Raw genomic sequence first — 72089 nt, 5'->3', positions numbered from 1 at the left:
GCATTGTGAGAAAGTGCTGATCAGTAGTTATTCTTCCTTATATGGAACTGAAATCTCAATGTGAGCCCTGTGACTTCCTCCAGCATAGAGCAGGAGATAAGTGATGGACAGCCTTCATTGCTCCTTTGGCATCTACTGAATGTCAAAAGAAATGGAGAAGGGCCGCCATCATTTTAGGTGGACTCCCTGTGGTGGATTTCCAGAAGCACATACAGATAGGAATCCCTTTGGAAGGGCAGGCAGGGATGGCACTGTGAGAGGCGTGTTCATTCAGATGTGAGGGGCCTGCCCTGATTTTCATTCTCTCCTATGGTGCAAAGTAGACAATCCCCCTCATAAAACATTGTTGGGTATTTTTTCCCCATTTCATGCCTCTCAATACATTCGAAATCCCCTGAAGTTAGCTACTTTTAAAAAAAAATTGTCATAAATAGATTTGAGGGATGAGGAAGAGAAGCATTTATAAAGCACATACTATATTCTAGATATTGTGCCAAGCACTTTACAAATATTATCTCGTTTAATCCTTACAACAACCCTGGGAAGTAGGTGCTATGATTTCCCTCATTTTACAGTTAGGGGAAACCGAGGCAGACAGAAGTTAAATGCAGGATCACATAGTAAATATGTAAGGCCAGATTTTAAATCAGGTCTTCCTGACTTCAAGCTAGTGCTCTAGCACTATATTATGCTTTTTTTTATATTCCCCTTGCCTCACACTGTGTGGCACATAAGGGGGATTTACTAAATGCACATTGAATTGGATTTCATAAAGTAGCCTTTTAGATAGCTGAAATCAGCTGTTATGTCCTCTTCCCTCTAAAGTCTTCCTTTCCTAACTAAGCATCCTCAGTTCCTTCTACTAATTCAATTAAATTCTACTGAATTTAATTCAGCATTTGTTAAGTACTTACTACCTGCAAGGTGCTACTATAAGCATTGGGGGGAAATTAAAGATTACAAGAAACATTCCCTCCTGGCCCTCACCATCCTGACTATTCTCTTCAGCCTGCCCAGGCCCCCTCCTAAAATGTGGCACCTATATATGAACACAACATTCCAGATGGGGGTCTGTCTGAATGAGTTGGAGGCCAGGGAGATGATGGATCACCTCTCTTCTGGAAGCCAAATTCCCATTCACTCAACTTCCTTAGGCCAAAAGGCACGACAGCTTGAAGGGCTGTTAGTAGGTGGTTTCAGCACCCCATCATCACCTAAATCGTTATGTCATTTGAAAGGTTTGTGAAAACTGCATTGTATTGATTTTTCCCTACATCAGTTTCATTTTTAGTATTTCTGCTGTTTTTTCTTTTCTAGAATTATTACCTGGCTATGAAGCAGACTGGTGGAGTGAAAAGAGCTCTGGCTTTAGAGCCAGAAGGTAGGATTCCTTCTGTGATGTAGGGTTTCACTGGGCCTCAGTTTCCTATCTATAAAATAAGGGATCTGATCAGCTGGGGAATGGCTGAATAAATTTTGGTATGTGAATGTTATAGAATATTATTGGCAAGCAGGCTGATTTCAGAAGAGCCTGGAAAGACTTAGGTGAACTGATGCTGAGTGAAGTGAACAGAACCAAGAGAACATTGTACACGACAACAACAAGATTATATGATGATCAGTTCTGATGGACTTGGCTCTTTTCAACAATGAGGTGATTCAGGGCAGTTCCAATAGGCTTGTGATGGAGAGGGCCATCTGCATCCTGAGAAAGGACTATGGGAACTGAATATGGATCACAACATAGTATTTTCACCTTTTTCTTGGTGGTGGTGGTGTTTGCTTGTTAGGTTTTTTTCTTTTTCTTGTGTTTTTTCCCCTTTTGATCTGATTTTCTTGTGCAATATGACAAATGTGGAAATATGTTTAGAAGAATTGCACATATTTAATCTATAGCGGATTGTTTGCTGTCTAGGGGAGAGTGGAAGGTGGGAGGGAGGGAGGAAAATTTGGAATACAAGATCATGCAAAGGTGAATGCTGAAAACTGTCCTTGTATGAATTTGGAAAAATAAGAAGCTATTAGTTAAGAAAAAATAAAGAAAATAAAGGGGCTGGACTAGGTGAGGCTTTAGGCCTTGCTCAGCTCCAAAGCCTTTGTCCATATGGAAAGCTGAGCTGTGATTTGCAAGCATATCTAGAAACAAAATGCAAATAAATGCTTCTTTAAAGGTATTTGTGGGATTTAAAAATATATGTGTTTGTGTGCATATATGATATATATGTACACATATGATATATATGTACATATACATAGATACATATACATACATCTATATATGTATATACATATACGTTATTATTTATAACTAGCAATAATTGGCTAGCCATCTACTGAAAAGGCTAAAAGAATTTGGCTTCCATTATCCAGACTTAATTTGGCTTTAGGCCTTTATCAATCATTGCTAGTCATAAATAATGATAATAACTATGAAATTCTCAAAAGTTTACAAAGAGCTTTACATATGTAGCTTGTTTGGCCCTTATACAATTTACACAACAGTGTTCAAGTATAGGATGTCCCAAGAGTCTTAGAACAGTTTTTGAGATTGCACCAAAATTTTTGGAACAGTATATTTTCTCTACTTTACGATGAGAGAATTGAGAGTCCCAGAGTTCACCAATATTTAAATATGTCTTGTCTTCCTAAGTCCAGTGCTCAAAGACCCTGTGTGCTACGAGTCAGCTTCTCAAAGCTATCTGTTCCATTATTAAATAGTCCTAGCTGGTAAAAAAATTTGCTCTTATTTTGAGTCAAATTAGTCCTAGTTATGACATGAAAGGTCCAGGCTTTTATGTTAGGGAGAAAGAGGGAAAGAGAAGAGTTTGGAAAGAAGTTGCCTTGGTAAAAAGGTTTTTTTACTCCAAAGAGGAATTTTTCCCTTTTCTCCCAAGTCTCCCATTTGCTGTCCTTTTCCTCTAATTGATTCTCCTATCCATATTCATGTGCTGAGTGCCCATCTTCCTCAAATTTTATTCATAGTATCAGTAGTAAGTCTCTATCGCAGAGATTAAAAAAACAATATTTAGAACAGCTCTTTTTTTTGGATGGCAAAGAATTGGAAACCAAAGGAGTGCCCATCAATTGGGAAATGGTATATGATTGAGCTGTAAGAAATGATAAAAGAACAGATTCAGAGAAACCCGGGAAGACTTATGTGAACTGATACAGATTGAAGTGAGTAGAACCAGAAGAACAACTTTCAAAATAACAACAACATTGTCGAACAACATTGTCAAGTTTGAAAAACTTAAGAATTCCGATCAAATCAATGATCAACTGCAATTCCAAAGAACCTATAAAAAACATGCTATCTCCCTCTTGACAGACCTGATGGATCTGATGGATAGACTGAGATTTTTTTTTTTGACCAAAGCAAGAATTTGTTTAGCCTGACTACCCACATTTGCTATAAAGGCTTTGTTTTTCTTTTCTTTTTTTTTTTTTTTTCAGTTGTGGGAGAGAGGAATGGGAGAAAAACATTTTTTTCCTTAGTTGAAAAAATAAAATTTAATAAAGCATATAATATAAAATATAGTATAATATAAATAATATAATATATAGTATAATATAAAAATAAAAATATAATAAAATAAAATAATATGAAATAAAAATATAATATAATAAAACATAAATTTTACAATCAAGTAAAATCATTTACTTGCTTACTCAGGAAGTTGGACAAACTTTTCCTGATGCCTCCTCATGGTGGTGAGGTAAGTGAGTTTCCCAAGGCAATGCTTGTAGCACTCAAGTGTTGGCAACTTCTGCCACTTTGGAAAGAGGTTCTGAGGACCTAGCTAAGCAATGGAGAGGTCCATTACCAAGTAGACTGATTGCTTGTAGTCGAATTCTTTGGCTATGGCAACCTACTGTGTTTGCCAAAGGCATTTGCCATTGTCAGGGAAGAGCTCCAGGGAAGAGTCCAAGGGAAAGAGGGATTCCCTGCGGATAGTAAGGTCCTCCAGATGCTTCTGTTTTTGGATGACATTATGCAAAGGGCATCAAGCCCCTGACACTGCAAAGACTCCTAAATGAGATCAGAAATCACTCAAAAGAGTTTGGCGCAATTGTAGGAACAGGAACAACTAAGCAGATGAAAAATAGCTGAAGTCCAGATGCAGTTGAATGGGCAATCTATAGAGCTTGTCCATCCATATATTTATCTTGGACAGATACTGGCAAAGGGATAAGTGAACTGTGCCCAGAATTGAAAAGGCAGAAGAGAGCAGATGAATTGACATTTGGAAAATTACAGTTTATTTTAATGACTCCAAATTTCTTACTGAAACAAAGGCCCATCTTATTTTTTTTAAAAAATACCACTCTTCTTCCTCTTTTATTGTACTGCTGCATTTATACTAAAATATGAAAGAGGCTGAAAAGATTTTTGTGTTGTATCTTACAGGAATATTTGCATAATAATACATCTGACTTAAGTCAAAGAAATAAAGCTCCAACAGCAGAATTGGAACAGGGGAAGTGAACAAACTTCCTAGGACCCTTGAAATCACAATTGTGAGAACAGCTACTTTTAAAGGGAGCCTTAACCCCCTAGTTCTTGAATCGTCTAGGACTGAATTTTCTCCTTAATGCTGAATGGGAAATGTTGGTAACACAGTACTGGAATGTCTGATCTCCCAGGGGAAAATTATGATTCTGCCTACAGAGAATTCTCAGTGATAAATTAACTGACTGATTGGTGAAAGTGCAGGATTTCTGGAGAAGGGAATCCTTCTTATTATACAGAATGATCTTGGGCATACTATTTAACCTTATCTTTTCAAGTGTTTTTGTATAGAACCATCAACATGTCCCAGCTGGGAAGGCCCTTAGAACACAGAATATCCAGACTAGGAAAGCCCTTAGAATACAGAATATCCAGGCTAGGAAGGCCCTTAGAGCACAGAATATCCAGATTGGGAAGGCCCTTAGAGCATAGAATATCCAGGCTGGGAAGGCCCTTAGAACACAGAATATCCAGGCTAGGAAAGCCCTTAGAACACAGAATATCCAGGCTAGGAAAGCCCTTAGAGCACAGAATATCCAGGCTGGGAAGGCCCTTAGAGTACAGAATATCCAGGCTGGGAAGGCCCTTAGAGCACAGAATATCCAGATTGGGAAGGCCCTTAGAGCATAGAATATCCAGGCTGGGAAGGCCCTTAGAGTACAGAATATCCAGGCTGGGAAGACCCTTAGAGCACAGAATATCCAGGCTGGGAAGGCCCTTAGAGCACAGAATATCCAGGCTGGGAAGACCCTTAGAACTGGAGAGGGGACTTAGAACAGAATGTCAGGATGGGGAGGAGTCTTGGAATATAATGTCAGAGGTGGGAGGGTCCTTAGAACACAGAAGGTCAGAACTGGGTGGGGCCTTGGGACACAGAAGGTCAGAGCTGGGAGGTAACTTACTTCAGGGAAATTAGTCAATAAACATTTTTATGTGCCTAGTGTACTGTCACTATGCTAAAGCTATATGTATTCAAATATGAAAAAGAATGGCAGTCCCTGCCCTGGAATTGCTTAATGGGAGAAAATAGCCAAGAAAAGGAAGCTGAAAAGGGAGAGGGAGGGGGATGAGGGGGAGGAGAGGCTCATACAGTCCTGAAGGAGAATGAAATCCCTGGGTGCTGACAGAAAAGTACAAAGGAGTGTGACAGGGTTGGGGAAAGGGGATGAGTTCTGGTTTGGCACTGCTGAGCTTGACTTTCTCAGGGGAACTCTGGCTGAAAATTTTTTTTCAGAGAAACATGAGAAGATTCATATGAAGTGATGCAGTGAAGAAAACAAAGGAACAAAATTGTGACTATAGTAATGTCAATAAAGACAATATTTCAAGACAATAGCACTTGGATAAAATACAACAGGCAATGGGGGTACCATATTTCAAAGCTGAAACAAATGCCTTTCCTTTCTGCTAACAATAGGTGGACAACAAACTGGAAAGTAACATTTTATCAGGTCAATGGTGTTTTCAGGCAATTTTGCTTAATTTTCAGGGAATGTACTTAGTGATGGGGTAGGAGGGTTTAAGAGGCAATTTGAAATGTGGCCCTGTACTTTGAAGTGAGAGACTAAGACTAGATATATAGAGCTTGGAATTATCTGGATAGAGATTATAAATGATGGGGACTGATGAGGGGGGAAAGAGATAGAGACACAGAGAACAAGAGAGAGAAACAGAGATAAAGATACAGAGATGGACAGAAAGAGAAAAGAGGAAAGTGAAGAAGAGGAGAGAGAGAAGAAAAGGAGAAAGAACGAGAGAGGACAGAGGGAAAGAAAGACAGAATGAAAGAAAGAAGCAAGGGTAAAAGAGGCAGGGAAAGAGAATGAGAAAGAGAGGAAAGAGAATGAGAGATGAAAGAGGGAGAAAGAGAGAAAATGAGAGAAAGGGAGGATAGAGAAAAAGAGGACAAATAGAATGGGAAAGAGAAAAAGAAATTAGAGAACAGAGGGGGGGGAAAGAGAGGGAGAGGGAGAGAGAGAAAAACAGAAAAAGAGGGGGAAAGAGAAAGAGACAGAGGGAGAAACACACAGAGAAAGATACACTGAAGGGGAAGGAAAGGGGGAGAGACAGAGACAGAAAAAGACAGAGAAAAGAGAGAAAGCGTATGGGAGTAGAGGGAAAGGAGAGAGACTAGAAGGAAAAGGGCCCCACGAAAGAGCCTTGGGGCCATGTCTTATTTAGGGAACAAGACATCGATGATAATCCATGAAAAGTAAACTAAGAAGAAGCAGCCAGACAGATAGAAGTAGATCCAAGAGAGTGCTTGTTGAATAAATGATTATCAAATGAAGAAACTGCTTGTTTTGTATAAAGTGTCGCTCTGCCTTCTAGTTCTAAATCCTGTGACCTTTCAATTCCTGTTTCTGACATTTACTAGCTGGGGATCATGGGCCAATGAGTCACTGGGACCAGGCTGCCAAGAGCTTTGCCCCACCAGGGACCATGCCCTAGAGAGCTTAACCAGCTCCTTCCCGGGGCTCTGCTCTCCTGATCGGGAGGGCCTCCTGAGGCCCTTGATGTAGGCTAGCCCCTGAGGGGCTTCCTTTGCTTGCTTGTGTTTCCTTCCCAGACATTGCCCACCCCTGCCAGGCTCTTTCACCTTTGGGAACTATGAACATATCAACAGAGGCAGCTGGGTGGCACAGTGAGTAGAATCTTGGGCCTGGAGTCAAGAAAATATGAGCTCAAATTTGACCTCAGACACTTACTAACTGTAGGAACCTGGGCAATTTCCTTAATTTCCTCAACTGTAAAATGGGAATATTCCAAAGAGATGTTATGGAATGAAATATCTGTCAAGTGCTTAGCACAGTACATAGCACATAGTAGGTGTTCTATAAATGCTTATTCCCTCTTCCCTCCTACCGCCTTTAAGTACTGCCACAGATACAGCAAGGGTGTGTTAATTTATTCCTCTACAGATCCACTAACCCTTCCTGGAACTTTCCAAATCAAGTAGACTTCCCTGTCTACTATTTCCTTCCATATATAGCTTCCCCTCATTAGAACATTAAGTTCCTTAAGGGGGGATTTTTCATTTTTTACTTGGCTTTTAGCCAAGTATGTGGCACATAATGAGCCTTAAATGCCTTTCAATCATTTGTTCGATAACTATAAATCGCCATATAAATGCCAGTTATTATTGATGACAATTAACAATGATTGTTCATAATGATCATTAATTATAATCATAACAATAACTACTTGAAGCTTTTACTCTAAAATGGAGAACATAATAATTGTATTACTTATCTCACAGAGAAGTAGTTTTATAAACCATCAAGTGCTACGGAAATGGAGAATTATTATTATTAGCAATAATAATAGTTAATACGGTTTTGTATTAGCTTACAATCAAGTTATTTCCCCTGCTAGTTTTTAAAAAAAAGTAGGAACCATGTCTAGCCTGGTATATTTCTCAGGATTTTGAATATAGCAAACATTTAATAAATGGTTGTTCAATTGGACAGGCACTCATTAAGCACCAAAATTAAGTAGACCAATGGGGAATGGGGATACAAAAATGTTTATTGAAAGATAAGGAATTGTTTAATTCCTATACTCAGGGAACTTCAAGTCCAATAGTGGGGAGATGAATGATACACAGTAAGTAAATATAAAGTAAAAGGTAATGAGGCCTAAAGAAAGTTTGAAACAAAATGCTTTAGCAAAATTTGAGAGAATGAATGAATCAAGTATTTATTAAGCACCTGCTGTGTGCTGGGCATCTTGTTTGCCAAAAAGGACACAATTTCTGCTCTCAAAGGTCTGACATTCTACTGAAATAGATGATATGTAAATATAAGAACATAGAGAATGAAAACATTTGGAAAAATACATCAGGACAAAGCAGGCAGATGCAAGGTAATTAGGGAGGGAGAACACTTAGCAGGTGAAAGGCTTCACCTAGAAGCTGCTGCTTGAATTGTTTCTTGAAGAAAGCGACAGAGATGAGGAGGGAGTGCATTCCCCACTTGGGGGACAGAGGGAGGTACTGGAGAAGATGGGAAGGGAAGAGAGGGAAAGATGAGGAGAGGTTTGTCTTTGGCAAAGAAGTCACCTTATTATCTGAGAATGGAGGCAGGGGATGATGGCAAGAGGTTCTGAGATGAGGAAAAGCGTGGAAAGAGCAAAGGGAAGTCAGAGGAAAGATCCTGGGCTGAAAAGGGGCTGGATTGGGAGTTAGGAGGTTGGGGGTTCAACTCTTGGCTCAGCAAGTTATTACTTAGGTGATCTTGGGCTACCTCTCTACTTTTGTAGGTCTCAGCTTCTTGATCAATAAAATGGTGTTGGACTAGACCCCATCTAAGGTCTCTTCACACTCTCCTATAATTAAAGGACTCTTCCCCTTTTTCCTACTGAGGTTGGAGGGGACCTAGAAAACTATACTGAGGCATAAACTCCCCAAACTCGGAATAATGGTCAGGATTTGTGGGCAACTGTGTGGTGCGGTGGATAGAGCGTAGGGTCCAGAGTCAGGAAGACTCCTTTTCCAAGTTCAAATCTGGCCTCAGATGCTCCCTAGCTGTATGACCCTAAGCAAGTCACTTCACCCCTGTGTGCCTTAGTTTCCTCATCTGCAATGAGCTGTAAAAAGAAATGGTAAACTGCTTCAGGATCTACAAAGCAGGGTTGTAAAGAGTCAAACATGACTGAAAAATGACTGAACCCCACCAACAATAACTGTCTTTCTAACAGGAACTTTGGAGAAGATAGGATGTTCCTGTGGGAGACACAAAGACTCTGGAAGTCAGGTGTTGTAGGGATAAAATGGGTACTGGCGTTGTAAAGCTGTGGATTTGAATTCAGCCGAAAACACTTATTAGTTGTGTGACCGAGCAAGTGACTAAAAAAAAAAAAAAAATCTCTCTCAATCTCAGTTTCCCTATTTGTAAAATGGGAATAACAATAGCACCTACTTCACATGACTGTTGTAAGGAACAAACGAGATAATACATGTAAAGTATCATAGAAATGTGAACTATCATTATTCCCTATGAAGAACATGGTCTTTAGGAACTCCACTCTGCCACAGAGAACAAGGGAGAGGAAAGGGAAAGGCACTTGCATTTATTAAGCACCTACTCTGTGCCTGGCACTGTACTAAATGGTTTACAAATATTATTTTATTTGAAGACACTATTTCATTTGAGAACCCTGCCAGCTCAGAGGATGCAGAGAACAGTATAGGAGCAAGATAAATTCACACTCCTATTCTCCTGCTGTGTAGAAAAAGCTGGAGAAAACTGCACTGAGTCCACTATCAATTTATGTTATACAATCTTAGCTAAGTCCTCACTGGGGTATGGCAATCCTTTTACAACTTCCTAACCGATTCAATATCCAATGGATTTTCCAAACTCTTTTCATTCCTCCTCAAATCTCCTTATGACCTCTCAGCTAAAGATCTGACCTCATACTTAAAAAAAAAAATGGAGGCCATTTGCTGAGGGTTCCCTCTTCTCTCTTTTTCATTTCACAGCACTCTAATGCCTTCTGTCATTGTCTCATCCTTCACCAGTGAAAGAAGTGGCCCTTCTTTATTCTCCTGCTCTTCCTCCTCCTCCTCCTCCTCCTCCTCCTCCTCCCCTTCTTCTTCCTTCTTCTTTCTCTTTTTCCTTCTCTCCCTCCTCCTCCTTCTTTCTTCTTTCTTCTTCTTTTTTCTCCTGACCCCGGGGCTGATGCTTCATCCACTGCGCCAGCAGCTGTTCTTTCACTTATCTAAAATCTTTCCCTGAATTCTGACTGTTTTTCAACTTCCTACAAATATTGCCTCCCTCATTCTCAAAAAACTTTGATCATCTGATTTTTCTTGTGCAGCATGATAATTATGGAAATATGTATAAAAGAATCACACAAGTTTAACATGTAATGGATTACTTGCCATCTAGGGGAGTGAGTGAGGGAAAGGAAGGGAAAAATTTTGGAACACAAAGGTCTTGCAAGGGTGAATGTTGAAAACTATCTTTGCATGTATTTTGAAAATAAAAAGCTATTGTTTTAAAAAAAAATCCTTTTTCAGCTTTTCCATGGGCAAAAAAAAAAAAATCCCAAACACTTGATCATCCATTCCAGCTAGGTATCATCCTATGTTTTTTCTCCCTTGTGGCCAAATCCCTTGAGAAGGCCATCTGCAACAGGGGCCTGTCCAAGGGAAGGGGTGGGGAAGGGAAAAAATTTTGGAACAAAAGGTTTTGCAAGGACGAATATTGAAAACCATTTATGTATATGGTTTGAAAATCAAAAGCTTTAATTAAAAAAACAAATTAAAAGAAAAATACAATAGAGGTCTATACTTCCTTTTCTCTCCGCTGTTTTCTAAACTTTCTGCAATCAGGCATCCATCCTCATCATTCAACTAATCTCTCTCCAATCTCTTAGCTACCAAATCCAATGCTCTTTTTTCAATCCCTATCCCTTTGGACCTTTCTGCAGGTTTTAACCCCACTAATCTCTCTCTTCTCTTTCTGGCTCTCCTCCTACCTCCCGACAGTTCCTTCTTAGTCTCTTCTGCTGGATCTTCAGATGGGACAGGCCACTTAACCATGGGTGTTCTACAGCCCTCTGTCCTGGGCTCTTTCTCTCCTTGCTATTTCACCTTTCAGTCTCCTCAGCTCCCATGGATTCAATGATCATCCCTTTGCTGATGAATCTCAAAACTATGAATCCATCCCTCACCTTTCTATTGACCTCCAAACCTGCATCTCTGACTGCCTACTGTTGTCTCAAAATAGATATCCTGCAGCTATCTTAAACTTAGCATGTCAGAACTGAAGTCATTTTCTTTCCTCCCCAAATGCTTCCTTCTTTCAAACTTTTTTTATTCCCATTGAAGGTGCCATTACCCTTCTAGTCCCCCAGACTCAAAGGCTCAGTGTCATCGTCAGCTCCTCACTCTCTCACCCCCTATGTCCAAACTGTGGCCAAGTCCTCTCCATTTTACTTTGATATTGCCCCTCTTTTAAGCCCTCTTCTGCCCTCTGCCACTTCTGCCACTTTGGTACCCTTGTACTATTGCAATAGTCTCCCTGCCATTAGTGTCTCCCCATTTCAATCCACTGTCCACTCAGCTGCCAAAATGATCACTTTTAAGCTCAAAAGTAACCATATCACCCTCCAGTGGCTCCCTAGTACCTCTAGGATCAAATACAAATTCCTCTGGGTTAGTATGCCTCTTCAGTATCTCACATAACAACCTCCTATCCAGTCACACAAACTGGTTTAAACTCCTTTCTCTTCCTCCCTGCCTCTCTACCACATTGATATTCTCACTGCACAGATAGGACTATATCACTCTCCTGTTGAAAAAGCTTCAGTGGCTCCCTATGGCCTCTAGCATAAAATGAGAACTCTTTCTTTGGAATGTAAAGCCCTTCAGAGTCTGGCTCCAGCCTGTCTTCCCAAGCCAAGTCTGATTTACTCCTCCTCACTCATAATGGCCTACTTGCCGGTCACTGTGACATTCCATCATTCTTTCCCAGCATTTGTCTGGATTATTTATCCCCTCCATCCCTGAGCCTGAAATGTTCTCCCTCTTCACCTTTGCCTTTTGAGACTCCATTTCCCTTCAAAGTTCAACTCAAATGCCATCTCCTTAAAGAGGCCTTTCTACTGGTTATTAGTGTCCCAGTCAGCTCCAAATCATGCTGTATTAATTTTGTGGATATTCCATATCTATTTATCTAGGACCAGGAGGTATCCTCTCAGTAAAATATACTCAGTCCCTGAGGGCAGGAACTGACTAATTTATTATAATAATAACACTACCAAATATGTTGCCTACTATGTGCCTGGGCTATGCTAATAACTTTACAATTATTACCTCATTTGATCCTCACAACAGCTTTTGGAGATGGATGTTACTATTATCCCCATTTTACAGATAAGAAAATTGAGGCAAAATGAGGTTATGATTTGCCCAAGATCTTACAGCTAAGTAAGTATCTGAGACATCTGAATTTGGGTCCTTCTGGCTCCAGGATGGTACTCTATTCCCTGAGCCACCTATCTTTGTATAGTATAGTCATATAGTAAGTGCTTCATAAATATTATTGATTAATTATTGATGGATAGGATTCAGGGGACAGTTCCTAGACCATTAGGCTAGCCAATCATATTTTCTCTGTGCCACCTCCCAAATTTTAGCCCCCGAGGGGATCAAATCCCCTTCTTCTTTAACACTAAAGACAGGAAAGCAATCTGAGGCACAGAAGAACATAGATATTAGAGCTGGAAAGGACCTTTGATATCATAGGCTCATACCAGGGACATCTTGGTAAATATTTAACTAGAGGCTCTCTGAAGGAAAAAAATATATACCCATGACATTTTTTTTTTTAACATTCATTTCCCAGTGTTCTTTCTTTGGGTGTAGCTGCTTCTGTCCATCATTGATCAATTGAAACTGAGTTAGATCTTCTCTTTGTCGAAGAAATCCACTCCCATCCAAATACATTCTCATACAGTATCGTTGTTGAAGTATATAATGATCTCCTGGTTCATGACATATTTTAAAATCTAATCTGCAATTATGAACATTTTCTGCATCACTTTCTTAAATCTAAGGAATCAGTGGAACAATCAGTCAAGCCATGATTTGTAGGATCTGCTGATTTCTGGGGTGTAAATATTCACACTGAAAACTTAAGTGTCTGCTAAGAGCCAGTATGAGCTGACTCCAGCACGCTCCTGGATAATAGGCTCATAAATTTAGACTTGGTATAGCCCTTAAGATGAGAAGATGGGATGGGTTGACTCTGGCTTAGGAGTGCAGTTTCTAGCTTTTTGTGTGATCTTAGGCAAGGCTTTTCTAGATCTCCATTTCCTCAACTGTTAAATGAAATCCTTTCCTTGATTCAAAGATCTTTCCAGTTCTCAAAACCTCTGGACCTTTCTCCTATGAAGGGAAATCAAATGACCTTTTCCTGTGCATCATCCAACTCAAGGCTGCTGTTGCTTGAGACAGGAGAGAAGCTCTGGACTTGATTCAGTGAGGGAGAAATTCCTGCAGAAATCTTAATCCTGCTGGCTCCTGGATCCATTTTGTCCCCCATAATTATTATTAGGCTATAACTTTCCAGATCCACCGTTGAAGGGAAATCTCCCTCTCTCTTCTCCTTTCCCCCAAAACCCCAACAACCATGACATTTATGAACATCTACAGTTCCTCTCCCTCTTTCCCCAGCTGGGTTTTCCCCGAATAGCAGGAACTTACTTGGAGGTTGTCACTGCTTTGTGGGGCAGTGATTGCCCTGAGTGACTGAGACTACTGGGAGCTTCTGCAGCTATCTGCAAACCTTCTGGATAGTTTCAAAAACTGATGGCAAGTGGGGATGCTGCTGCTTTCTGGGGAATCTGGGCACCCACTCATTTTTTTTTTTTTTAAAGAGGTTTGTAAAATTCCAGACTGTAGATTAGAGGCAAGGGATGGGTGGGGCGGTGAATCAGTGCATTCCTTCCTCCCCCATCTCCCTCCTTCGTGGGTTATCACTCTGCTAGGGTGTGGGCCTTGTAATGGAAGGACCCACTGGCAGATCTTTTCAAATCTAAGCAGAATTCCAGTCTAGCTGAGGAGTGCAAAAACTCTCCTTTCTTCTCCTTCCTTCTGGTCTCCCATTAATCGACCACTGACTATGAGAGAAAATTCTCAAGCCGTGGGTGGTCTCATTTGGTTTTTGATTTGGAAAATTTCTACCCTTGTTCCCCCCAGGAGTCCCTAACTATAAGACTTTGAGACTCTTAGAATGGTGTTGACCAGGGTGTTGAACATTGGAAGCCACAGGTCCTAGTTAGGAATCTCATCTGGACTATTTCAATAACCTCTTAAAAGAGTTCCTGCTCCAAGTATTTTCTCCATTCCAGCCCATCTCCACCCCATTCCCACACAGCCATGTTACTCTCTATTCAGTTAGTCAATCAATCAACTAACAATCATCTATTAATCACCTACTGTGTACCACGTTGTGCGCTAAGGGTTACAAAGGAAGGCAAAAGACAGTTTGCCTTCAAGGACCTCACAGTCTTATGGACAAACCAGATCTAGGCAGGATAGACTAGACAAGAGAAATTCTAGAGGTTGCTCTGGGATAAAATGCAAACTTTGTTGGGCATTCAAAGCCTTTCACAAGGCAGCTCCAACCCAGCTTTCCAGACCAATTTCACTTGACTTCCCTTTACAAATTTGACATTCCAGAAATTTGCCTATTGGCCATTCCCCATATATTGCATTTTGTCTCCTGCCTTTGCTTATCTGAAGCAAATTCCTCCTTCATTTCTACTTCTGGGAATCCCTAACTTTTTTCAACATTCAGCTCAAGGACCATCCCCAACAAAAGGCCTTCCCTAATACCATGGGTTGTTCAAGCTCTGCTCTATCCCCAGTCACTTTGGCTACATAGTACTGTGGATTGCCTATCCTTAGAGATGCTGTTCCCTCAGGAAACAGTAAACTTCTTAAGGATATAGACTTTCATTTCTTCCTCTATATTCTCAGGACTTACTTAGCGCATAGTAGGTGGTTAATCAATGCTTATCGAATTGAACTTGCTCATCTGTAGTAGTAGCATTCATTCAACAAATGTACTGCTCTGATCAGGTAACCTCTTAAGGATCATAGATAGCTAGGTAGAGAGAGAGAGATGGATGGATACAGATAGGTAGATAAATGAAAAATAGGTGGATGGAGGTAGAGTCAAGATGATGGAGAAAAGGCAGCCACTCACTTGAGTTCTCATCTATACTCCTCTGAACACCATAAAAAAATTCCTAGAGGGGCAGCTACTTGGATAGGGCACCAGCCTTGAAGTCAGGAGGAGCTGAGTTCAAATCTGTTCTCAGACACTTAACATGTTCTAGTTGTGTGATTTAACCCTTATTGCCTTGAGAAAAAAAAAAGAAAAAAATTCCTAGAGCAGCAGAACCCACAGAAAGATGGGGTGAGATAATTTTCTAGCCAAAGACAACTTAAAAGGCTTGCAGGAAAGTTCTGTCATACTAGGGAGCACAAATCCAGTACAGGCTGCTCAGTGCAGACCCAGTCCCAGTAAACCAGGTATGACCTTGGTTTGGTTTCCAGCATCATGGAGCTGCAGCTAGGATAATACAAGATTTAACAGCATCTACATCAAAGGTTCAGAGGACTTAGAACACGATATTCTGAAGGGCAAAGGAGTTTAGGGTTACAACCATTGAATCAGCAGAGACAGTAGCTCCTTGCAAGCTCTCAACCCAAGGACAGCAGGGGGGTTGAAGGGCTAATCAGAAGGAGATTGCAGGGGTCTTGTTGTTGGCAGTAAGGGCAGGACATTGTAGTTTTGTCCATATTCATTTCTGGGTCACAATCCAGGGGGACAGTCCCAGTGTGAGGAGGAGCACTAGCATACTAAAAACTTGCAGCCTACTACAGTGGAACAGGGACCATCCAGGGCAGAAAATAATGTTTGTGGTCATGCCAAGACCAGAGTACAGGCCAAGGGAATAGTAAACATACCTCTCCTTAGAGCATACTTTGGAATAACTGAAAACTTATAAGTCCCTAGAAGTATCTCTGAAAATAGCTGTGTTAAAGTCCCATTTTAATAGAGAGCTAAAAGTTGAGAAATACACTAGAAAAATGAGCAAACAACATAAAAAGTTATGTTTTATAGGAAGATCAAAACACACACTCTGAAAAAGGTAACAAAATCACAGGTTCTATATCCAAAGTCTTCAAGAAAAATATGAATTGGTCTCAGGCCTTGGAAGAGCTCAAAAGCAATTTTGAAAACCAAGTAAGAGAAGTAGAGGAAAAATTGGGAAGAGAAATGATAGTGATGCAAGAAAATCCTTTTTTTTTTTTTTTTTTTTTTTTTAAGTGTCAACAGTTTGGTAAAGGAGTCACACACAAAAGAAAGTAAAATAGATTAAATAAAAATAGATTAAGCTGTGAGAAGAAGAATGCCTTAAAAAGCAAAATTGGCCAATTGGAAAAAGAAGCACAAAAATTCACTGAACAAAAAAACTCCTCAAAAAAGTAAGATTGGGCAAATGAAAAGTTTATTATATAAAAGTATAAATGCTCACTAAAGAAAGTATTTCCTTCAGGACGATTAGTTGGTGCAGTGAAAAGAGCACCAGCCCTGAAGTCAGAAGTACTTGAATTCAAATCTAGCCTCAGACACTTAACACTTTCTAGCTATGTGACCTGGGCAAGTCACTTAATCCCAATTGTCTCAGCCAAAAAAAGAAAAAGAAAATAATTCCTTAAGAATTAGAATAAAGCAAATGGAAGCTAATGAATGTATGAGAAGTCAAGAAATAATAAAACAAAACCAAAAGAATGAAAAAATAGAAGACAACATGAAATATTTCATTGGAATAACAAGTGATCTAGAAAATATATCCAGGAGAGATAATTTAAAAATTATTGGATTACCTGAGAGCCATGAGAAAAAACAAACAAAAAAAGTCTACAAGTCATCTTTAAAGAAATTACTTTTTAAAAAATTGCCCTGATATTCTGAAACAAGAGGATAAAATTGAAATCGAAAGACTCCACTGATCACACTCTAAAAGAGATCCCAAAATGAAACTCCCAAGACTATTATAGCAAAATTTTATTGCTTCCAGGTCAAAGGGAAAATATTGCAAGCAGCCATATAGAAACAATTCAAGCATCATAGAGCTGTAGTTAGGATAACACAAGATTTAACAACATTTACATTAAAAGGTCCAGAGGACTTAGAACATGATATTCTGGAGGGCAAAGGAGTTAGGATTACAACCAAAAAATCACTTACCCTGAAAAACTGAGTATAACCCTTCAAGGGAAAAAATAGATATTTAGTGAAAGAGAGGACTTTCAAACATTCTTGATAAAAAGATTAGACTTGAGTAAAAAATGTGACTTCCAAATACGACTCAAGAGAAGCATAAAAAGGTAAACAGGAAAGGGAAATCATAAAGGACTCAATAAGGTTATACTGTTTGCATTCCTACATGGGAAGATGATATTTGCAACTCATAAGAACTTTCTTGTTATTAGGGCAGCTAAAAGGAATATAGATAAAGGGCACAGGTGTGAGTGAATATGAAAGGATAATATCTTTTAAAAAATAAAATTAAGGGATGAGAAAGAGGAATGCATTGGGAGAAAGGAAAAGGGAGAGGCAGAATGGGGTAAATTATTTCGCATAAAAGAGGCAAGAAAAAGCTTTTATAATGGAGGGGAAGATAGGGAATGTAGGTGGGGACAGAGTAATGAATCTTACTGTCTATGGAACTGGATCAAAGTAGGAATAACATACATAACATCTGGGCAGAGAAATCTCTCTTATACATTGTACATGGTAACAACAAGATTATATAATGACCAGTTTTGATGGATGTGGCTCTTTTCAACAATGAGGTGATTCAGGCCGATTCCAATGGCCTTGTGATGGAGAAAGCCATCTGTATCCAAAGAAAGGACTATGGAGACTGAATGTGGATTCTAAAATAGTATTTTCACCTTTTTTGTTGTTGTTAGTTTACTTTTTGTTTGCTTTCTCTCTTTTTTTTTAATCTGACTTTTCTCCTGCAGCATAATAATTGTGGAAATATATAGAAGAATTGTATTTGTTTAACATATATTGGATTACTTGCTGTCTAAGGGAGGGACTGGGGGGAAAAGAAGGAGAAAAAAATTAGAACAAAAAATTTTGCAAGGATGAATGTATTTTGAAAATAAAAAGCTAAAAAAACAAAGTAGAAAAATGAAAAAAAAAAAAAAAAAAGAAAAAGAAATCTCTTACCCTGTAGGAAAGTAGGAGGGGACATAGGAATAGAAGGGAGAGAAGATTGGGAGAGGTGGGAGTTGGAAGTAAAAACACTTTCGAGCAGGTAGATAAATAGGGAGGGGGAGATAACTAAGTAGGTAGGTAAATGGATAGTTGGTAGATAGATAAATGACTGTAGATAAGTAGGTTGGTAGAGTGTGCTGGAGCCAGTCCAATTTAAGAGATCCCCATTGTTGAATCTTCAGTAGGAACATTTACATGTGACTACAAATCAGGGCTTGTTTTATTGTTTGTCTAGGCTCAGGAAAGTGAGAAATGTGTTAATAACACAACTTAAACTTAAACTTGTGTTAGACCTTTTCTGGGAGGATTAGTTGTTGATAGATAGATATTATTCATTAAGTGCTTAATACCCCGGAGCTAAGCACAAGCAAGAAAACTAGTTCTTGCCTTCAGGGAGCTTCATGGAGAAGGCAATAATTGAGAGGTGCTGAAGGGGGATGGGGCACACCTGTGGTTTTGTTGGGTGGACATGGCCAGGAAAGGTAGACGAGATTCTGGACAGGACAAAGTGAAAACTCAGCCTTAGAATCCAGGGGCCCAGAGACAGTCCAAGTTTCCAACTAGAGCTGGGAAGGATCCTCAGAAGCCAGGAAGTCCATTTCCTTCATCATAGAGACAATGAAATGAAGGCCTAGGAATCATAGTTTCTAGGATCATGGGAGCATAGTATTTAGGGGCAGAAGGGACCTTAGAGGCCATTCTATTCAAATCCTTAATTTTAGAGATGAGGGAACAGAAGACTGATCGCTCACCTGATGTTCCATAGGTGGTATCCAAGCTAGGGTTCAAATCTGGGTGATTCTAGTAGGTTCTTTCCCCACTGACACTACCTCCACGTTAGCCTCAGCTTCTTTACCCACAAAATGGGAAAAATAATATTTCTAATACCCACTTCCCAAAGTTGTGAGGAAAGTGCTCTGTAAAACCTAGGAGCATTATAAGAAAGTGAATTATAACACTTCTCTAGTGTCCCTTATTGTTAATGAATAAAGTAGGAATAATTGCCAGTATTAAAGGTCATCTTCCCCTACCTTCTCCCTTGCTCTAGCAGACTTGCTCAGCTTTAGATTATTCCATTCTCCTTCATGCTTTCCAAGTTTCAGTTCAGATTAGATAACTTTTCATCTCATTCTCAACTCATCCTCTCCCCCTTCCATGTTCTTGTTCGAGCTCTCCCTCACTTATTGGATTGGCATTTCCTGCAAACATTTCCACTGAAAATCATCTCTTCCTTCAAAGCCTTCCTAACCTTCCCCTGCCCCAGCTCCAGAGCTCCAGGGACAACATAGTGCCTCTCTCCCTAACTCAGGCTTCTCAAAACACTCCCCAGGTTTTCTTTATTCTGATCTCTCTATCCCTTGTAACACAGCTACTTGTGTGTTTGTCTTTCCCTTTATTAATCACAGCCCTTTATTAGGCTGTGTGACCTTTGAGAGTTGGACCTGAGTCATTTGTAGCATGATGTTTTATCCTTAGCCTCATAATAAGTAAATGCCTGTTGACTCCAACAAATAATTATCAAATGCCAAAAGCATGCAAGGCAATATGCAGCATTTCAAGGTCCTAGTTGGAGTTCTGTACCTACCTATGTATGGGCAAGTCTTCTTCCTTCTGAGGAACTTTGGTGTAGCTTCATTATTATGTGTATCATAGGGATCTGGGGACCGTGCACTGTGCATTTGACAGATTCTCCTCACTTGTAGAGACTAGGACCCTGCTCCAGGGATGGCCATGATGATATGGGATGGGGAATGCCTGGAGAGACTCTGGAGCAAGTGTGGACATCCTGTAGCTGATTCTGATTTGCTAACTACATGGGTAAGAGAAGACTCTTTGATTGGCTGCAGAGTCAGCAGCAAGAGGACTTTTTCTTTTTAATTAAAGCTTTTTATTTTCAAAACATATGCATAGATGATTTTTTAACATTGACCCTTGCATAGCCTTATGTTCCAAATTTTCCCCTCCTTCCCCCCACTCCCCTCCCTAGATGGCAAGCAATCCAATACATGCTATACATGTTAAAATATATGTAAACATATTTATACAATGCTCTTGCTACACAAGAAGAATCAGATCAAAAAGGAAAGAAAATGAGTAAGAAAACAAAATGCAAGTGAACAACAACAAAAAAGAATGATCTACACTCAGTTCCCTCAATCCTCTCTCTGGGTATAGATAACTCTCTTCATCACAAGAGTTTTGAAACTGGCATCAATTATCTTATTGTTGGAAAGAGCCACGTACATAAGAAGTGATCATCACATAATCTTGCTGTTGCCATGTACAATGATCTAGTTCTGCTCATGTCACTCAGCATCAGTTCATGTAAAAGCCTCTCCAGGCCTTTCTGAAATCATCCTGCTGATCATTTCTTACAGAACAATAATATTCCAAAATATTCATATGCCACAATTTATACAGCCATTCTCCATTTGATAGTCATCCACTCAGTTTCCAGTTTCCTGCCACTACAAAAAGGGCTTCCACAAACATTTTTGCACATGCGTGTCCCTTTTCCTCAGGAGTTTTTCAAAAGCCTTCCTTGGCTTCCACCATTTCTCTTTGATGCATTCTATCTGGATGCTCCATCTTAGTAGATTTCATTGATTTCTTCCCTTGGGGCCTTATTCTCTTTAAGGTTATGTGGCTTGTGAACAAAAGCCTTGATTATTTGCTTGCCATGGCATTTTTTTCTTCTTCAATTTTGGGTGAAAGGAGAGTGACTTCCTAAGAAACCAGTGCTTGAGTTTTACAGCTAACACAGCACAGATGTCATGGGTGCAAAGACCCATTCCAGACAATGACTTTTAGTAGCTGAGACCAGAACTCATCAACTAGCATATATGAATTGGTGGAGTCAGTGTTATACAGGAACTCTGCCAAGAGTAAGCCTCTTCTCCCCCCAAAATGAGGTGTGATAAGGAAAAGTATATATTCCAGATATTGGGTGGGTAGAAATTGTAATTTTGCCATTGCTGTATCTTCAAAGTAAATATCTCTTTATAAAAGCTAATTGTTGTTAAGTAGTTGCATAGATTTGGGGTTCCAATCACTGATTCCTAACATTGAGGGGGATGCAGCCAGTGGGAACTCAAGTCTATAGCATTAGAGAAGTAAACTCATATTCCTTTAAAAGATTCCTAGAGCCTTTACAAGGAGCCTATCTAGCTCTGAAATAGTGAATGCAAAGGGACAAAGTACACTTGTTATATGTGCATGTCTGCCTTTTCTAGATTTATTTCATAAACATTTTGTTATGCCCCCCATGCCTACTGTTTCCAGAATTCAACAAGCCATATCTAGCAGCCATGCCTTTTCAGAGGCTGTTTCCTTGGCCTAGAATGCCCTTCCTATTCACCTCTTTTCTTTAACATCCCCAGCTTTCTCCAAAGTTCCATTCCAGCTGTTTTCTATGAGAAGCTTTTTTTTTTTTTGACATCACACTTGTGAATATTTTCTCCCTCTTATGGTATGTATTTATTTATCTATGTGCTTTTATCTCCTCAGTAGAATGTAAGCCTCTTGGGGTGTTCTTGTATCCTTAGCACCGAGTGCTAGGTGTAGTGGGAAGCTGGCAAAGGTTTTTTTTTTTTTTTTTAATAACTTTTTATTGATAGAACCCATGCCAGGGTAATTTTTTTACAGCATTATCCCTTGCACTCACTTCTGTTTCGATTTTTCCCCTCCCTCCCTCCACCCTCTCCCCCAGATAGCAAGCAGTCCTTTACATGTTGAATAGGTTACAGTATATCCTAGATACAATATATGTGTGCAGAACCGAACAGTTCTCTTGTTGCACAGGGAGAATTGGATTCAGAAGGTATAAATAACCCGGGAAGAAAAACAAAAATGCAAGCAGTTTATATTCATTTCCCAGTGTTCTTTCTTTGGGTGTAGCTGCTTCTATCCATCCTTGATCAATTGAAACTGAATTAGCTCTCTTTATCAAAGAGATCCACTTCCATCAGAATACATCCTCATGCAGTATCATTGTTGAGGTATATAATGATCTCCTGGTTCTGCTCATTTCACTTAGCATCAGTTCATGTAAGGCTCTCCAAGCCTCTCTGTATTCATCCTGCTGGTCATTTCTTACAGAACAATAATATTCCATAATGTTCATATACCACAATTTACTCAACATTCTCCAATTGATGGGCATCCATTCATTTTCCAGCTTCTAGACACTACAAACAGGGCTGCCACAAACATTTTGGCACATACAGGTTCCTTTCCCTTCTTTAGTATCTCTTTGGGGTATAAGCCCAGTAAAAACACTGCTGGATCAAAGGGTATGCACAGTTTGATAACTTTTTGAGCATAGTTGCCAGCAAAGATTTTTAAATCAAATTTAATCTAGTCATCATGCTCATAAATTTCCAAAAAAAGTCCAATAATAGGACAGGTTCATCACAAGTGATTGCCACTTGCAAGAAAATGCCACACCACCATTATCAGTATATATAATCCCACATGAAGAACCCTGATGGAGTCAAAAAAAAAAAAAATTGAAGATCTGGAGATGCACATTATCAATGTGCTGAAAGAGGACAAGTTTATAATTATGAGTGAATTTAATGTTAGAGTAGGCACAGACTATCAGACATGACAGGAAGTCTTTGGGAGGAATGGAGCCTGAAACAGCAACAGCTATGGCTACTTACTAAAGACCTGGGCATTTTATGACTTGCTCATTATTTATACTGTCTCCATTTAGCTAAATGCAATAAAACTTCCAGTCTGCACTCTTGCAGCAAACATTGATTTTTTTTTAAAATGATATTTAATAGACTGTGATCAAGAGAGAGAGAGGGTCTGAGAATGATGAAGGCAATGTGTGATGCAGAGTGCTGGACTGATCATAGACTTATCTTCTCCAGGGTAAACAACTGCATCCAACAAAAGTGCAAGGCAACTACAGAAAACTTAAAAAGGTTAGAGTTTGTCTCGCCACACAGTTTGTTACTGATCTGGAAGGAAAGCTGAGTCAGCACATGGCAATCTTGGAGCAGAAAAAGAGTGGGCAGATTTTACAACATGGTATTTGCTCATCTCGACCAGAACACTCACAAACATCAAGGATTGATTTGATGAAAACAATGAGGAAATTCAGAAGTTGTTAAATGAAAAATGAGAACTCCACAGGATTTTCCAGCAGAATAGTTCATCTGTCTCTAAGAAGGCAATGTTTAACTCCATCAGAAGTAAAGTGCAAATAAAGCTTAGAGAAAAGCAGAATTTTTGGTTCAGTAAGAAGACAGACGAAATTCAATTTTACCCTGATAGTACACATAGATGAAGAGATTGATTGATGCATGCAATGCCAGAGCTAGTTCAATGTTTGGAAGGCTCCAAAGGAAAGTGTGGGAGAGAAGTATTAGTCTGCCTACCAAATTAAGGTCTATGAAGCTGCTGTGCTGGTCTCATTGTTATAGGCCTGGACAGTACACCAGCACCATGCCAGGAAATTGAATTGCTTCCATTTGAATTGTCTTAGGAAGATTCTAAAGATGGTCTGATGAGATAAGGTACTGGGCACTGAGGTCCTTTCTTGAGCTGTACTATCAAGCATTCAAACTCTGCTGCAGAGAGTGCAGCTTCAAGGGGCTGGCCACATTGTTCCAATGCCAAAAGCAAGTGTTCCTAAAAGACTATTTTACCTAGAATTCACACAAGACAAGTGCTTACACAGACGTCAGAAGAAGAGTTACAAGGACACTCTCAGGGTTTCTTTGAAAAACTTTGGAATTGATTGTGAGTCATAGGAGGCTTTGTTAAAAAACTGCCCAGTATGGTGTGCCTGCATCAGAGAACGTTTTATGCTCTGTGAGTATAGCAGAATTGCTGTAGTTCAAAAGAAATGTGATATGCAAACATTTAGAGACATCTCCACTCAGAATGTTCATACGGACTATTTGTGTCTGACCTGAGGTAGAGCCTTCTGATTCTGTATTGGTCTGATCAGCCACAGTCAAACACACCACACACTGACTCCAACATAGTGATATTTTGTTCCTCTTTGAGGATGAAAGACAGCAAGCAACAATAAAGCACTCAATGTCTCAGACTCCATAAATGTTTATTGAATTAAATTGTACATAGAACAATAGCACTAAGGTAGGTGTTATCAGTCAATCAGTAAATTACCAATTACTGATTTATTAAAATGCTCATTCACATGCCAGGAACTATACTAAATGTTGGGGATTGTTGTTGTGTTCAAGATTGGGGGAGGTGGTAGTTGGAAGCAAAACACTTTCAAAGAGGTAGATAATTAGGTAGGGAGAAATAACTAAGTAGATTGGTAAATGGATAGGTGATAGAGAAAGATAGAAAGATAGATAAGAAGGTAGATCCCCATTGTTAAATCTTCAGTGTCAACTTTTACATTGGCTACAAATCAGGGCTTGTTTCATTGTTTTATTGATTGTCTAGACTCAGGAAAGTGAGAAATGCATTAATAACTGCAACTTAAATTTAAACTTGTGTTAACCTCTTCTTGGAGGTTGGTCCATGACATCAGGAAAATGATCATTTATCCTAATGTCTTGACTAACAAGTGAACAGGATTTAAGTGAAGCAGAGTTGTGTAAAGTCATCAGCCTCACTCTTTCCTCTAAAGTCATCTGGATTCAATGGCAAGACATAGGTCAAGATGATTGCCAATGACCCCTACTGAGAATATGAGTACAAAGAAAGAAAACAATCTCTTAATGTAAAAAACACTGTCTTCAGGGAGACAACAGGCACCTATAAAATATATACAGATTAAATACAAACATATACAAAGTAGTTAAATATAAAGTGTTGCCCACCTGATTATATTCCTTTGCATTACTCCATCATGTCCCATCCCCTTTGCCTCTTTTTATCTTCCTATTGTGTGTGGTTTTCCTGACAGGTAATTTGGGAGGGAGGACGACAGCAGGAAAACCTTCGAGCAGAAGATGGTTCTGGATTGTATCTTAAAGAGAGAAGAGAATAAGCATTTATATAGCACCTACCATGTACCAGGTACTGTGCCTTGTACTTAAAATTTTAATAGTATTTTATTTTTCCAATTACATGTAAAGATAGTTTTCAACATTCATTTTTTATATAAAGCTTTTTATTTTCAAAACACATGCATAGTTTTCAACATTGACCCTTGCAAAACTGTGTTCCAAAATTTTTTCTCTCTCCTTTCTTCTCCACCTCTTCCCCTAAATGGCAAGTAATCCAATATAACATTCATTTTTGTAAGATTTTGAGTTATAAGGTTTTTCTTCCCTCCCTTCCTTCCTTACCTTCACTCTCTCCAAGACAGTGAACAATCTGATATAGGTTATACATGTATAATCATTTTTCACATATTTCCTTATTAGTTATGTTGTGAAAGAAAAATAAGAACAAAAGGGAAAAACTATGAGAAAAACAAACAAACAAAAAAAAGGTGAAAATAGTATGTTTTGATCCTCATTCAGAATCCATAGTTTTCTCTCTGGATGCAGGTGACATTTTCCATCCTAAGTCTCTTGAAATTATCTTGAATCATTGTATTGCAGAAAAGAGCTAAGCCTATCATAGTTGATCATCACACAATCTTGCTGTTACTATGTACAATGTTCTCCTGATTCTGCTCACTTCATTCAGCATCAGTACATGTCTTTCCAAGCTTTTCTGAAATCATCTTGTTTGTCATTTCTTATAGAATAATAATATTCCATTATATTCATATACCATAACTGATTCAGCCATTTCCTTTCTGATGGACTTTCCAATTGCTTGCCACCACAAAAAGAGCTGCTACAAACATTTTTTTATATATGTAGGTCCCTCTTTTATGATCTCTTTGGGATATAGACCCAGTAGGGACACTGCTGGACCAAAAGGTATTGTGTTAAGTACTTTTAAAAATATTTTATCAAATTGCACATGTTTAACATATATTGGATTACTTATCTAGGGGAGGGAAGGAAGAAAAAATTGTAAAATTTACAAGGGTAAATGTTGAAAACTGTCTTTGCATATATTTTGAAAATAAAAAGCTATTATTGTTTTTTAAAAATATTTTCTCATTTGCTAGTTCTATGGGATAGAGGTAAGGAGTGAGTGCATTTCAGGCAAGTGGGGTAGGGAGCATAGTCACAGAGATAAGAGATAGAGTGAGGAAAGAAAAAGCTAGTTTGGCTGGATTTCAGCATGCAACTGGTAAGTAATGTCCAGTGAGACTTGAAAGGTATGCTGAGAATATACTATCTAGTTTATTGCCTAAGAGGCGCTAATACTCTATAAGCTGGAGCAAAGGATAGTGACAGCCTGCTTCTCAGAGCTGTCTCCAGGATTAATAAACTAATGACACTTGGAGCCTTTCAGAAAAAGGCACCACTAAACTGAAGGCATTTATTATGTATTAAACTCAGTGCCAAGAATGATTCACGCTGTATAATATAGGTGCCCCGAGCCCAGTTTTTAAGCTGTTTAAGGTGTGGAGACAAACTGTTATATCCTTACTCAGGCAGCTATTTTTGATAAGGTCATAAGTCCCATTATATTGGGAGATTTTCTTCTTTCTTCCTGGGGACCCTGCTGTAGGCATGGATTATTTCCCACTGCCATTCCTCGGAAGTTTCCAGGGTCTGCATTAGAGAAAGGAGATGTTTTCCCCAAATCCCAGGTGAGTTTGATGCTTTATCAAACATGTATTCTGTGCTTCATGGATATGAGAGAGAGCAGGGGAAGGGCAGACTTCCCAGAGCCAGCTTCCCCTATGACACTGGACCTGTCTCCTGACCTGTAGCATGATTTGCAGCAAGACTGGCTTGCCTGTCTTGTCCTGAAATAATCCCTCCTGGGGCCTTTGACAGAGTTAGTGAAGTCCAGTCATGAGACAGACCTTTCTTTGCATTACTGGGTTTTTTAGGCTTCTCTGAAGATTAGGTCAGCTTCAGAGCCCTACACAGGAGGGGAAGGCCCTCATGTCTATGAGGCTGCTTTGAGGATTGGGAAGAACAGGAAGTGGCCAGGATTCCTCCATTAGGGAATACCTGAAATATCCCAGGCACTGTGGTATTGAGAATATTCTACAAAATGAAATAGTTCCTTTACTTGGGGAGTTTCTGGTACCTAGTTTTTGGGCTGGTTGGATAGAACATTCAATAGTCACTTTCATCTAAGAGACATGTTTTCTAAGACCTGATCCTGAGCCCCTCCACAAAAGTCCTCCCCATCTGCCTCTGGAGTGGAGGGGACTAGGTGCACATGCAGAACAATCCCCGGCAGGTCTTCCCAGTGGGGAGGGGGGGAGCTCTGACAGTGAGTGCAATAATTGAGGGGGTATCAATCTTCCAAAGAACAGCCTGTGAGAAGTTAGCCCTAGAGGGATCCTTACCAGGGAATGGTTTTTTGTTTGTTTGTCACTTGCAGTTTAAGAAAAGCAAGGTTTAAAGATTCCGAGTCTTCACTGATGAGAGGAAGACCCATAGGATGAGATCAGGGATCTTTTGAAGTAATGAAGATCCTGAAGTTACTTCTATTCCCCTCTGAGCAGACTTCCAGTGATTGTTCTTCATGACAACTGGCAATCAGCCTGGTCAAGCTTCCTGCTGTTTGTGTCCTTCCCCTCCTTCCCCCCCTCCCCAAAGAGAGTTAACCTAAAGAGGAAATCTCTCCCCACCGCGGGTCAGTCTTCAGGCCGGAGAGCCGCTGCCCAGGAACTGCTGGGCCGGGGGCCAAGGAGACCCTAGTCTCCAGGAGGCTCAGCCAAGAGCAGGCAGCTCTGGCTTGCGCGCCTCCTCGGCCTCTGCCAGTCCTCAAGGCCGGGAATCCCTTTGCAATGGCCTTTAGCTCCCTTGCCACGTCCCACCAGGGTCTGGCACCCAGCCCTTGCGTCATGGCACCTGGCAGTATGGCCAATACTTCCAGGAGCAAAGGCTGCTGGGAGCCCTTCCTAAGCAGGCCAAAGGCCGGGATGCCTGAGGGTGCAGCTTCCTGCACAGTGTGCGTGTGTGCGCGTGTGTGCGCGCGTGTGCGTGCGCGTGTGTGGTGTGGCTTCCCCCATTCCCGCGGCCACATGGATCAGGCCTCGATGGATTTGAGCTCCGAGTGGAAGAAACCATGGGGAAAAGCGGGGGAGTTCAGGGCAGAGGTCAAGACAAAGGCGAGAGCCTGGGTGGGCGGGTGGTATGGAATGGCAGCCGGGCGGGTGGGACGGGAGTGCGAAGGGAGTGGAGGGCTGAGGAGCGGACCAACGGCCCGGGAGGGCGGGGGCGCTCGCTGGAGAGGGGACACGAGGGAGGGGGAGGGGAAGAAGGCGAGGTGGTTCCGGTTGCGCGCGCAGCAGGAGCGGCGGCGGCGGCGGCAGCGGCGGCGGCGGCGGCGCGATCAGGTTGAGCTGTAACCGTTCCGGCAGCAGCAGCGGCAGCGGCGGCAGGAGCCGGAACAGCGGGAGCAACAGCAGCAGCGGGAGCAACAGCAGCCGGAGCGCGGAGCAGGCCCTTCGGCGGCGCGGCGCGGCGCGAGGCGAGGCCCCAGCGCTGCCTCCATACGGGGAGCAGCCGCAACCCCCACCGCTGTTGCCTCAGCCCGAGCCGGGGCCGAAGCCGGAGCCGCCGCCGCCGCCGCAGCAAGACGGACTCGCTGGCACGCGCCGCCGCCGCCCGAGCCGGAGCCGGGGCCCGAGCCGGAGCCGCCGTCGGGGCCGGGGCCGGAGCCGCCGCCAGGCCGGGCCGGGTGTCGCGCGCTCAGGGGGAGGCTGGGGGGGAGTCGTCGCCGCCGCCACCGCCACCGCCGCCGCCGCCGCCGCCGCCGCCGAGGTGACTGAAGAGGAGCCCCCCGGCCGCCCGCCAGCCCTCGCCGCCGGACTTCAATGCCCAGCCCCCAGCTTGCCGGCGTGAGTGAGACCCTGGGGGGAGGGGGGTTATCCTAGAAGGGGGCGCCGGGGTCGGTTCTTATACTCCCCCGGGCCGGGGAAGGGCAGCCGCAGCCATTAGCCAGGCCCTAGACACGTCCCCGGAAGGAGGGAGAGCGGCCCGGGGCGGGGGGTGAGGGGGAGCTCCTCCGTGAGCCTCGAGTTTGTTTTGGGGAGACCTTCGTGGGGCTTCAGGTGACAACTTTATTGTAGATGGGTGGCATCGTGGGGCTTCCGGTAGTCACTTTATTGCGGGGGGTGGTCTTGGTGAGTCTTCAGGTGGTCACTTTATTTTAGATGGTACGTAGAGGTCTTCAGGTGGTCACTCACTTTATTGTAAGAGGAGGAAGCCTTCCTGGGTCTTCAGGTGGTTTATCGGATGGGGTTGGGGGAGGGGACTTGTTCATGGGTGAGAGTGTGTTTTTTAGATGGCTACTTGTAAATGTGGAGGCATTCCATGAGTCCTGAAGTGGTCATGAGATGAGGTAACTTTTGACGCTGTCTAACTTAGGGATTCTGGTTTCTCTGACTTTGAGCCTTGGGCAGCAGACTTTTTGGCTTCCTTCTTCTTGCTTTAATTCCCCCACCCTGTGCTGTTTGTATCTATTTGCATTTAAAATTTTGCTAATAATTGGTCCTGCCCTTTCTGGTTTTCTCCGGCCCCTGCTTCCTAAATCTTTCAAGACTGACCTTTTCTGTACTAGACTGGGAGGCTTTTAAAGGACTTTGAGTTGGTTTTTTTTTTTTTTTTTTAAGTGAAAGGCATTTTAGAAATGTATAATGCAGGATTGTATAGAATTACATTTTATCCCTTGTCTAGGACTTGTTTTCCATTCCCTACTCCTGGCAAGAAAACCTGAACACGCAACTTTCTTAATATCTAAATAAATTCCAGAGGACATTTACTTTGTAGATTTCCTTGAGTTTAAAAGTTAGCACCCTTTTATCAAAAAAGGAGCTACTACTGGATTGGAACATGGGAGCTATTTGCTGCTGTGTTCCATATGATGTGCAGTAGTTTCAGACAGGAAGTCAGTGAAGTTATGTCCTGTTGAAAGTACAAACGGAAATTAAGGAAGCAGAATGACATTATTGAAGCCTCACAATCACTTGTCTATATACACTAGTGGCAATGCACTGTGCAACATGGTGACAAGTGAACAGTTCAACATTCAGATTCTTTTTGATGGTTGGAATATTGAGAATTGATTAGTCTGATGCCATAAATTAATACACCTAGTGCCTCGAACGTAGTAGATACTTCATAAATGTATTTTAATTGATTGATGTTCTGCTAATATAGGAATACTCTCATTTGTGTTGTACTTTTTCCGCCGATCCTGATGGGAATCATTGGTTCTATGTTCTTGAATCCCAAGTGTTTTCTGAAGGGTTGATGATTAATGGTTCCTAATGCTTAGGACTTTGGGTTAACCCTTAAACTTGGTGACTGCCCCTTGGAGGCCTTGCTGTCACAAAAACCATCTTTGTTAACACAACTTCACCCCAATGTGATAGACTCTTCATATAAAATTCATATAAACCTTGGAGGGGTACTGGCCATTTTCCAAATCGCCCCACTTCAGAAATAAAAAGTGAATTTTTCTTGTAGAGTTTCCTTGGAGATTTCTTCCTATAAAGTCTGTGTAGGCAATGAATAGAGATGCTTCAAGGCAAGGCCATTTTTTAAAGGAAAGGCAGGTTGGTGACTCTTTAGGGCCTAAGTATAGGCTTTTGTGTGGGAGTAGATTCTGCCTACAAACTCTTTTGGGGCCTCAGGGTATGTGCCTTGTGCTGGTATACTCGGTTTTTATGAAGCACCTGAGATGTTGCTGGGAGAGGATAGTATGGCTGAAAAAGTTTTCAGGCAGACATGTAATTTTTTTGTTGGAGTGGGGAGGGGAATGGATGAATTTTTGTGACTTTGAGAGTGTTGGGGTCATGCAGAAATGGTCTTGCCTCTGGGAAAGTGGGTCAACTAAAAAATGGCCTTGCCTCTGGGAATGGTTGGCTAATTTTAGGACACCTGTGTAAATGACAAATAGTTGAGAACTTCTGAACAGAGAGAGTATGCTGTGACTCAGAATTGCAGAAGTAAAACCACTCCCTCCATGACTCAAAAGGCAAGTAATACTTAATTTTCATGAACACAGTTGATGGAAAGAAACCATTTACAAGGTAGTCATTGAACTTTGGAAACATTATAAAAGAGTAAATGTGTGACTGATTTTACATGTAATTAAAAAAATAAAGACCTGAAGGTTAAAAGTACTATTTTTAGTGGGATCATTTTCGAGAATATTTTTTTAAAAATCAAATTGATCTTTCTTAATCATTAACCTTCTTCTTGTTTAGTAATTTGCCTTAACATCTTTCCAGAGCTATTGTCTGAAAAACTAACTCTTATTGAGGAATGGAATTGAAATATAAGGAGTGATTTGTTTTTCAGCACTACAGTAAAATTGGGATTTGGAAACTAGTGAAGCCTCTTGAGAGAACTTACAAATAAAATATTGAGACATTTCATACAAAGGAATAGACACTAATGAATGAACACTGTAGACAGATTTTTTTAAAAATCATAACTGAGCTGGTCTAAATTAATATAGGTATTTTCCCCAAAAGTTATATGAAAACAATGGGTTCATTTAAAAACTGCAGGTCCCTCTAAATAAAAAGATTCAGTTTGGAAGACTAATGCTTGTTGACTGATTTCTATACTGAAGAGGATGAGGGTAGCATCCTATCTCCTAAGCTGTGTTGCATATGTCTTATTTGACAGAAACCACTGCTGTTGAGAAGACTTGTTGACTAGCAGGATTGTACTTTGTAAATCTTAAAGCACTATATAAAAATGAGTTGTTTATTATTATTATTTACTTAGGATTATAATCTTAAAAAGTTGATCATGTCACCATTTTTTCCCCAAGTTAAAACATCCAAAATTTTTTTTCCTTTCTTAGTGTCATAGTTTATGTTGTTCGGTTGTGTTCAACTGTTCAAAATTTCATTTAAAGTTTTCTTGGCAAAGATACTAGAATGCTTTTACCACTTGCTTCTCCAAGCTCATTTTACAGATGAGGAAGTTTCTGAAAATCGAGGTAAGTGACTTGCTCAGGGCCACAAAATCAAAAATAAATGAGTCTAGATTTGAATTCAGGCCTTCCTAATGCCAGGCCCAACACTCTATTGCGCCACCTAGCTGCCTATGCCCTAGTTTATAGTAACTTGTTTTCAGTCATTTTTTACTGAGAGCTATGTAAGAGCTTTACTGAGAGATTTAGGTGCCCAGATTGACCTTTTCTCCTTGAAATAGAGATTTTTGTTTTAAACTTTATTATTATTCCTTGTCTTTTCTTGGCATATTCATTTTGTGATTTCTGTGTGAGATACTCAACTTAATATTCTTTAGAAATTGATGCATAGTCTCTTGGTATAAATTATGGAACTTTGATGAAACAGTTTACTTAGTTATCTTGGTTTTGAGCCATGTTTCATTGGATTGTGAAATGATGATTTAATTCTCTTAATCTTTGGAGAGAACTAGGAGAACTTATAACATTCCTGCTCCCTTCCCCTCCCCCACTAAACTTCACAAATATTGTATATGTGAAGATGTCTGATGATTTTCTGCAATTATTCTTTGTTGAGTTAGTAGAAAAACATTTTTCAGTTTTTGGGGTTTTTTTTTGATTTTCTGGTTGGTTGTCCTAAAGCTTTGCAGAGTTGCTTGATTTAGAACTAAAGTGGGTATTGTGTGTGAATATTTTCTCTTGAGGAATTATTTGATCTTAGCCAAACTAGATTCCACTGTTGTTCAAGCAGCCCCTCCAAAAGTGACTCTAGATCTGTACTGGCTCTGTCCCATTTTCTGTAATTATCCTTTGTGGAATTAACCAGAGTGAAGGTGAAGAAGTGGACCCCTTTTCTAGCATTTTTTTTTTTTTTTGCTAAGGCAATTGGGGTTAAGTGACTTGCCCAGGGTCACACAGCTAGGAATTGTTTAATGTCTGAGGCCATATTTGAAATCAGATCCTCCTGACTTCAAGACTGGTGCTCTATCCACTGCCCCACCTAGTTACATCCCCCTTTCTAGAATTTTTCAAAGAAAATCTTTACATCACCATTACTCAAGGATTCTGTAAGATTCAATAGCAAAATACCTGTGAGGACATAAGCAATCATAATCAGCAGTTTTTTTACATATGTGATATACATACATATGGTTTTGGTTTTCCTAAATTGAATTTGTTAACCAGTAACATGGAGTCTACTGTAGTTTAAACATCCCACAAACCCTATTTAATTTCATTTTAATATAAATTTATCTTGTGCAATATTGACTTTTCAAACTTCAGGGAATTATAAAATTACTCTTTTCAGTGACCCTTTTGTTAGCTGAGCCTGTTTTGAAAAAATATTTTGACCATTGGAAAGGCTTGCCTTTAGAGAAGCAGTATTTTAATTCTTTTCATAGTGTCTTTGGGTTAAGATTTCGCCTTTCTCAGAAAATGTTAATTTCTTTTGGCACAAAATGCACATGTGATATATTTGCTTTAGAAGATTAGATATAGTACTTCTATTTTTATTGCTGCTGTGGCCAAAAATTTGGCTTTTAAACTAATGTATTTGACAAGAATTTAGATTTGCAAAAGTCTCTCTGAGCTCTTTTAGTGTTAACCTTATTATTATTATTTTTTTTTTTTTGGTCAGGACTTGGACATTACTTTAAATTAGCACTGTTTTTACTTGAAGTTTTGGATAAGTTTTCCTCCATGCTCTTTGTATAGCTCAAGTCCTATCTATATGAGATCTTTCCTTTGTCTCCTCAGCTGTTAATACCAACTCCAGAAATAATTTTGTGTTTACTTTGTATATTTTACATTTACTTAAATGTGCATGTTACTTCTGGGTAGAATGAAAGATTCTCGAGGGCAGTGACTATTTCATTTTTGTCTATAAAAGCAGTATCTGAACATGGTAGACTTTTGATAAGTGCTTCTTGGTTGCTTAGTATATTGTCGTTCAAAGAATATTTGCTATTTGCTTTTAGTACTCCAAGGTAAGTTGACATTTGTTTTCTCCTTTCTATTACTGGTGAAAAGCCTATCATTAAGGAATGGGGTGACTTCGTTAGTGCAAAGGAAATGAGTCATCAGCTAGATTTGTCAGCAAATTAAGAGGGAGCTGATGGAGAAACAATAGACTATAATGACATTATTCTTCTTTTTTTTTAAAAAAATATTTTTTATTTTATAATAACTTTTTATTGACAGAATCCATGCCAGAGTAATTTTTTAACAACATTATCCCTTGCACTTGCTTCTGTTCCGATTTTTCCCCTCCCTTCCTCCACCCCCTCCCCTAGAGGGCAAGCAGTCCTATATATGTTAAATATGTTGCAGTATATTCTAGGTACAATATATGTTTGAAGAACCGAACAGTTCTCTTGTTGCACAGGGAGAATTGGATTCAGAAGGTAAAAATAACCCAGGAAGAAAAACAAAAATGCAAATAGTTCACATTCATTTCCCAGTGTTCTTTCTTTGGATGTAGCTGCTTCTGTCCATCATTTATCCATTGAAACTGAGTTAGATCTCTTTGTCAAAGAAATCCACTTCCATCAGAATATATCCTCATACAATATTGTTGTTGAAGTGTATAATGATCTCCTGGTTCTGCTCATTTCACTTAGCATCCATTCATGTAAGTCTCTCTAAGCCTCTCTGTATTCATCCTGCTGGTCATTTCTTACAGAACAATAATATTCCATAACATTCATATACCACAATTTACCTAGCCATTCTCCAGTTGATGAGCATCCATTCAATTTCCAGTTTCTAGCCACTACAAACAGGGCTGCCACAAACATTTTGGCACATACAGGTCCCTTTCCCTCCTTTAGTATTTCTTTGGGATATAAGCCCAGAAGTAACACTACTGGATCAAAGGGTATGCACAGTTTGATAACTTTTTGGGCATAATTTCAGATTGCTCTCCAGAATGCTTGGATTCATTCACAACTCCACCAACAATGCATCAGTGTTCCAGTTTTCTCGCATCCCCTCCAACATTCATCATTATTTTTTCCTGTAATGACATTATTCTTTTTTTTTTTAATTTAAATTTTATTTTATTTAATAATAACTTTGTATTGACAGAATCCATGCCAGGGTAATTTTTTACAACATTATCCCTTGCACTCGCTTATGTTTCGTTTTTTTCCCCTCCCTCCCTCCTCTCCCCCCCCCCCCAAGATGGCAAGCAGTCCTATATATGTTAAGTATGTTGCAGTATATCCTAGATATAATACATATTTGCAGAACCGAACAGTTCTCCTGTTGCACAGGGAGAATTGGATTCAGAAGGTAAAAATAACTCGGGAAGAAAATCAAAAATGCAAATAGTTCACATTCGTTTCCCAGTGTTCCTTCTCTGGGTGTAGCTGTCTCTGTCCATCATTTATCCATTGAAACTCAGTTAGGTCTCTTTGTCATAGAAATCGACTTCCATCAGAATACATCCTCATACAATATCGTTGTCGAAGTGTATAATGATCTCTTGGTTCTGCTCATCTCACTTAGCATCAGTCCATGTAGGTCTCTCCAAGCCTCTCTGTATTCATCCTGCTGGTCATTCCTTACAGAGCAATAATATTCCATAACATTCATATACCACAATTTACCCAGCCATTCTCCAATTGATGGGCATCCATTCATTTTCCAGTTTCTAGCCACTACAAACAGGGCTGCTACAAACATTTTGGCACATACAGGTCCCTTTCGCTTCTTTAGCACCTCTTTGGGATATAAGCCCAATAGAAACACTGCTGGATCAAAGGGTATGCACAGTTTGATAACTTTTTGGGCATAATTCCAGATTGCTCTCCAGAATGGTTGGATTCGTTCACAACTCCACCAACAATGCATCAGTGTCCCCGTTTTCCCGCATCCCCTCCAACATTCATCATTATTTTTTCCTGTCATCTTAGCCAATCTGACAGGTGTGTAGTGATATCTCAGAGTTGTCTTAATTTGCATTTCTCTGATCAATAGTGATTTGGAACACTCTTTCATGTGAGTGGTAATAGTTTCAATTTCATCATCTGAAAATTGAATGACATTATTCTTAACATTTTTCACTCTACATGAGTAGTTACAAATAAACTTCCCTTTTTCAATTTTTAAAATCGTTCAAAAAATGTGTAGGTCTCTCTGAAGAAAACATAAGTCTATTAATAGTACTCACAGTTAATGTTCCAAATGAATGGCTGTCTTCAGTAGTATATATTGCTGTATCTCCATTGGAATTTGAATAGATTGATCTTATTAGAAAAAATAGCTTCCTAAATAAATAGAATTTGCTCAGGTGATTGTGGATCCAGTTGGTGATTTTGGAAGGGCCAGCATTAAGAATATTTACATTCTTTTCATACTTGATCTTAGAGTAAGTGAACTGCAACCAAATTGGATCCCAGTTTTCTACAAAGTCTTAAGAGTCTTCAGTGGATATGGTACTGCCTTATGATTCAAGGTTTGTTTTCAAAGCTATCCATCTTATGGCCTTTCCAGACTCAATGAATTTCAAGTCTATAAATGTTTAAATCCCTGTAATGTACAGAGTATCATATTAGGCTCTGTGCTAGGTTGGGAGACCATTTGAGCTCATTTCTCTTGTACACTCCAGATAGGAGTACATCTTAAGGCTCAGCTGAGATCTCTACATTTTGCTCAGCCCTTGACCAGTCCTCTCCACCTCCTTATCATATCATCTCCTCAGCAGTCCATGACCACCACTTTCTTTTATACTCATTTTTCCCAAAAACTTTATTATCCCTACCTTTAAACCAATGTTTCCCTTATTTTGTGTCCACAAAATACTTCTTAGCTATCATTAGTAAGATGTTGCCTCATACCTTTTCTCAACTAGATTGTAAACTCCTTAATTTAATTCATCAAACCAGCTCAGCTATATTTTTGTTTTGCATTCTACACAGGACTTATTAAGGAGAGAGACAGACAGACAAAACAGACACACACACAGAGGGAGGGAAAGAGAGGGAGAGACAGACAGAGAAGAGAGAAGAGATGGAGAGGGGGAGAGAGAGGAAGTATGTGTGTACATAACAAATCTTTTGAAAATGGGCCAGTTAAGAAGTCCTGTATTTTTAAATTGGTCTGGTTATAGAATTGCCATATTGCTTCTCCATTCTTGAAGGCACTTGAAGGAATAGGGCTCTGAAGTCTGTGCAACCATATATCCTCTAACTGGGAAGAAAAAGGAAATCAAATGTGAACACATTTAGTTCTGTACTTGGAATCGGGAGACCTGGGGTTTCTAATTCCAGCTTAGACATTTATTAGCTGTGTGATCTTTCTCTCTCTTTCCCTCTCTTTCCCTCCCTCTCTCCCTCCCTCCCTCCCTCCTTCCCTCCCTCTGTTTCCCTCCCTCTCTCTCCCTCTTCCCCCCTCCACCCCCAGCCTTTATGGTCTTTTACCAATAGTTACAGAGCTACTAAGTATCTCAGTTGGCATTTCAACCCAAATCTCTCTTCACTTTAAGAGCAGTACTCTTTCTGCCACACACTTTACTACTTCCCAGAGTTGGGTGGAAAGAATGCCATTGTAAGCCTTAAAAGCACTATGTAAATGAAGTTATGAATGTTGTTTTATATTTATATTTCTATTAATAGAATTAATTAATAATTAATAGAATTAATAGAAACTTAAAGGGTTCTATAATTTTATTAATAAATATTTTATAAAGTGCTTAGCACAGTATTTGCACATAGTAGGTGCTATTATTATTATAAATGCATATTCACTTTCTTTGTCTTGTACTCCAACTGTAAGTCATAAACTTCAGAATGTGAATTTAAACATGATAAATATATTGGAATGGGGAAACCAAAACAAACTATAATCACTGAAACATGGTATTCTTTTAATAATAACAAAGATAAAAAGTTTATGCTTTATATGCTATTATTGGTAAGATGTTGCCATATATTATTCAGTTCAACAAATAGTCCTGGGACAATGTCATCTTTTGCATCCTGTATGTGCTGTTGCTATGTTGTAGCTTTCTGTGAAGTGATTTAAATAACCTTTTCTGAAGTATCTCTTTTGCAACTTTAGAAAACTTGCAACTGTTATAGTTATTCTGTCTTGATTATAGCCAAGATAACCATTGAGAATTGGTGTGAGTGAGAGTCCAGGTGTCTCTTGGTTATTTGCTTGATAGTTCAGATTTCAGTTGAAAATTCCAAGTGTATTCCAGTATAAATGAAATGTGGATTCTGTCATTGCCTTTGAATAACCCTACTTGTGGAGTTGGAAACAAAATAAAATTATTGATACTTAAGTTGTTCTCTGGGAAATTCATGTTTTTGAGATTAAAAAAGCCTCAGGATTTAGCTTCAATTGGATATAGATTTTTATATAGCAGGTTACTTAGAATGAAGCATACTATCCGTGATTTTTGAAAAAAATCTATTACAGGAAGCCTAGAAAGTTTTAAAACATAGGAAGATAGTCTTAAAAATTAAAATCCAATTCAGAGGATAGCCCATGATACCTCAGACTGGAAATGGAAATATGAACAAATAGAATCAGGTTACTAGACTCATTTAACTTAATTTAAAAACATTCCCTGAAAAAAACACTAATGCCCATTGTCATGATTTTTCAATATATTATAGGTGCTACCCAAATGATCTTTTAAAAAAAAAGGAGATATATGTCAGTCATGGTTATCTCTATTTTAATTTAATTTGTATGAGTGAAAGTGTAGATCTGCTGATAGATTAATGCATTGTCTATAGACCAACCTGCCTAAATTTGGAGAGAATTTAGCACCAAGGTGATAAAACTTTGGGCTATGGTAACACTCAGATGATTTAAGTTATAAGTGAGTTATGGTCTGCATTAGTGAAGATAATACTTACATTGACAGAATCACTAGTCCTTAAAGAATAGAAATGTTGAGGAAAGAATAAAAGGATAGAGTTCATTCAGAAGAAAAAGGTTCATCTTGGGAAATTGCTAGATGCTAACAGACAAAGTAACAGAATCTGAAGAACTCTTTGAAAGTGGGACTTAAGTATGTGGGTGGTAGTTTAAGTTTTAATCTTATAGTTCACTTATCTGTTTCACACTAAAACCTACAAGGATCACTAATCACTAGTGAACATACAAATTTGGTAACCACTCCCTTTTGATCCATGCTTACAGGGAAACTTGGGCAAATAACTGACACTCTTCTCAGAATCTGATGTGGCTGTTGGCTAATTGTTTTACTCCTTTGAGTGTCAAGATATATCTTATGCAGTTTCTGAATTATTAAAGTTTTTCTTCATCACACAAGGTCATTATTGGATTTTTATTGTTGAAATGTTTTCATTCTTTTTGGTTCCCCCTCTTCCCCAGTAACTAACCTCCACTTTTTCATATAATTAAATACAATTAGGGCAAAACAAGTTGATACACTACCCACTTCTGATAAAATGTACTTTATGTGCCTGCATTTCACCACCTTTCTACCAAAGAGAAAGTCTGTCTCAGACCTCTGGAGTCAAGATTAATCATTGTATTGATCTGCATTCTCATGTTTTTTAATGTTTTTCTTTTTATTGTTAAGTAGTCATTGTGTATATTTTCTTGATTCTGCTTACTTCATTTTGTGTCATATCAGTTTCCCTGAATTCTTAATATTTGATATAAATATGGAACAATAACATTTCATTACATTTCCATAACCTTAAGTTGTTGAGTCATGCCCCAATCAATGACCACTTATTTTATTTCCATGGGTTTGTTGTTTTTGTTTTTGCTACTACAGAAAAAGCTGTTACAAAGATTGTGGCATATAGGGGACATTTTCTTTTGTTCTCATTGGGGTAAGTTCCCAGTAATGATATTAGTGGTTTTATTGATTTTTTAAAAAAGTGTATTACTATAATTTGTTTTTATATCACATCAATTTCTGAATATGCCCCTCCTGTTGCTCTTCTCATTAAACCATATTGCATATGAAAAAGTTAAGCATAAAAAATGCAATTCTACAAACTAATAAACATCTTAGGCAAGTTTTATAACATATGCAGCATCTATTCCTCACCACCCTCCCATTGAAAGGGAAAGGAACATATTTTCTCTGGGAACAAACTTTGACTATACATTTCCTTGGTAGTACTTTGTTTCCTATTCATATAAGGAAGTAGAAAGGTGGGAGTAATTGAAAGAATTAAAAACTACTATTATGGTAAAAAGCTGAGGTTGCTATTTATAATCTTACCTCTAGAGAAAGCCTTGTTGGCAACTTTTGTTCTAAGTTGGTATTTTGAAAAGTATTCTGCTATAATGTTGCATAGTATAGAAACTGAGCTGACTCAAATTCGCATGACTTCCTGTTAAGTGTCTTATAAGAACGTAAAGCTTTAATTGTATATCAACTAACTTCACACATCCATAACCTTTAATGTTATCTTCAAGCTAGGATTCATTCTTTACGTCATAAGATAGAAAGTTTGTATTTAATGAAAACTGTGCTTGTCCATGAAATTGAGGCTTCTCTGGTTATTTTGTCATTCATTTGAATTTTAGAAATAAAACTAATTTCTTAATGTGGGACTTTATGAAATTTAGGACAGTTCACTTTTTAATGTCTGCAGAGTGAGACATGGGACTGACTTTTTTTTTTTTAATAACTTTTTATTGACAAAACCCATGCCAGGGTAATTTTTTACAACATTATCCCTTAGACTCACTTCTGTTCCGATTTTTCCCCTCCCTCCCTCCACCCCCTCTCCCAGATGGCAAGCAGTCCTATACATGTTAAATATGTCACAGCATATCCTAGATACAATATATGTGTGCAGAACCAAACAGTACTATTGTTGCACAGGGAGAATTGGATTCAGAAGGTAGAAATAATCCGGGAAGAAAAACAAAATGCAAACAGTTTACAGTCATTTCCCAGTCTTCCTTCTTTGGATTTAGCTGCTTCTGTCTATCATTGATCAATTGAAACTGAGTTAGATCTCTTTGTCAAAGAAATGGACTTCCATCAGAATACATCCTCATATCGTATTGTTGTTGAAGTATATAATGATCTCCTGGTTCTGCTCATTTCACTTAGCATCAGTTCATGTAAGTCTCTCCAAGCCTGCTGGTCATTTCTTACAGAACAATAATATTCCATAACATTCATATACCACAATTTACCCAGCCATTCTCCAGTTGATGGGCATCCATTCATTTTCCAGTTTCTAGCCACTACAAACAGGGCTGCCACAAACATTTTGGCACATACAGATCTCTTTCCCTTCTTCAGTATCTCTTTGGGTATAAGCCCAGTAGTAGCACTGCTGGATCAAAGGGTATGCACAGTTTGATAACTTTTTGGGCATAATTCCAGATTGCTCTCCAGAGTGGTTGGATTTGTTCACAACTCCACCAACAATGCATTAGTGTGACGTGGGACTGTCTTAAAGAAAGTCACTGATATTTTTTGTAATCATATTTGGTTTTAACATGCTAGTTGCCAGGAGATATAGTATCTGCTCTACTGCCTGGTCAGATAATAAATAACTCCTCAGTAATGCTGAGAAGAAATATTAATACCAAACTATAGATTAAAGAAATTGAGAGGTTAGCTTCAATTCATAACGCTAAAGTGGCAGAGTTAGGACTCAAGCCCATCCTTTTGACTTCAGGTCCAGTTTCCAGCGCAACATATTGCTTCTTGAAACAATTGTAGGACTGAATGATTGAACGTAAGTGATCTCTAAACAAATATTATTACAGTTGTAAAAGACCTCTTAGAGATCAAGTAGCCCAACCCCCACATTTTACAGATGTAAACTGTAGGTAAAGTGTAGGGAAACTGTAGGGAAAACTGAGGTCCACTGAGTGTTAACAAGTGACTTTAACGTAGTTGGGACTTTAGCCTAAGTGTAGCTTTTCTTAAGATTGTTTACAATCTCCTTTACCCATTATGGACTTGTCAGATACTTATTTTTATCTTAAAAAGTTGATAGGATAGTTTATGGCCTATCCAGTCTGACATAAGAGCTTCCAACAGGCCTTCATTAAGGGGTTAAGTGAACATCCTATATTTATTGCATTGTGTTGTTGAATGCCCACCTCCTCTCGTGGATTTAAATCCATCTGACAACATACCATCTCAAATTAATTGATTGGATTTTATCTTTTCATTTTAAAAATTTAAAGGACTTCTTCAGAATTACTATGTTTAAATTTCAGCAAAGCTATATTCACTTATTCCATTTATGAAGTATTGACATGTTATTCTGGAAATACTATACCCCTCATTCAGCCTTAAATTAGAGAAGATGACATAAAAGAACATTGCATAGATAGGCATTAGACATCAAGGTGGTACAGTGGGTAAGAGCACTGGACCTGGTATCTGGAAGATAAGTTCAAATGTGACTTATTCTTATGGTGTGATGTAGAGTAAGTCACTTAATCTTTCTCCTCATCAACAAAATAACTTACTTCCCAGGGTTGTTGTAAGGATAAAATAAGTTAATATTTGTAAAAATTAAAAGCCCCCCCCCCCAAAAAAAAAAAAAAAAGAGAGAGAGAGAGATAGGGAGATGTAATTTATTTATTTATTTTTTTTGCTGAGGCATTGGGGTTAAATGATTTGCCCAGGGTCACATAGCTAGGAAGTGTTAAATGTCTGAGGCTAGATTTGAATTCAGGTCCTCCTGACTTCCTAACTACTCTTAGATTTGATTTTATAATGCCTAAAATTTTAGCATAGTACAAAAAGCTTAAAAAATTACTGAGAGGATGGCTGGCAGATGCTTTAAAGCAATCCAGGCTCTTTAGTCATTGAACAGATTTTTGTTTTGGTTTGGTTCTTTTACCCTTTCCTTAAATGGACAAAGCAGAACTAATGCTAGAAATACAACTTTCTTTTAAAAGTTTTCCTAGTGAGTTTACAGGTTCTAACCATTTGCTGAACCATGGGATTCTTAAGCTTTTCAACTCTTCCCAGCTATAGTAGATTGTTCATGCTCTCTTAAGAGTCTTTTTACTTTGAATTATTTTGAGTTCCAAAGATACTTGCATTAGTTTAAATTAACTGACAGGTTGCAAAAGGTTTACCGTTGATGTAGCCAAACACTTTGGGGATTGGGATATAGAGATGTTTAATTTTATTATCATGGGTCTATGAACTCTATAAAACACTTTCTTTTGGCATGTTGTTTTGGGATCTGTGCATTGGGGGGAAAATGTCACAGTAAATTATCATCTGTGCCTGGAAGTCCTTTCAGAAAGGAGTTAGAGAAGAAATATGGGATAAAACTTGCTGTTCCCCAAACAGACAAATGCTAGTATCCAGGTAGAAAACTTAATTCTCCAGAATTTTTTACTTCTAAAGCCTAACCTTTAGTTAGTACAATGAAGCCTTTTCAGTTTTTTTTTCCTCAACTGACAAGACACATTAACCTTGATATGCTATTTGTGGTTCTAAAAAGTTTCAAAATTGATTAGAATTTCCTTATGTTTTGCTGTGAACTATTTGAAGTTATTCTTATAAAAAGAATTTGCAGTAACAGATGAACAATTCAAGCAAATATGTGCAGAAAACTTTTGCTTGAATGGAAAAGATAGTGATTAATTCTTCTCTCTGGTCAGGACCTATTCTCCCTCCTTTTCCCAGCTGTCTCATATGATAATAGAAGCACCTTGTTAACTTAGAGAATTCTGGATTCACTGCCAGAAGACTGGATTCTAAGAGACTGACCCCTGTTTTTCCAAGTACCTTTATGACCTTGGCCAAGTTCCTCCCTGTTTCCTCACTTGAGGAGGGATTGAATTTAAGTGATCTCTAAAGTCGTTCCAAATCTAGGTGCTTGTGATTCTATAGCCAGTATTTGAAAGATAGATCTGGTGGGATAATTTGAGATAGACATTTTTAGTTTGTGTTAAAATTACAAATCTCTGAGAAGTGTATGAGTGGTAGTGTATGTGTTTGCACTCTTAAATTTAGAAATTTTGCTTTTGCAGTGTTGGATGCCTTTAATTGGATAAGATAGTGATATGAAGACATTAAGAATATCACTTTCTTGTATCTTCTAATTTTAAAAATGTTTTATTTTTGTATTTTTATCTAGGATAATAGAATCTGTGAAAATAAAACAACTCATAAAAAACCAAGTAAAGAATTACATCAAATGTTTGGAGATGAGGGTTTTCCTGGCCATGATGTTGAGTTACTTTGTGACTATTCCTATAAACTTTATTCTTATTTATTAATGGGGGAAAAAACTCCTTGCATCTTCCTCCTTAACTTTTGGAAGATTTGAATATTAGGGAGAATAAATTAACAAATAAATTTGTAGTAGCAATGGATGGAAAAGGCTAGCTTTGGAGGGAAAAAGACGTGGGTTGAAGTCCTGCCTCTGACACATCCTAATGGGGATTAAGTCACTTAATTTTCTAGTGTGCCAGGCAACTTTCTTAAGATTAGTATGTACAAAAGGGAATTTCCACATGGGAAGTTCTCCATGCAGCTGAAACCACATCTGGATCCATCCAGATGGGGAAATATATCACCATTTTGACTTCTGGGTGAGGGATCTTGGAGGCATAGTAATTGTTCCTAGATTATTTATTGATCTAACCATCTACTGTCTTTGTCAGTGGAGGAGCACTTGAACTGGTAAAACCAAAGATCTTCAAGGAGTGGAAAGTTCACTGGGGTTTTCCATGGGGCCTCATCATTGTAGGCTGTAGCTCTGGGCTTTTTTTTCTCATGGGTTCGTGCTTTGCTCTGGAAGGGATTTTCGAGTGAGCTGGGTGAAAGATTGTGTGTCACACAGCAAGTGTCCCCGGGGGAAGGGGAAGACAGCTAATTAATTTTGGGGTTCATTATAGGTGGGCTGAAGGGAGGTGAGTTATTTTGGTCATATTTATACTTGAAAACAAGTAGAAGACTTATAGATATACTGTGGTAGAATGGTAAGGGGGATAGGAAGAAAATAATATTTAGACATGCTGATAATCTAGGAGAAACCAAACATGCCTAAAAGTACTCAAAGAAATTGAATAGTCTTAACCAGCTAGGTCTCCGTATCTCAAGAGTCCCAGTACAATTATTCTGGTTTAAAATAATGGAACACTGCCTTTTTTAATCTCTTGCTATTTTTTGTGAAAATTTGTTTAGGATAAGGGGAAGGTTAGTGATGGAAGTATAAAACTGCATTTTATCAGCTTTGGGATTTTATGCTCTTAACGCAGTGAAGTAGGAATTGAAGTAAATAAAAGCTCTAATGGTGTGATGGGGTGTGTGTGTGTATTTATGTGTATTCACATATACTCTAGTTGGGCACCAGTGCTTATTTTGTGAGTAGTAAAATAGGTTTACAATCTCAAGGAGAAATATTTAAACCTATCTCCCCAGTTTTCTAGTGCAATCTATTTTAAGCAAATAGGAAACATGAATACTTGGCTTGCAAGGCTCATGAGGTGGGGAAGAGGGATAGTGGTGATTGCCTTATTGTGGGGAAGAGAGTAGTGGTTATTCCCTTAAGCAGTGAAAAGCACATATAAACGTAGTTTTCCCAACATATTTTAAAGCAAGGTATATCTGTGTATGTTTTAGAATTTATTATTATTATTTTTAATATATCTAGTGTTGTATATTCAGTACTATTCCATAATAGCATTTAATATGATAACATGATAACTTAGAATAGTAGAAAATACATTGTGTTCATGTTGTTTTACACTGTTAGAATGTAACCTGCAAGGAGGTAGAGATTTAAGCTTTTGTATTTCCAATACCTGTTAAATTGAATTAATTTCTTTAATCATAGAATTGTGTGCTATAATGCTCTCATCTAACTAGTTACTCACAGTGGCCTTTTTTTCTTTTCTGTTAGGTTCTCTGTTGGAATTCACGCTGCACATTTATGGCGATTCTGAGCGTACAGGCAGACTTCTGCCAGGCTCAGCACAGTGCTTTCGCTGACAAGTGAGCTTGAGGCTTCTATGTGCCATAATTAACATTGCCTTGAAGACTCCGGACACCAAGATTGGCCTCAGAGATATTTGGCATATATCTATATTTTTTTCATATTGGAAGCATATTCCCTTTAACGACTCCAGCAAAATAAAGGATCAAGAAAACACAAGTGCAGAGCAGGTCTATACTTTCACCTTGCCTCACCAGTGCCTAAATGTAGGAAAGGCTGCTGAAGTTGCAGGCAGTTGGATTTTTGGAGGTTGAAGGTAACCATCTGCAGTCATTGAGGCCCAAGTTGAATCTGAATTCCAGTGGATTCTAAATAGATCTGCTTATCCTGAAGAAACTCCTTAAGGAAGGAACAAGCTGACTAGAGAAGACACTGATCAATAATAGGCATTTTTGTGGTCTTTTTAATGTTTTCTGCTGTGAAACGTTTGAAGGGTTATTGATTTTTCCCCCCCTATTTTCCCATCTTTTCCTCAAACACACACACCCACACATACCAGCTGTCCCCTTCCTCTCTCATTCTCTTTTACTCTTTCTCTCTCTCTTTCTTTCTCTTTCTCTCTCTCTCTCTCTCACACACACACACACACACACACACATACACACACACACACTCTTACACACACACTTTTTTGTCTGCCATAATGAACCGTCCAGCCCCTGTGGAGATTTCTTATGAGAACATGCGTTTTCTGATTACCCACAATCCTACCAATGCAACACTCAACAAGTTCACAGAGGTAAGAGCATGGCTTAGTCCACTTGGGGGATTCATTTTGCAGGTTAAAAAACCCATCATAGTGAATGTTTTTATAAAGAGGTTCTTGTACCGCAAAGCTTTTTCCATCCATGAGGGATGGATGTAAGTCTTCTCTGACCTGTTTATAACATAATCATGGCTTTTAGAGCTGGAAAAGGACTCCCAGAAAGATTTCAGTCTAAACCAGTATGGTCTTTTCTGGGTCTTGGTCTCATAACAATCACTGATTCTTTTTCTATGTCTGAAAGTGGCAATTGCCCTTTCATTCCCAGGTGCCCTTGCTCGAAACTTCTAAAATCCCTAGACCATTCACCTAAAGCACTACCATCCAAAGATGACTCGAGCTCAGGGGTGGTGTTGGGATAGAAGTACAGGACTGGGTATTAATGTTTGCAGAATCTCTTTCTGTACCTGATGAAATTGGACATTATTTTTATGAGCTAATTTGTTCCTAAATTTTTCTTCTTTTTAATCTCCATGTCCTGGATGGTAGGAATATGATTTTTTTTTTTTATCATGAATACAATTGCCAAATGATCAAGTCCTATAGAGTTCACTATAATGGGATTTTATCTGTATTTTGAAGTTTGTTTTTTTAAATTGCTGATTCCATAGAGTGGTTCCAAACCTCTTGGATTTATACTTCAAAACATAGTCCATCAACAGTTATACTATCACTATGATTATGTAAAGGATTTAAGTTCCTCACGGGCTATCAGTGTTCTCATTTATATAAACTCTAGGTTGTTTTGTTTGCTGTGCATGATCTGTAGGTTGCCCAGAGACTTGTTGTAGAGTCGTGGAATTTCAGTAGCCTAAGACTTTAGGTCTGGCCTAAAAATGTCTCCTGTTTCCAGTTCTAGGGCAGCCACTTCAGAGATAGCAAAGGAACCTTATTTTTGAAGTTCCCTCACCTCCTGCAGCTTTTACTGTGATGGTTGGCAGAGGTGCCAGGTGAAATTAGAATAAATAACAAGCAGGGAGCTAGCCTGTGATTGCACTTACTATCTTCTACCATATTTCATAGCTTTTCTAAAGCTTAAATAAAATTTCAGAAGAGTGCTGTTTTAAGAAGGCACGCTGGATCAAGAGTCAGATAACGTATTTTATAGTCAAACATTTACCTCACTCAGTAACTCTCTGAATTCAGAATTGTGGCCTTTTTCATTTTTGTATCCTTAGTTTAGTGCCTTGTTCATATTGGGCACCTAAGAAATAAATGGCTTTTGCATTTAACTGAATTGATTTGAATGATTTTGGTCGAATAATTTTTTCCTTCTAGGCCTTAGTTCTTTCATATGTAAAATGAGCAGGCTTGATTATAAAATTTTTAGCATTCCTTCCACTTTTCTAAACTTTTATGGTCCTACTCTTAGATCCAGATAGCAAATATATTTATATTTGTTTTTCTTTAAAGGAACTTAAGAAGTATGGTGTGACAACTTTGGTCCGTGTTTGTGATGCTACATATGATAAAGCTCCAGTTGAAAAAGAAGGAATCCAGGTTCTAGTGAGTGTGTAGTATTGATAATTTTCTATTATTAAGTAAACAGAAATGTAAATATAGTATTTAAGAAATAATCCAAATTAGAGTGCTAAAAATTGAAGTTGTTTTCAAGATTTTTTTGTATTTAAGATTCAATATAGTACTAAAAATAATTTTTAGCAATCTAACTCCTAGATCATTAGTAAATTACTAAAACTTTAATTTGTTTATATTATAAAAAGTCTAGAGTTGCCGAGTATTTTTACTGAATATATGTGAGCTAAAAGTCCCAATTTATCTCAAGAAAATGGAAATTTGCATTTTTTCTTTGGATATTAATAAATGTGATATTTAGCTTTCATTCCTAGATCAATCTGGAAGTAATTTCCATCAGGTATTCATAAATTATTTTGGTAATAGTATTTCTTTTATTCTATAAGTGCAAAATTATTCTTTTTTAAACAGTTTTTGATAACATGGCAGACAAGGGAGAAGATCAGAAAAATCAGAAAGCAATTTTACCTTAGAAAGTAGTCTGCCTAGATGATGACATTGTTAGGTCTCAGAGCAGTTGTATCATGATTAAATTTCTTAGATAACTAAATCTGATGATAAATCACTTACTATTACTAAACTGAAAATCAACTTCTCTTTCATTTATCTGAATTCTAATAAAAGCAGCACTGTATCATCTTTGTAGATTATGTAGAATATTTGTCAGATATCTACATAGAAAGTGTTATTGTAATGATGAAGTTTTGACAATATCACCTCTCATGAAAATTTGTCATGTAGTTTTTAATCTCCAGTAGAAATTAAATTTATTAAAAATGGTAAAGTTAATTTCTTCCATAAGCTTTCATGTCTGAAGTATTAAATTTAGTTCTTCTTAGTCTATGATCTTTTAAAAATTTGTTTAAAATATTTGAACTTCAGGGACAAAAAAAGGACATTTCCATATTTCCATATATATATGTGACGGCAAAAAGAGAGTTGTATGTAAAAGCTTGGTTTTAAAAAAGTATGTTATAAATTTTACTTTACTTTCAAAACTTTCCAGTTTGTGAGCTTTTTGCTGATGTTTTTCATGCATTTAAAAAGTTTTGTTGGCCGCCTTTTCAAGCTCTTGCTCGAAACATTTCTCTAGTTTCAGACATCTTCCCTACTCCCTTAGTTAAAAATTGAGAGGAAAAAAACCACCTTTGTAACAAGTGAAATAGTCAAATAAAACAAATCTGTACAGTGACTATGTCCAGAAATAAATGTAAGTCCTTTTTTGTATCTTCTTTGAGTCCATCACTCTTTTGTCATGAGGTATGTAATATGTTTTGTCATAGGCTCTCTGGATACATTGTTGTTCATTGTATTGATCAAGATGCTTAAATTTTTCAAAATTATTTTTCTTTGTTTTCCTTGCAAAAATTGTTTTTTGGGTTCTGCTCACTTCACTGAATCAGTTCATTACCAGAGATTTTCTGAAATTATGTCTGTAGGTCATCTCCCATGATACAGTAATATTCTCTTATGTTCGTATAGCAGTTTGTTCAGGCATGTTCCAGTTGTTGCCTCTCTAAGAATCTAGATGGTTTCTTTTTCTCTTTTAATTACCTTTTCAGGATCAGGAAGTTTGTTTTGCTTTTTGCTCTTCTGTACCTGATGTTATTCTTCCTCTTAATTATATCTCCTTCCATAGCCATACTCCTGTTACAACTTTGATGAAGTTCACCAGACTCTGTGTGTGTGTGTGTGTGTGTGTGTGTGTGTGTGAGAGAGAGAGAGAGAGAGATGGGTGGATGGATGGATATATACAAGTGGAAGTGTATGCCAGTGTGCAGCCCTCCTTTTGTCTGGTTCAAACAAGAATGAGGTTTACCTGATACCCTCAGCCCTTTCTTCTCAAGAATATTTGTATGTGATTCTTCTCTTGCATTCCAGTTTTTAAAATTGGCAAATTCCATCAAATTATAAAGTAATAGCAAATTCCACCTCCTCTATTCTTACACGGGTGCATTTCTTTTACCTTTCCTTCTCTTTCCGTTCTTAAAATCCTAAGAACAGATGTACTCTACTTCTAGGACCTCTCTCTTCCTCCCCGCCTCTCCCCCCTTTTCCCTTCTTTGAAGACATTAAGGTTTTAAAGGGATGCTTATTCCCCCTACCTTGTTGCCATTTTACTTGGGCTGTTCTCTTGCGCTTATAAGCTTTCTTTGGGCTGTTCTCTTGAGCTTTTAAGCTTTCTCTTCTGGACTTTCTGATCTCAGTATATTTTTGCTGTCTCTAAATACAACTTTACAGGCTATACTATCTTGGTTGCTCTGGAAAATTAAGCCTGGCTGCCTGCCCTGGCACTTTTGACAGACCTCTTGTCCATGGGCTTCGTTGTTTTTTTCTTAGGTGGGAAAAGTCACTATAGTTTCTTATTGGATTTCTTGGTCCTTTTCAGTCTGGTGCAAATTTTAAGGTTTTACAATGTCTATCTATATGATAATTGGACATCTGCCTCTGTTCAGAGAGTTGCTTCAGTCAGAAGTTTTGTTCAAAGTTGCCATGAGGTGATGGTTAGCTTCTTGATGAGGAGGCATCTTCCACTCCATTAAGCTAGACTGGTCCTCTCATGAAATTCACAGACCCTTATTGGTCCTGGGGACTGTGAAAGCTTTGAACTCCAGGGTTTCTCTATGCCATAATTACTCATTAGAGAAGATTTCAATGGAGGATCTACTAAGTTACATGAAAGTTTGCTAGCTGGTCCCCCCTAGAATGTTGCTTCTCTACCTTTGCAGAAGTGAACTAGAACTCCCTCTTCCTGAGTGCCTTCAATCTACTTTTCCTCCTTCATCTTTTAAGACTTCTAGTTTCTTCAAAGCACAGCTCAGTTACTACAAAGCAGCCTTTATTGATCTCCATCCCCGCTCCTTCATCTATCTTATTAGTGCTTTCTGTCTTCATGAAATTACTTTGCATAACATAGTTGGTACTTTGTATTTACTTATCTGAGTTTACATGTAATAATTACTTAGTTTGTCAAAGTGAATTATAGATAAATAGATTGCTTAATTTAAAAATTACTGTGTTGATGTCAAGACTTCATTCTGGAGAATTGAATACAATATTATCTTTATGATTTATTGTGATAATACTTCACATTTATGTAGGTCTCTAATTATATTTTAAATATATGTATATTCCTAACTATATAATTATATATTTATAATAATTACATAGGTCTCTAAACCTAATATATAGGTCAATAACTTTGATTACTATAACACAGTGTATAGAGGGTTAATATTCTTATTTTGTAGATGAGGAAACTGAGACTCAGTGAAGTAAAATGATCAGGTCTTTATTTTTTCCAAGTTCTGTATTCATTTGGCTGTACCATATTCTCTAACTTTTGTGAAGAAAATTGCTGGGGTACTTTTTTTTTACTTAATTAGTTTGAATAGGCGTTTTTCTGTCTTCCATCTTTAGTGTCTGTTCTCAGATGGCTACCACCCCAGTACAGGCTTTCATAATTGAATCCTTGGCCTCTAGTCTCTCCTTCAATCCATCCTTCCCACAGATTTGAGAATATCTTTCTGCATGTCTATCAAGTGATCAAAATAAACCTTCAGTGGCTCCTCATTTCTTCTAGGGAAAAATACAAACTTCCTACTCAGACACGTAAAGCCCCATACAGTCTGGGTCTAGGGAGAAAGATGAGATACTTTCTCATCAGTCTTATTTCACATTCCACTTCATACACTCTACATTCCAGTTAAATTGGCCCCCAAATCTGAAATTCCATCACTCTCACCTATACCTTGAAAGAACTCCTGCCTTTCAGAATCCTTATGTTAGCGCTTACATGGGTCCCTGTTAACCAGTAAGTATAATGTTCTTGTTTGGTTTTCTGGAGTTCTTTGGGGCAGCCTTCTTTTCAGTAGAGCAGTCACCACAAGAATAGCCAGTGTTAAAAGTCCAAAAGTCTTTATTGTCTCCTTCACTTGGTGCTCAGCTAGTTTTCTTGTGGCCTTTGGAGAGGACTTGGTTTCAGTGGAGAAAATGCAGGAGGACAGGCCAGCCACCACAAGGCTGATGAAGATGGAATTGAATCTCTCTCTGCTTTCCCCTCCCACCTCCAAGAGCTTGAGCTCCCAGCTCATATGCTCTACACCGAGTTATAAACCAATCATTATATCACTAGGAAACCATGACTTGTTGTAAGATTAAATCAATCATACTGAACTTAGAGAACTATTAATCATCATGCTAAACTAGATAACCATTGTCTCATCAATTCCATTGACTTAACATCTTCTAAGAATCCTTGTTTCAGAGTTATGGTCCATAACAAATAAGTAAATTTAATATTTCTTTAAGAGCCTATTATGCCAGAACTTGACTGGTTAGTGGTGTTCCAGAGATAAAAACAAAACTGTTCTTGCCTCTAAGAAATTTCTGTTCCATAAGGAAAAATAACATAAATGCAAAACATGTTCAAAGTAAATACAAGGCAATAGGGGAAGGATTCACTTCTCTATCAAGGAAATTCAGAAAAGACCTTTTTAAAGAAAGGGCTTGAACCTTGTTTTTAAAGTAAACCAGAAATACTGAGAGATGGAGAAGAACCATTCCAAGGATTGGGGCCAACTTCTACAATAGTAGAGATGGAAAAAAGAATGTTATGAAGGAGAAACAGCTGATAAACCAGTTTGACTGGAATGTGGAATGTATGTGAAAAGGAGTAGTATGTAATAAATCTTTGAAGGGAGGCTAGAATCTAATTGTGAAAATCTTAGAGTTAATAGGGAGCCAGTAGAGCTTTTTGAGCAGGGGAGTGACCTGGTTTTTTCTATGCTTTTGGAATATCACTTTGGCAGCTTTGTGAAAGGTGATAGATCAGAATGAGGAGAGATAGGGAACTTAGTACATAGCAGTACAGGGGGAGTCAATCAACTAGAATTTATTTGCTTATTTTTTATAATGCTCTACTTTTTTTTTTTTAATAGCTTTTTGTCTTTCCAAATGCATGCAAAGATAGTTTTCAACATTCATATATTTCTCCCTCTATCCCCTTTTTTAGACAGCAAGTAATCTGTAAACATGTGCAGTTCTTTGCAATTTTCTCATATTTCCACATTTCTCATGCTGCACCAAAAAATATCAATGAAAAAGAAAAAAAGCAAGCAAGCCAACAACAACAAAAAAGGTGAAAATGCTATGTTTTGATCCATACTCAGTTCTCACAGTCCTCTTTCTGGGTGCAGATGACTCTATCATAAGTCTATTGGAACTGGTCTAAATTATCTCATTGTTGAGAAGAGCCATGTCCATCACAATTGATCATCACATAATCTTGTTGCCGTGTACAGTGTTCTCTTTGTTCTACTCACTTCATTTAGCAACAGTTCATGTTCAGAGACACTTAGTCTCTGAAATCATTCTCCTGATTGTTTCTTATGGAACAATAATATTCCATAACATTCATATGCCATAATTTATTCAGCCATTCGCTAACTGGTGGGCATTCACTCAGTTTCCAGTTTCTTGCCACTACAGAAAGGGCTGCCACAAACATTTTTGCACATGTGGGTCCTCTTCTTTTTTTTATGATCTTTGGCATATAAACTCATTGCTGGATCAAGGGTTAACATGCATTTCTTCTAAACATATTTCCATGTTCATCATTCAGCTAGAATTTACAAGTGCCTACTATGTCCTATGCACTATACTGAATGCTGGGGATACAAAGAAAAGCAAAAACAAACAAACAAAAAAAATGAGTCTGATTTGATATCTTCATAGAAATGCAAGGATGTCTGAACTGGTAGACTGACGAAGGAAGGATTTATTACATATATGTGCTAGGTATTATGCTAATCCTAATAAGAGCTTTACACATGTTATCTCAGTTGAGCCTTAAAACAAGCGCTATTATCCCTATTTCACAGTTGAAAAAATTCAGGCAAATAAAAGTTAAATGAATTATCTAGGAACACATGGCTAGTGACTATCTAAGACTGGTTCTGAACTCAGGTCTTCCTGACTCCAAACCAGCTGTCTATTGTACTACCTCCTGTCTCTCCTCTCTTAACAGCTCTTTTTGATTGATTTATCTTATCTATGGGGGATAGCTTTAGATCTCCATTAGCCTAGGTCTTTGGTCTGGCATCATGGATGAAGGTATTTGAAACTGAGTGTTTTAAGCTACACTCCGTCCATAAAGAGCTCATTATATTCTCACTCCACCCCACCCCTCCATCTCCCAACCGACCCTTCAAAACTTCTGTTGAGCAAAAAGTCTGCATTGTCATCCTATACACCTCAACCATTATTCTCCTCATGTTCTGAGATGATCCTGAATCAAGTTTGTACGCTAACAGCCTATGTTTGATTTTGGAAAGAAATGAAATACTCTAGTCATTCAGCAGTAAGTAAAAAGATTTACTTAGCTATATAGAAGGATATTCAAGAAGCATATCTTTGAGAGCTCAAGCAGATTGACTTAGTGAAGTTTCTCTGCCCAAGTTACCCAATATAGTATGCCAGCCTAGCATCAGAACAGACTTACCTTTGTATTGATTTTTTTTTTTTTTTTGCTGGGGCAATTGGGATTAAATGACTTGCCCAAGGTCACACAGCTAGGGAGTGTTGAGTGTCTGAGACCAGATTTGAACTCAGGGGCTAGTGCTCTATCCACTGCGCCATCTAGCTGCCTTCATACTTAACCTTTGTGAGTAGAGCTTGTTTCTTCCTCCTCCCTCCCTCTCCCTCTCTCTCTCTCTCTCTCTCTCTCTCTCTCTCTCTCTGTTTCCCCTCCCTCTCTTTTTCCCTCTTTTCCTTCTCTCTCTCTCCCTTCCTCTTCCCTCCCTCCTTTTCTCCCTTTCTTCCTTCCTGCCCCCTTCCCTCCTTCTCTCCAACATTAAGTCTCAGATCAAGCCCTATTTCAATGGTCATTGTTTGGGTCCTGATTGATTCAGAGTAAATGCAGATTGCAGTCATTTCTGGTTTTGGCCAGAAATCCTGAGGGTCTTCCCCTCACAGATTTATTTATTTAGATTTTTTTTTTTGGACTAGGTAAAAGAAGTCATTTTCTGTTCTGCCTGATTTCTTACCTTGCCTTAATCATTGATTGGGCCTAGCTTCAGTTAAAGTGAGACCTTAGTTTAAAAAGGCTTAGGTCTCCATTTCCAACCACCCTAATCTCTCTATTTAGCCACTGGACCCAGATGGCCTCTAGAAAATGAGGCAGGTGACCTTGTACAGCCCTCCCATACTGAAATCCAATTCATATCTTTTAAAGAAAAACTGCCCTAACATGTATAGGAGCAGAAGAGTTAGAATACTACTCTGACTGCAGCTCACATAGTGGGGTAGAGGAAGGGAAATAAATAAACTTATTATGACTTTTTATGCATTTCTGATCACTTCATGCCTGGAAAATCACAATTGGCAGCTAGTTGGTTACCTTGTGTCAAGTCTCTCATTCCACTCCACTCAACACTCAGTTGACAAACTGATTTTCCTAAAGTACAAGTCTGACTCTACTACCCCCACCCTCAACTCTACTCCCATTAAATCGTGTATATAGCTAGTAAGTATCTGAGGCCGGCTGGATTTGATTTGAACTTATCTTAGTTATATCCATTTAGCAACAGCTGCCTCTTGTAGCAGGCAAAAGATAAAACTCAGTCTTTTATATGATTTCTACAGCATCCCTCGTATGTGTCTACTTGTTCCTACCCACAATCACCTCCCTAATTCAAACCTCATCTCCTCTTAATTAAATTATTGCAATAGTCTCCTTATTGGTTTCCCTCCTTTAAGCTTTTCCCTGTTGTACCCATCTTACACATAGCCACTAAGAATTGTCCTACAGTGCTAATCCTACTATGGCATCCTCCTGCTTAATGGACTCTACTGTGTCCTTATTACTTCTAGAATCAAATAGAAGTTAAAGCTCTTTTAACAGCCTGGTCCATTCATCATTCTCTAGTCTTCGATTATTTCCTTTATGTATTCTTCAGTCTAGCCTGTATTGGCTTGTTGGCTGATAGTTGATTCAATCCCCATCTTTGTATCTTTGCTCAATTACAACTGTCCCATCCCCCATATCTAGAATGCTTTTCTTTCACCTCTACCTCTTTCAAGATTGAACTTAAATCTCTGCTTTGTGCAGGAGGCCTTAGGTTAGGTTACTTTGTATCTTCAGTATATAGATATCTCCATTTGTCAAATGAAAAGGTTGATAATGGTAGCAACATTTTCTCTAGGTGATCAATATGAAATTATGTATCTACTTAATATGTGAAAGTTTAAAAATTTTTTCCCTCAGAATGTGTAGATAAGTAAAAATTTATACATACACCTGTGCCACTCTTCTGACCAGAATGTAGATATTCCAGGAATTAGCAACTACTGCATAGAAGATGTAGCAGCCTGGTTTTATAAGCAAAGAATGGCTTTTACATTTTTACACTTTATTTTTAAAATGTAGAAACTAAACTATAAAGTATTGCATGATCGAATTAGTTACAGTGCTTTAGACTAGTTTTTTGACTTCAACATTGAGCTCTGTAAATTTATTCTCCTCTGTTAATATATCTACACCAGGCGGATGGGAAATTGGGTGTTTTTGTTTGTTTTGTTTTTTTGACATGAGGTAGGGTGAGTAGATAGAATTGATTTTGTGGCTCTTTTGAATCAGTTCTGGTAAACACCTTTTAAAAAATAAAAAATTAAACTGGTTTAGAGCAGTTATCAATCTACTCTTTTTTTTTAACTGAGGCAATTTTAGTTAAGTGACTTGCCCAAGGTCACACAGCTAGCTAGGCAGTGTCTGAGATCAGATTGGCACTCAGGTCCCCCTGACTTCAGGGCTGGTGCTCTATGCGCCACCTAGCTGCCTCTTTCAATTTACTCTTTTTTTTTTTTTTTTTTAATTTTTTAATAATTTTTTATTGATAGAACGCATGCCAGGGTAATTTTTTACAGCATTATCCCTTGCATTCACTTCTGTTCCGATTTTTCCCCTCTCTCCCTCCACCCCTTCCCCCAGATGGCAAGAGTCCTTTACATGTTGAATGGGTTGCAGTATATCCTAGATACAATATATGTGTGCAGAACCAAACAGTTTTCTTGTTGCACAGGGAGAATTGAATTCAGAAGGTATAAATAACCCGGGAAGAAAAACATAAATGCAATCAGTTTATATTCATTTCCAGTGTTCTTTCTCTGGGTGTAGCTGCTTCTGTCCATCTTTTTCAATTTACTCTTAAGGTTGATACTGGCCGGTTTCTTTAGAGGGGGGAAAAAAACCACATTTGTGATAGGTAAAATTAAATGCTTAACTTAAGCTGAAAAACCAAAGATGTTGAAAGCAAAGTCTAGAATTTCTCTCCTTTTCAAATCTAGTTGTTTTAAGGTGGATCAGAAGATAATTCATGGTTCTATTGATTAACAATGTGCTGTTGTGCACTTGCAAGGAGTGTTGTCCTTAGAAGTAATTCTACAAAATTAGTTAATAGTAGTTTTAAAATTACAACCCATTAAAGAATTCTTCAGATTTGTGATATACTGGGATAGGATGAAAATAATTTCAAATATGATGATTTGAGATTCAGAGATTGTCATTTTAATGGTGAGAAGCTGTTTTGATGGAAACTGCTTCAGAATAAAAGAGCACAAGTGCATTGTGTTTCATGTATGATGTTTAAGTATATTTTGGGGACAAATACAAAAAAATGAATCAAGATAGGGGACATGGCTATATACAGTTAAAATTCTAGAAGAGTAGAATTCCTCACAGGCCCTTAATTATGGAGAGCAGCTGACAGCTTGTAGTAATGTGCCAGCCTGGCTGATAGACTAAATGAAGGGTCCTGGTGATGAAGGCACTGAGTACAGTTTGGGTCTCAGTGACTTATTACTTTTTGGTTTCTCTCTGCCTTTTTGTGTTGCGTCATTGCAGAATCTTTAAGGATACTGCATTTTTCCCCCTGCCTCTTGCCCCTTATCCTCCTTGAAGAGTCATAATAACTGAGTGTCAACTGATCAGTCATCCAATATTAACATAGTAATATCAAAGGTTGAAGATGGCAAACAAGAAAGGCCTCTGATAGGAGGTAGGACTTTGTTAGGTTTGTGAAAAAGGTAGAGGTAAAAGTGGGTCTTCTCTGTAGAAGACAGTCTGTTCATGGTTGTTAGAAAAGAGGGCTATTTGGCTGGAATAGAAAGTTTATAATGAAGAATAATTTGCAATAAATCCGGAAAGGTAGAATGGAACCAGTCTGTGAACAAATTTAAATGCCAAGTAAAAGTTTTGGCAGTAAGCACTGGAGCTTTTTGAATTGAGGAGAGATCTATGCTTTTGGAATATTAATTTGGTAACTGTGGAAATTGCATGGAGAATAGAAAGATGAGATAGGGAGACCAAATTAGGAGGCTGTTGGGATGATTTTATAAAAGCTTGGTGATAATGATGATCAAGCAGTTATCAGTGATAGAGTGCTGGGCCTGGAGTCAGCAAGACTCACTTCCTGGAGTTCAGCTCTGGCCTCAGACAGTACTTGTGTAGTCTTGGGCAAATCATATAACATTGTTATCTGTCGAATGAGCTGGAGAAGGACATGACAAAGCACTGTAGTATCTTTGTTAAGAAAACTTCAGATGAGGTCACGAATAACTGGAATAAGACTGAAACACTGAAATGACCCAAACAACAGTAGTAGCATTTATTTAGGCTTTAAAGTTTACAAAGTTATGTTACATCATTGGATCATCTCAATAACTCTGAGAGGCTGGTGAGATGATTACCCCCATTTCATGGATGAAATCACTGAGGTTGAGGGAGGTTAAAGTGACTTGCCTTAGGTCATGAATAGGCCTGAGGTCTTTGGACTTAAAAGTTCAAAAAATTGATGTCCATTTTGTCACCCAGTTGAATCCCAAAGTACTTTAAATTTATCATGTACTTTATATATTTCATCTCACTTGATCCTTGTCAAAAAAGATTTATTAAATCCTACTATATGGCAGTCTTTTGCCCTTAGGGAGTTTTTTTTTTTAATATCTTTTGTTTTTAACTAAATTGCTAATTGTGTTCCCCCATAAGCCCCACCTCTCCTTCCTCCCAGAGAACTATCTCTTATAATTAAGAATATAAAAACAAAGAAAAAGTTGATTTAATCTAACTGATGAGATCTTGGGTATCTAGGAAGTACTGATAAAATTAAGCCCTGAGACAGACAGGGAAGGGCACTGATGGTCATCAGCCCAACCTTACAATCCCATACCCTGTAGAGGTCTTGGTAACTCCATTTTACGGTACTCAATCAGAAAGCTAAATTATGTCAAACTCCCAGGGTTAAATTTCCCTGATAAATCTGTCCATGGCCTGTGCCATCTTTGCTGAATCCCTTTTGGGTTAGCCCACCACGGTATTCTGCCTTGTGGTGTCTCCTTACCCCATTCTTCCCCCATGCCTTATGGTGTCTTTCTCCTTTTGATAACTAACTTTTTTTAGGATGCTAAATTCTTCTATAGATTTAGCCTGCCAGTCAGTGGGGTTCTTTCACCTCATGGCATATTCCCTTTCTCCTTGTTATAATTGTGAATTCCATGAGGGAACTTTCTTTTTTTCCATTGTTAATTGTTAAAAACCTTTTCCTTTTCCTAAATCTATTTCATTTGTACCTTTTTGGCAAAGAGAAAAGCCATTGTGACCTGTGTTAAGTCTCCCAAGATTATGGGGGACAAGGGCAATTACTCTCAGATGATAAAAGGAAGGGATTCCATTAGGTGATGGTGAGAAAGGGTGCGAGTTGTAGTTCTGGAGATAGACAGCCAGGGCCTATAGACAGGCGAGGTCATGCCATTTTGGCTGTGCTTCTAGAAGTGGACAGTTTGCTGAGAAGGGAACAGAGTGGGTAAGCCTGGAAAAGAAGATCATGGCCACCCCGTGAAGAGCTTTCAGTGCTAAGCCTTGGCATTTCCATTGGATCCTTAAGGGAATGAATTGCCATTCCAATTATGCAGGTTAGTTGTTAGGAGGGCCTTTGTGACTAGAGACCTGAGAACAGATGGGAGAAATGTGGTAGTAGAAACAAAAAGTTTGATTCAATATCTATTATTGATTAAATATGTGGGGTGAATGAAAATAAGGGATTGGTGAGGACATTAAGATTGTGAACCTGAGTGATCAGAAAAATGGTAGCACTCTAGGCAGAAACAAGAAACTACATGTATTGTTATCAACCTATTGAGTGGTAGAGTATGTTTTGCCTCTAGTCACACAACTGGTATCAGGTAGGATTTGAATTTTGATCTCTCTTTCCTCAATTAGTCTAGCACTCTGCCTGTGTCACTGATACCGTGCTATCCCTTCAATAGGAAGACGGTGGTATAAGAGAAGGAGTGCTGTCTTTAGAATTAAGGGCCAAGATTTGCATGGTACTCAAGTAGATAAGTGACTTGGAACAAATTCCTTTACTTCTGTCTACTTTATTCAGTCTCCTCATTTGTAAAATGAGATGATTCATACTTGTATTTTTAAACTTGATAGATTGGTGTTTTGGGGATCAAATGAAATGTCTGTAGTAAACTTTAAAGGTCTTTATAAATGTTGGCTGTTGTTTTTATAAACAGGTTAGGCTGTTACTAGGCTTTTCCTAGTAAAGCTGCCAGGCTTTATTTTCCCAGGACTTCTTTCCACCAGGTAGCAAAGAGACTCAGACCTTGACCTATTCCTTGTGTTTCCAGGAGACTCTTAATTGAAGCCAGGACAGATGCATGACTAGATGGAAAAGGGAATGGACTATTTGAAAAATTATTCTCTTCTTTGCATTGGATTCTGCCATATGGCTGTCCTCTGCTGAGGAACCACAGTTCAGGCAGTGTTTTTTTGAATATTTGGCACTTTTACTCTTAGGTGAAGGCAGACCATGATGATAATATGTTTTAGTTAAAGCCATTGAATCACTGGAGATGTCATAGTAGTACAAATGAGGCCTGTTTTCATAACTTAGAGTGGTTTAAAGACTTTAGGATATTTGCAGACATGTAATTCTTTTTACCCAACAGACTTCGTACATGTGTGTCACCTCAAAATCATTGGCATATTTTCTCTCTCTCTCTCTCTTTTTTTTTTTTTTTTAACTTTTTTTGGATTTACACTGAGGTTAATTTATTTGACCTGTTGTAATTTAGGTGAGACCATTTTCCAGCAGGGATCAGTAGTATGCATGGAAAGAATAATTTTTAATGTAGCTAAGCTTTCCCTGTTCCTAGTGTATGCACATTATGTATGATATTTTTCTGGGATAAACTCTAATGTTCAGGTATTTTATTACTTCCAAGGACTGGCCATTTGATGATGGAGCTCCACCTCCTAATCAGATCGTAGATGATTGGCTAAATCTATTAAAAAGCAAATTTCGAGAAGAGCCGGGTTGCTGTGTTGCTGTGCACTGTGTTGCAGGGCTGGGAAGGTAAGTACTTACCCTTTTCTCAGTGAATTCATTAGCATGCTGAGGTAAGTTAGCTGAAGGTTTATTTGTCAGGAATTGTCATTTATTATGCTAAGTAATGGGCAGTTGGGTGGTTCAGTGGCTAGAGCACCAGGCCTGGAGTCAGAAGGACCCAAGTTCAAATCTGTCTTAGACACTTACTATATGTGTGATCTTGGGCTAGTCCCATAACCCTGTCTGCCTCAGTTTTCCTCATCTATAAAATGAGCTGGAGAAGGAAATAGCAAATCACTCCAGTATCTCCAAATGAGGTCACAAAGAGTTGGACACAACTGAAAGCTGAACATCAACATCACCACCACTAAATAATATTGAATTGCCCTGGAAAATGAGTTGGTGTTATGATGTTGTACCTGTTTGGGTTTAACTTTTAGCATTGTGGGGTTGCTTTTTTTTTTTTTTTTTTTTTTTTTTTTTGCCTATTAGGGTTAATCTTGGTATTATGTTTGATATATTAGTTATTTTGTTGGTGACATCAATTTAATGTAGTTACCTTAAATCCTTGAATTTAAAAAAAATTGCAGATTCCCAGCATTCCCCTTCCCTTGACTTTTCCAAATGATTAAATAGTAAATTTATTGTACTATTCAGTTATTACTTGTTTTCAGCTAGAGCCACATCTTTAAAGATGATTGTTTTTTATTTTAAATGAAGAAAGTAGAAGAGAGTGGATAGTTTTATTTTAATCTTCCTAAAGAGATTTATGAAGATTAGTGACCATTATGATTTAAAAGCCTTTTCCTTTTTTGCAGCATCCCAAAATGCTCAGCTCCTTTTTGGTCAGCAGATTAAACTGCTTATTTATGATAAGAACTTGGCCTTAGAACATTAGATGAAGTTATTTTTGCCCTAAAATAAAGGTGACTCAGACTCAATTCTTCAAACTCTAGACTTGTTGTGCTTAGAAAGCATTTCCTGCTGTGCCCCCTAAAGCTGAGGGGAACTTTCCAGCTCAATTCTGGGAATTTTGGTAGCTGTTCTGTGCTCAAATTCTAGGATGGCAATTGGTAACTTGTGTTTAATTTAAAGGAGTTACATTGGGAGCTGTTTCCAATTACCAGTCCTTCAGTATTCTCTCCCTAAACTCACAAAAAAGAATTATAGCAATTTTAGTGCATCTAGTGAAGGGAAGTATTAATACCATCCTGAAAATGAGAATTTAGAAAGCACTCTTGCAAGATTAGATAATGTATTTGTTTTTTGTTTTTTTGTTTTGATAATGGTCAGGGCCAGTATTTTACATTTTGGATGGTGCACCTAAAGAGCTTTCCGATACAAATAATGATATTTCAAACACAAAGATCTTTTGACATAGCCTTAAATTTAGTGCTTTGCTAAGAAGAAATGTAATGCTGTAGTACTTTGTGTACTACAAAAAATGTGCTGCTTCTTTAGTGAGTATGACAATCCTGTGTTTAAAAATCCTTTAATCCAAAAGATTTGTGGGTATTTACAGTCTGGTTTCTTTTTGCAGGGCACCTGTGCTGGTTGCACTTGCTTTAATTGAATGTGGAATGAAGTATGAAGATGCAGTTCAATTTATCCGACAGTAAGTATGGAATTGTGTGTTTAACAATCCTGTGGTGCAAGCTATTACAAGAAGCTCATGGTCTCACCTCCTGAGCACAAAGACGGGCTAAGGAGAAGTGTGGAAAAGAGGGAGATTTCATTTATAACATATTAACTTGCTGTCTTTGGCTTAAAAAAACTGTGGCTGAAAAAGAAAACCACATTTCAGCTCTCAGAGGCTATACCATCCTGAGGACTTGTGGACTTTATAATTTGTGTAGCAAATTCAGATTATTCACATGATCTGAATGAAGAGAAACAGTATAAATAAATAGTAAAGGTCATTCATATTCTAACAGAGCTTGTGATAATCTAGAACCTGACTCTTAATACCATTATGAATAGATTAAAAAAAACTATGTATGAAGAATTGTGATGCTGTGTTAATAGTCAGTCCTCAATTATTTGTGCCTGAAACTGGGGTGCTACAACCTATAGTTTATTTTAGAGAGGACCTAAATCTTGTTTTATAATTTAGTATGTTGGATGTGCTGTAATGCTGGCCAGAAATGTTGGTGGCCACTATTGTGCCAGCCTTCAGAAGAGCCAAATAGTCCCTCTAAATCAAGAAACCTGAAATGGTCCTCAGTGTCTGGCCAGAGGAGTGTATCTTCCCAGAAAATACTCCCTATTCCTATTTTGAAACATGTCTCTTTTTTCCAATAATAAGTATGTATGTGTATGTGTGTGTGTGTATATATATATATATATATTTATTTAAAATAACTTTTTATTGACAGAAGCCATGCCAGGGTAATTTTTTTACAGCATTATCCCTTGCACTCACTTTTATTCTGATTTTTCCCTTCCTTCCCTCCACCCCCTCCCCCAGATGGCAAGCAGTCCTTTACATGTTAAACAGGTTACAGTATATCCTAGATATAATATATATGTGCAGGACCAAACAGTTTTCTTGTTGCACAACATGTCTCTTTCTTCCCCATTCTTCAGTGGATATTGCACTGGGAAGGGGAGAGGGAAACATCAAGTTTATAAGCATACCAATTTATAAGCTAATGAAGTAATATATTATTCTCGAACAAAAGTTATTTTCTTAAGTTTCTTAAGCTATGCCATTCTGATCTTAGTGTAGCCATTTGATGGACAGTCCATGGAGATTTAAAGGGAATTTTTTCATCTCTTCTACTGGGAGGACCATAGCGCTTCACTGCAGACTTTCTTTTTTGAAGTTATGTCATAGGAGAAAGGAGCTAGCATTTAGTTGTCTTGAGTTTTAGAAAGGCTTTAGGCTGAAAACAGCAACAACACATTTAGCTTAATTAGCACGAAAGAGTTTTGCACATATTAAGTTGTGATTCTTCTATTTTCAGAAAAAGAAGGGGAGCATTCAATTCCAAACAGCTGCTTTACCTTGAGAAGTACCGACCTAAGATGCGATTACGCTTCAGAGATACCAATGGGCATTGCTGTGTTCAGTAGAGAAAAAGCTGAATTTGATCGTGTTTTTTTGTGGGGACTCTTGGTACCTGGAAATGTGAATCTGGAATCTAACTATGTCATCAAAATAGTGATGGGAGTTATTGCTCCTTAACCTCTGTCCTAATGTTTTAAAAACAAAACAAAGCATAAAGAAAACCCTCTATAACATGAAAATAAAAAATTTTAAAAAGTGAGAGAGGGGCAAAAAAGATGAATTCAGTGAAGGATGATTTTCTCCCAATGTTGCAGATTGAATTTCTGCCAGGAGTGAATCATTTCTAAACCTCCTATATTTTTAAACTTTTTTCAAAATGGGGTCTCTAAGGAAAACCAGCAGAACATTGGCCTGTGCAAAAACCATCTGTTTGGGGAACACACCTGACAGCTAGGCCTGGCCCAACCATCTCCCTGCGGCATTTCCTCTCTGGTTGTCTTTCTCTTGCCCCCCTTTTCTGTGTGTGTGTACTAGAGAGAGAGAGAGGAGAGTGTGAGTGAGAGAGAAAGAAAGGAGAGTGAGTGTGAACGAGTGTGTGTGTGTGTGTGTGTGTGTGTGTGTGTGTGTGTGTGTGTGTGTTATGTGTATACACACAGAGGCTAGGAGGAGCCCTGCTTGCTCTGGGTGTGTACAGTCTGACAGCCTTAAGCCCAACTGGGCACTTTTAGAAATAACAGTGGCATTTGTGTTCTGTGGCCCTGGGGGAATTGATTCTTAGTCTTGAGTAACAGGGAGATGCTCTTTGTAGTCTTTCTTTTCTTGAAAATTCAGCCTTCCATTAGGCAGAATGGCCAAGGAACCCTTTTAGGGGGGAGGGTGGTTTGAACGTTGGGCTTTTGGTTTTATGTTGGATTTTTTTTTTTTTTTTGTTTTTGTAATTAAGGTGAGGGTAGTATTAAGAGGAATATATCTTATGTGTGCATTCATACTTGTCCAAAGATCTTAGCTGAGAGATGAACTGTTTCCTTCTATTGCCTAAGTAAGAATATGGAGCAAAAGCTAAGTGGATGTGGGAAGATGAACTTGTTTACTAGATAGGAGGAAAGGCCTCCTCCTTCTAGGTCAGACTGGTCCTCTTGTTGGAGAGGCCCTTCCAGGCAGGGAGTTAGCGTACTTTTTTCTACCCCTTACAGACATGCCAGCTGTAGCCATTATTCAGACTTGATGTCGGACAATGTCAGAGCCCATGAATGGTTTGAAATGCCTGTTTTCAGGATTAGTTTGTGTATTGTGGGTGAGTTTTCTTGGATAGTCAGAGTAGACAGTCCACAAATGTGGATTTGAGGATAAATAAATGCCTGGTGTGGGTATTCCCAAACTGGCCCTTGTGTACAGTTTCAGTTTAACCACTGATTGCCTTGTTCTTTTCTTACTCGATTCTTTTTTGAGATTAAAATCACTGGTTCAAAACCAACAATGCCTATTGAGTATTTAGTCCACAGGCCATGGCAGGGTAGAGAAGAGACCTTGAATGAATTGGAGCCTAGGGAATATGGAATGGATTGCTTGTGAATGTGAGTAGCATGTGTGCATAGACCTTGCTGGGTTCCATGTGCTAATCTAGACTTTCTGCTCTTTCCCAGGCAACAGTTTTAGCCAGGCTGGTTTGATAGAACAGTTGTAGAGTCCTGACTGGGGCCCTTGTACTTTTTCACCTCAACATTGTATATGTAACATCGTTCCACTTCTGAGGCTTGAGATACAGGCTTAAGGTTGCCTTGTCCTGCTGTGTCTTGCTGTGCAGAGCCAAAAACTTTTCATTTGTTTAGAGCAGCTGGGTCAGTGGGAATGGACTGGCCGGCACCTTGTCTCACACTGATACCTCAGATGCTGGCTATGTGAACTGCCTCTTTTCCTTTCCCAGAGTTCTGTTTTGATTGTTAGCTAAATGCAAAACTGCAGATTATTCTCTTTCCCCCTTCCTCCTTTCCCTGAAAATACAAAATAATGCATTTTAAATTGTTCCTAGGGTTTTAAAGTTAAAAAGAAAAAAATGATGGTACTATCCAAAATTTATTATTTCAGAACATGCCAATAGATTCCTTTTTAACATAGGCCTAAGATCAAAACAGTACCCCTCCAAGCTCAGACAAGACTATCTATTTTGCTCAAAGGTTATTTCATCAATGCCATGGTAAACCTCTTGCCTTTGGAAAACTTATTTTCATTGTTGCTAAGAGGTAGGGTAGTATAGAGATCAGCAGCATTCGTGCCTGCCTACTTAGGAGAACATTCCATGTTTTGTCTAATAGAAGGGTGTACAGGCTATAGTCACTATTAGCCCTCTTTTTGTTTTGAACTACAGACTAATGTTAACTATTCTCAGAACTGGATTTTTTTTTTTTGTGTGTGAAATTAAAAAGTTTTTCTTTTGAATTTAATGAAGTATTGCTAGCTAAAGCTAGTTTGACATGGTAAGAGAGATGTCGGACTGATTGAGAGGTGTGCAGCCTGATTCCAAACAAACTCTGAACCCTTTTAAAGAACAATAAAACATATTTTACATGCTCTTTGCCTATTTTGCATTTGTTCTTCTCTTTGGTTTGCTGTGGTTTGTTATTCTGGGAAGGTTGTTATTTTAAAGGTTTGTTCTGGGCCCCAGGCTGCAAATGAGTCAAGATGAGTTGAGAGTCTGGTAAGTGGCACTAAAATGTTGTGCAGCTCAGGTGTGAAATCTGGGCAAGTTTAACTGGAATCTGTTGCCTTTCCTGATTCAGCTCTTGGGCACAATGCAACGGGAATTTGTCCGGCATCTTGCCTCACTGTTTTAGAGAATTATTTCATAGACTTTTCACAAGCTTGACTACTGTTGCTGAGCTCCCAAAAGACAGTGAGGTCCCAGAGGGAATGGATGGATGGGAGGATTGGGAGGAGGCTGGGAGCCCATGAACAGTGGAGTAAATGATTAGCTCCATTAAATCCAATCCTAGATTGTTTTTCCCATATCAATTATTTTTGGTCCTTTTATAGAAACTGCTCAGAGGATATAGTTACTTTATTCTCTGTTATGCTGTACCTTCTGAGTTTGTCAGCTGGAGTGTTGGCAGGTAGACCAGGTCACAGGATCTGTGTTGAGGACCTTAGAGGTCACCTAGTCCAATGCCCTCACCAGTTTTTTTTTGTTTTTCATTTGGGAGTTTTATTAAACTTTGGGGAAAAGATTTTATTTCTGCCCTGCCTCCACAGTAATATAGGAAAGAGAGTGGGGCAAAGGTGTAGATTCTAGATTTAGGAGGCCAAAGATAGGGCAGATGGGCAGGGAGGCTTGTCCAAGCCCAAGTATATTTTTCATAAGAGGACATTCCTGCCCCGCGGGGGCCCCCCCACCCCACCCCAGGGCATTCCCTCAAGGACTTTAGGAATCTCTCATGGCTTCTCTTTCCCTTTCAAATGTCTTCTGCAGTCTGGTGAGCAAGAACTCTCCCAACATGCTAGGCTGACTTCACACAACACCACTTGTCAATAAAATTATTCTTGCACTAAGCAAAAATTAGTCTCTATGACTTGGGCCCACTGGACTTGCCCTTTTTGGTGTGAAGCAGAATATCTTCACTTTTTCACATAAGAGCTTTTGGAGGTATCTGAAGATAGGCCATATATTATCTTTAAGCAAACCTCAAGATTTTTAATTCCTCAGAGATGAGTTTTCACTCCATTTCCTCTAGCTTATGAGTATTCTTGCTACAATACAGTACCGAGAGTGGAGCTGAACAATATTTCAGAGATGATCTGACTGGTATATTTAAATTTCATTGTGGTCATATCCCTTGAACCACATGTGCCAAAGGCATGATGCCTTTCCATACTACCTTGCTAACCTAGAGCTTGAGGATAGCAGCAAACTACCAGGTAGGTCTGCCTGGGCCATCAGTTTTGAGGGGATAGCAAAAAATGCTATAGGATTTCTGCTTTTGTGCTCTGCCTTTGAGTACCTACTAATTTGCATGCTTGTTCTTAGTATAAGTTTTTGCGCGTTATTCTTCTGATTTTAATTGTACAGACCAGCCACAATGAAGTCTACAACTGGTTACAGTTTTTAGGGCACTGGTTTTTTACGGTCTTTTACAGTTGATTTTTTATTGCTCCTGGCTAGTTCTACACACAGGCAGTGTCACTCTAGTCCTGCTGGTGGAAGAAAATTTTCAAGTGGATTTTATCTGCAGTGTATTAATGCATGGCCTAAATTCCTGCAGAGGCATAAGATAACCAGTCTGGACATGTCTTCCCAATCATAACTGGAGCCAGGCCACTGATGCTTAAGCTTTAGTCATTGTAGATAAATGGCTTTTCAGAAAATGCTTTTCTAGTTAAACCCCATGACTTGTGTCTCAGAGAGCCACAAGTTCAGACTGCTTGTAATTAGCATATATTCAGCAAGCTGAGATAACACACACAAATGGGGATTTATTAATACGGGTAGGTTTAACTCTAATCTCCTTTTATAACAAAAGATTCTGTATTTTAAGATTCATGGGATCACTTAGAATCAGTCTAATTTTCAAAAGTACAAAATAGTAATGCCTTTTAAAATAGGGAAATATGAAATGTGATCCCAGTAACGTGAAAAGCATCTGAAGCTGTATGCATGGGAAACTGAAGGGTATTATGCAATTTAATGTGGATTAGCATGCATAAATGTTTTCAATTAAAAATTATTCAGCTCTAGAACTGAAGAGTTGATCACAGCTGCATGAAAAATACCCATTAATCACTAATGCTTTTATGCAAATGATTGTATTTGACTTTCATTTGGATTTGCCATTAGCACCTGGAACCAGGAGATTGATAGGTAAAATTTAATGGTTATAAAAATTAGATATTTAAATTAAATTTGGGCTAATTTACAGTACTTTTATTCATTACTACAAGTTCTCTTGCAATATGAAGAGAATGGAGAGAGGAAAAAGACTACTTGACAGCTTCTCAGTGATGACTGACATCAGGAACAACTTGGAAGATCTGAACTGTATAAGTGTTTGTCACCTGAAACAGTCTATACAGACCGTGCATTTCAATGGATCACTCTTAACCAAATGCCCAGTCATTATGGTTTCTTAACTTCTATCTTCCTCACTCTTTTTTCTTTCCTCCTTTCCTGAGCTGTATACTTACTTTCAAGTATACTGTTTTACTATTCCCATTTGGACAATTGTTCTTTGAGGAATCTGAGTGATGTAATTTTTAGTGTTGATGGGATGGCGGGTTCTTATTATGTAACAACATTATTTGATAGGGAACAAACATTGATTGCCATTAATGTGCCAAGCAATTCTGCTAGCCATTGGGGAGATAAAGAATTCAGTAATTTAGTAGATGATTTTGTAATCATTAACCATTTTATAATGAATTACAGATAAAATTTTAATGTATAATAATACTACTCTGAATGCATTAGAAAGGGGCAGATCTTTTGGTAGCCAATCATCAGAGAAGATGATACTAATTGACTTGGACTATATATATAGAATAAGTGGGAATTCAGATAAAGAGGGGAAGGGAAGATCTCCCAAACCCAGGGAAGAGTGAGCAAAGGTCAGAGGTAGGAGTGGACTGAATATCATCCACTTTGATGAATAAGCTAATCCTTTGCTGTTCATCCAAATCTGAAACTTATGCCATCCCTAGAAAGTACATTCTTTTAGCACATACTCTTTCTAGATCTTAGGAAACATCAATCCTCTACCTTCCTTTTATTAAGAAGAGCCCATACATAGGCTCAGATAGCCTTGTCCCAAAAGTGCTACAGAGCCAAGATTGGGATCCATATTTGACATCCCCATCCATTTTACATGAGTCCCATTTCTATCGCTAGCTTGTCAAATCATCTTAGACCCTTCCCTTCTCTGAGCCTCAGTTCCTGCTCTGTAAAAGGAGGTAGTTGAATAAGATGTCCTGTAAGTTCCATTTCACCTCTAAAGGCTTCTTCTGATAGCAAAGGTGAAGTGTGATCTCTGGATGTAGTGGTCCTTGGTGGGGAGGAAGATAAGCAGATGCATTCATTTTCCTTCATTTCTTATAGTATCTGCTGGACTGTTGAAAAGCCTGCAGCTTAGTGAAAAGAATGCTGGAGTAAGTGGGAATCCCATGGGACTTCATCTTGAGCCAGGCCCCCAACTTCCAAGTTTCATTCTCTTTACCTATCTGAGGTAGAGCATATGTCAGCAAGGGCCTTGTGAAGAATAGGAAATCAGGTTTTTATTGATGGGCTGTGCAAGTTAGAGCCTGCTCTGTTTGGGAAGTCCTGGCCTAGCAATTTCTGTTTGCCCTCCTGTCGTAGTCATTGCAGGTTTGGGAGGGGGCATGATTCTGCTAAACCTGAACTGTCCAGAATGCCTATATTTCTACCTTCGGTTGCTAGAAATGATTGGCTCCCTGGTGGGCACCATTCAGGAGAGTGCCCAATGCCCGAGTTGTGGAAATACTAACTGGGTGCTTCCTGGCCTGGTGAGCCTGTGCATCAGCTGGAAGAAAACCCATCAGTAACCTAGAAAGGCCTCTGGGCACCTATCACCCAGCAGGGGACCAGAAAGTCAAGTGGGACTGGCAGCAGAAGGAGACAGCTCCTCTGATACATTGGCCCCCTCCTTGGATTTACCACAAGGGGCCTAGGAAGAGTCAAAGATGAAGTTTGTGTGTCTGCTGCAGAGATCAGGGCCTGCTCGTTCTCTGCTGGTACAGAGACCTCCACACCCTCTAGGTTGGGCCCCAGGGGAAGGCTTGCTGTCTTTATTGATGTGAAAATGAGACCATCCTGCAGATATCCTGGTGTCAACTGGGCTTTCTGCCAGGCCTGGCAGTCTGCAGAGCTGACAGCCAAAAGAGGCAGGCTCCCCAAGACCATTAGAATTCAGCAAATACTGATTAAACACCCACTCCGGGCAAGGCCAGGGGGATAAGTGCTGAGAATGCTAAGAGAGAAGCTGGAGTCGATGCCCTTTATTTTATGCAGGCCTTCATGCCCATCTTTGCCCTCTTCAGTTCTTCGCACACTGTAAGACTTAACTTCCTTATCCATAGATTTGCTCATGCCATTCCTCTTGCTCAAAAATCTTCAAACTCCCTATTGCCCCCCAATTAAAGTGCATCCTTCTAGGGAGCAA

At 38.7% G+C, this 72089-nt stretch overlaps 1 protein-coding gene across 1 annotated transcript; it reads left to right on the top strand.

Annotated features, from left to right (window-relative positions):
* Positions 1-29100: 29100 nt before the first annotated feature.
* Positions 29101-65188, top strand: PTP4A2 (protein tyrosine phosphatase 4A2). The gene is made up of 6 exons (XM_051987810.1): positions 29101-29197; positions 46137-46968; positions 48406-48498; positions 61816-61946; positions 63460-63534; positions 64886-65188. Exons 2-6 carry the CDS (start codon positions 46873-46875, stop codon positions 64992-64994), a joined length of 504 nt encoding a protein of 167 aa, XP_051843770.1. The 5' UTR covers positions 29101-29197; positions 46137-46872; the 3' UTR covers positions 64995-65188.
* Positions 65189-72089: the final 6901 nt, after the last annotated feature.

Source organism: Antechinus flavipes, chromosome 3, assembly GCF_016432865.1.
Source record: "Antechinus flavipes isolate AdamAnt ecotype Samford, QLD, Australia chromosome 3, AdamAnt_v2, whole genome shotgun sequence".
NCBI lineage: Eukaryota > Metazoa > Chordata > Mammalia > Dasyuromorphia > Dasyuridae > Antechinus > Antechinus flavipes.
Note: the sequence above shows the minus strand (reverse complement) of the source record. Positions and strands in the feature narration are given on the sequence as shown.

What these genes read in the sequence shown, in the direction of transcription:
- PTP4A2 (XM_051987810.1), top strand. Translation starts at nt 46,873, where the DNA reads ATGAACCGTCCAGCCCCTGTGGAGATTTCTTATGAGAACATGCGTTTT. An exon ending in CACTCAACAAGTTCACAGAG is followed by an intron (nt 46,969 to 48,405) that starts GTAAGAGCATGG and finishes TTTTCTTTAAAG; the next exon opens with GAACTTAAGAAGTATGGTGT. An exon ending in AAGAAGGAATCCAGGTTCTA is followed by an intron (nt 48,499 to 61,815) that starts GTGAGTGTGTAG and finishes ATTACTTCCAAG; the next exon opens with GACTGGCCATTTGATGATGG.